This window comes from Pimephales promelas, chromosome 21 (genome assembly GCF_988280905.1).
Source record: "Pimephales promelas chromosome 21, fPimPro1.hap1.1, whole genome shotgun sequence".
Taxonomy (NCBI): domain Eukaryota; kingdom Metazoa; phylum Chordata; class Actinopteri; order Cypriniformes; family Leuciscidae; genus Pimephales; species Pimephales promelas.
The window spans coordinates 27,434,519-27,506,607 of NC_142789.1; the positions used below are offsets into that span (position 1 = coordinate 27,434,519).

Genomic DNA, 72,089 nt, shown 5'->3' on the forward strand with positions numbered 1-72,089 from the left:
GCGCTGCATTACCTCACAAGTTTAATATGTCTAATAAACTGACCTATGTTAGTAATCCAGCACTTGCGGGTCGTTAGGTAGAATTAAATGTCCTTATTACTTTATATCCGTAGGACTCTTGTGTGATATCTGTCTCGTTAGCAATCGCTACCTGCTTCATACCACTGTAATGTTAAAAAACATGAATGTTTGCTCTCATCCATAAACATTTGTTAGATCCATCAGCTTGACAGCAAGTCCCATCATTCAGCTCATCACTGCGTCATCAACCTACGCCTTTGGTATTGTTGGAAACTGCGCCCCCTTGTGTGTTATGAAACAGTAAGTAAAAAAAAACCTGCATATTGTGCCTTTAAGATGCCTGTTGATGTTTCAGATTACACTTTGGTGTTTGGGTTCCATTGCATGTCAACTAATTACCATTTAGATGTAAATATGATTTTATTTATAATAATAATTTGCCTATAATATGGCAAATGGCATAAAAATTGCACTCGGCTTTCTTTTCATGTTATAATACAGTATATTATTCATACCACTCAAGACAAATGAAGCAGGGGTGGATGAGTTAACACATTCATTGAGTGTTTTACATGATGGCTGTCACCGTACACTTGTGTTAAACAGCGCAGAAAAGCTTGAATTATGAAGTGAAGAATGGCAAGCATTCCTTGGTGATGTTGGTGGGGGTGTCCACCTGCAGGACTTCACTCATTATCAGCTTCACTATCAGTGTGCAGGTTGGACCTACTAACAACTGTGCCAGAACTCAGATACAGATGATTATTGTTATGAAAACATCACCAGCTGTGCTGCCGTCATCGGGTGAATCTCGGGTAGCTGCCCTGCTCGTGTTTCACTCCAAAAAATTAAAAGGATGAATTAATGTTTTGTTATTATTTCTATTACTATTAAGTTATTTATTCAAAGATTAAGTTTTTGAAGACTCTTTTTTTTTTTCGCATTGTGTGGTAGGCTTATTATTTTCATAATCAAATATTTTTTATCTATTTAAAAAAAAAAGTATTTTAAATATCCATATTTTAAAATATCCATTTATTATCTATTTAATAATAATTTTTTTTTTTTTATAACCGTACAATTAAACCATTAACAATTAAATGGAGAAGAATAAAGAACAAAATACTAAACTTGGTTAAAGGAGTAGATCACTTTTAAAAAAAAACAACTTTTGCTGATAATTTGCTCACCCCCATGTCATCGAAGATATCCATGTCATTCTTTCTTCAGTCGAAAAGAAATGAAGGTTTTTGATGAAAACGTTACAGGATTTTCTCAATATAATGGACGTCATTGGGAACCAAACAGTTCACGGTCCAAAAGACAGTTTCAGTGCAGCTTCAAAGGGCTTTAAACGACACCAGACGATGAATAAGGGTCTTATTTAGCGAAACAATCGGTCATTTCAAAAATAAATAAAAATAATAAAGTTTCAGCTTAAATGGTCACCTTGCTCTGTTCTGTGATGCGCGTTTGTGACTCTCCTGTTTGAAAAATGAACGAAACATTTTTTGAGTCATTTGGTTCATTCAACAAATAAAAATGAATGAATTGACTGTGAAAAGATTCATTTTGATGAAAGAAATTACAATGGAAATGCAGCTTTTGCACCCAAATCACCTCCAGTTACATGTTATGATGCCAATCCAATTTTTATAAGTATATCCTTTAATGTTTTCTTTCCTTTAGTTGTCTCGTTTCTTAAGAAGATGGATTAGTTTTTTCTTGTGGGCAAGCATTTGCACTCAGTGACTTGTACAGGTGTATCCTCAGAGGTGTGACCTGAGGTCGTTGTGATCCTATGCAGGTCTACCCCTTCACTTCATGCTCCGTACTCGCAATTTCCAGGTGGATGATTCAGAAATGTTCAACTTTTATCTGAGAATAGGGGTGATTTGTCATCTGGGCAGGACTTAAACCAGATTGTCCAAACTGTCCAGTGTTCTTGGATCTCTCCTGTCCCAAACGCTGAATCCCATCCAAAGCAAACATTAGGTTTGACGTTACTCTGCCATGCTCTTCTTGGAGAGTGTTATAATGTCTCCCTCCGGATGGCATTTCTCTTCATCATGCCTGAAGGGCCAATTAGAGCCAAAGGCTAAACCTGGAAGGCCGCAAGAATCACGCAAGCCTCCAAAGACCCATAAATATTAGCGGTAGAGGTGACAAATGCAAGTCCACGTCTTTCAGTGATGGTGTTGTCACTGAGGTGTCAAGCGTAAGTCCGCATGTCGAGCGATGAAGCCGCAGATAAGCCAGGAGAGCGCTGGGTTGAAGCCTCGGATGTGCCAGTCAAAGCCAAACACGTTTGGGATGTGTTGAAAGGTTAGGCCGTGGACTGCAACAGCAATGAGCGTTGAAATATTACCGAGTCTTAAATCAAAAACCCACATCCCCTGCTCCCCGCCACCCTGTAACGTGGTAACAAGCAGAGCTTAAACTCAAGCCTTGCGCACATACCAAGTCTTTCTTTATGTTGGATCGTCTTTGGGAACATTAGTCTCACAGTTCTTTTTCCCTCTTGTCTTTTTTTGGGACATGAAATGCAGCTAATATTGGTCTTTGGGTTTAGATGGTGATTTTTATCTATGAATTATATATGATCATGTTTATGTTGCTCAACTGCACTCCAAAAGCATATTTAGGCCTAATTTAAAGATTTGTATATTTGAATTGCATCTAAAATGAACTGCACAAGCTAATAAATCTGCAAGTTAAAAACTGAATGCATTTTAAATACACACTCTAAAAATGCTGGGTTGTTAACCCAACTTTGGGTCAAATATGGACAAACCCAAGCGTTGGGTTAATGTTATTAAAGAACTTTAACCCAATGGGTTTGTCTATATTTGACCCAAAGTTGGGTTAAAACAACCCAGCAATTTTTAGAGAGCACAATACAAATCAATCAATACAAATCCTTATATTTTTGAGTGTATTTCTCATCCGACTTGTGAAATGTTTCAGTTGCTAATGATATCCCAACATTTGGCAACTTTAATTTAGTGTATTGCATTTAGAAGTATATCTTATATACAATAGTATATAGTATAAACTTTTTTTCCCAAATAAGCACCATATAGCTCAATAAATGGGTTTCGTTCTGAATGTTTTTAATGCAGATTAGGAATATAATAAAAATGCTATGGACACATAAAAGCAAGAATTTTCAAATTGAGCATTAACGTCACCATAAAAGATTTTAACGGAATATCATAGTGTTTATTATAAATAATTTATCTGTACACATTCTTTTTTTAGTTCATCAAAACTTCCATCGCCAATTAACATACTTTCATCTGAAAAGTTATGCCATTTCACTTGGATTTACATCACAATACTGAAGCAAGAATCACATTCTATTTCACAATTTACCTTAAAACGTTTATTCAATAACAAGTTTAAATATATTTACAGAATAAATGACTAGATTTGCACCAAAATAGTCATGTGACTTATTAATTTAATGATTGTCCAAAGCTATATCCTTTCAGGCATTTGACACGGAACATTAGCAAACATGTTCATTAAAGTGTTTTTTTTTCTACAACTTCCATTTCTATTTTAGCGGCAGTTTCTTCAAAATTAAGATTCATTTTTTTGATTTTCTTAATTTTTCAGAATTTTCTTGATTTCTTGCACCTAACAACACAACAAGATGACATTTAATAATAGTAACAACAATTTAAGCTCCTTATTATGTAGCCGAATCTGTGCTGGTTTGTATTGGCCGCCTCCAGTTTTCACTTTGTTTTGCCTCCAGCTAGTGCCGTGACGTAACTGTGACGGTAAACAAATTGTTGGGTTGATTGTGCTGGGTTGTTTGGGGCACTGTAAACACATTATTGGGTTGCTCATGCTGGGTCAAATGAATGTCCCAACATTATGGGTTAAATGGAAAAACCCAGCACTTGGGTCAAACCAACTTCATACCTTCATACCCAGCGGCGTGGTTAAGGTTGGGTTATTTTTCAACCCTGCATTTTTTTAGAGTATTTGTAAAGTGTTGCCATATCTCCACAGTGAAGAAAGCATGAATGTTTTGAAAGAAGCCAGCAGTGACTCCTCTAATCCCTCAGGTTAGTTTATTGTGACACGCCAGTTCTCTCGCGGCGCTCAGATACATGTCGCGTCCATGGGCTGTCTCCTTCGGTCACCACCGAGTGAATAAGTACCCCTCAGGTGTGTGAGATGGTCCCATCTATCCATAAACCCTTAGCTTATCTGTTGACAGCCTGTCCCGCCTGCTGACCACGCTTCAGAACAACCATGTCCAAGCGAGAGATACCAGCATGCAGTCGCAGCGCAGGTGGCTGTGAGATCTCCGTCGGTAAGACGGCATGGCTGCGCTTGATGGATTAAGTGAAAGGCCTGTTTACGGCCATATCCTCTTTATTTTGGTATTCATGATCTCATGACAGTCTCTACACCTGTGTCCGATCACAGGGTCTGATATCTGGCCACGTGGGAAGCACCTCCATAGTTTTAGTAATTGCATCACCACTGAGATATGTGGATCCAGATTTAGACTCCTGACCGCCGGGCAGAGGGGCTTGCATCAGGTTTGAAGGCCTTATATGATGGGTGAGCCACTATAGAGGAATCCTCTGTGGTTCATACTAAAACATTATTGGTATTGAGCTGCTGCCCCAACCTTCAAGTCATTCATGCACTCTAAACAATGTTGGGTTGTTTTAACCCCAAAACTGGGTAAAATATGGACTAACCCAAATGTTGGGTTAAAAATGTCATTTAAAATTTTACCTCAACTGTACATTTTTTAATTACATTTTTAACCCAACATTTGGGTTTGTCCATATTTGACCCAAATTTGAGTTGAAATAATCCAGCATTTTATAGTGTGCTGTTCACAAAGACGATCATTAGCGTTTAACTCCAAATGGGGGTTGTTGAGTGTAAAGGTGCATTAAGTAATTGCTCTTTTAGTCTTGAATGCAACGGATTTCTTTAATGGGCACTCTTAAGAAAAGGTTCTATTTAGAACCTTAAAAGTTTCTTTCAGCGCTACGTATTTGGAACCCCTAAAAGGTTCTCTACAGAACCCTTTTAAGGTTTCAATAATAAGAACCCTACTTTGTAACCAGGAAAAAGGTTCTTCATTATCATTTGTTTCGTCCTTTCCGGATTAAATATTTCATATTATTGACAAACATCAAAACCCTAAAATGTATTTATTAATGCATGTGAATGATCACAAAATTCAAGATATGGGGGTTAGAAAATGTATATATTTATATCATTTTATAGCTAATCAATATCACACGAAGAGTGCCATTTTTAGTTTTTCTCCTCCAAAGATCAGCATGATTAAAGTTACTACAACAGTTTAATAAACAATAATTTAATTACAACTACAAAATGTTGCAAAATAATGTAATATATAAATAAATAATAGCAATTACAAAAGGGTTCTTTCTTGTCATTATAGAACCTTTTTTAGCATAAAAGTTTCTTTGGAGTTGAGTAAAGAACCCCATGCTTCATATAACCCCAATGAACCTTTTTTTTCTAAGAGTGTAGACATCATTTTTAGTTACCTAACCATTTTCCACCAGTGAATTTCTGTTTATGAAAACTGCCTAAATTTCCATTTTTGTGGCACTAATTGTGATTGATCAGCCCGTTCTCATCCCAAGAAGCGTGTTATATTGATGCTAAAGGGTGCCATGTGCGTTTGATGTATACGCATTGTCAAAAGCGTCACTATATGATGAGAATGCGTTGGATTGATATGAGTTTTATTAACTCTTGTGCTGTGTTGAACCTTGAGCCTTTTAAGCTGCTTGTAAATCTCTCGTGCTACTATCAACAAATATTAGATTCAATCTTTGTCAACTTGTTCTCTTTTAATTAAGGTTTTGTATTTCTTTTCGGAACTGATTGATCATGTAGCCTCGTTGATCTGAGTTAATGCAACTTTTTGTGTGTGTGTGTGTGTGTGTCTGATTGTAGCTTGAGAGTACTTGTTTTCACTTAAAACCTATATAATTTTGGTGATTAATATAGCATAACAAGAGATTTATAAGCAGTTTTTGTTCACTGTCAAAAATGACCAGTCTGCAGGAACAAACATACTTTTTTGTCGAACGTGTTTCACCCTGTGTGAGCAGAGTCAGTAAGTTTTAGTCCAAGGCGATAACATTAATACACTCTAAAAAATGCTGGGTTGTTTTAACCCAACTTTGGGTCAAATATGGACTAACCCAGCCGTTGGGTTAAATTTTTACATTACATTTTTAACCCAACATTTCGGGTTTGTCCATATTTGACCCAAAATTGGGTTAAAACGACCCAGCATTTTTTAGAGTGTAGCATTTTTGGGGAGAAGAGCACACCAAAGTGACATTATCATGAGTGAATATAGTGGAGACACTGCATGTTACTGTTTTATAGCTGGACAATATTCTTAAACAACTTTGTTATTATTATTCCATCGAAGTCGAGTTTTCAAGGTGAGTAAATGATGACAGTGTTTTCATTTTTCTGTGAACTATTAGTTACATATTTTGCAAATGACTTCATCTCTTTTATGTTAAAGACAATTGGTATTAAATTTTTCACTTGGCAAAGTGATGAGTTTACAGTAGATCAATGATAATAGAATCAAATTAGATTCAAGAAAGATAAGAAAAAACAATTTTAGTGTGTAAATGACTCAAGCCAGTTTGTGCAGCTAGGGTGAGCCGAGATAAGTAGTGCAAAATGATTCCTGCTAAAATGTGAAAATGAATGAGGAAACCGTATAGATTCTGCACCAGAACTGGGTGTAGATGATGTCTTTATGGGCCCAGGTCATTGCACAACCTGATGCTTTACACACACAAAAAGTAAGGGAAGAGGGGGAGGAGTATGGCAACTGTCATCACAAACAAGAAACATCTGTCTCATTTGTGTTACTTGTTTTCTTTTAATATGAGAAGTATGTTGGTAGAGATCTGTGAGTTGAGGAAGGCCTGGGAAGAGAGAGGAGCGCTTGTTTCACTCCAGACCTTCGGTGAACTTCTCTGCACTCATCCCCTTCTCATGTCCTCACAGGTGAGTGTGTATACAGTGTGAAACGGAAGTGGATAAATTACTACTCAGTACAGTTTACATTTATGAAAAACGAAAACAGTAAAATAATACTGTAAAAAATAATCCTGTAAAAAAAACGGTAAACTACTGGCAGCTGTGGTTGTCAGCATCATACTGTAAAATTACGGTGTGTTACTGTTTTTGAAACTAACAGCTAAATAATGTATTGTCAGCTACAGTATTAAACTTTATCTTAACAAGTATATGCTCAAACACAAAAACAGTAACAGACCGTATAGTTACGGTATGATGCTGGCATCCACAGCTGCCAGTAGTTTACCGTTTTTTTTTTTCACGATTATTTTTTACAGTGTAATATATATATATATATTATATGTATGTATACACAGTACAGTACATCCCTTATAAAAATTGAAATAAAATGATTATATTTATAAATATTTATGTATTTATTTATTTATTATTCATGTATAAATACATATATAAATGGCCACAAATAGCATATTTGCCATTGACTTTCATCAAACAAATGTTCCTGTGATGACTTCAGAGACCAAAGTCATATTAAAAGTAGCTGAAAGGCTAAAGCCCCTGATCTTTGAGTTCCTTTATTGAATTGTAGGTTGATAATTATGTTATGTCCCTGGAAAAGCCTTTCCAAATATTAAATTACAGTGTGGTATTTTCCATCAAAGAGGCGGTGACAGGGCCATTCTGTTGACAGGATTAGATTTCTCATAGTGAAATCTCCCTCAAGCGCATTTTACATCTATTCTCATATATACACACTGATTTTTTCACATTCAGGCCCGTATATTTGTCCCAAAACAGCAATGGGTGAAATGTCTTACTGTCACAGGCAGATTGTTGTGTATAGGTGTTAAAAAGTCATCCTGAAACACTCATGATAGTAAAGCATGTCTGCATGTTACAGTACGAATTTCAAAACTATGCAGCGAAAAGCAGTGTTTTAGGCCCCAATATCTCTACTTCCACAAACACAGGATGTGCTGGATATTATGAGGATTTCTTAGATTTTTTTTAATATCCCACTGCACAATAAAAGTCAAACTCTCCTCCCTTTAAACCACATCTTCCTGTTCCTCAAAGCAGTTTATTAGTAACAGACATCGGTATTACCAAGGAATATGGATGCCGACTTTAAAATGTACATATAAAATGACATGGTTGGATTGTTTTAAACTAGTGTGCACGCTCTCAGTCTTTTCAACGGAGAAAAGCCAGAGGTGCTTTGATGACAATTGCAACATCAATTAAAGGTGAAATGCTATACAGCAAGGGTGGAGTAGAGTAGTTAGATGTTGCAGACACGTATGCAGTAAGGCTTTATTATTCAGGTGTATGTTTAATATATGTATTTAAAGGTGAAGTCTATTATTTCTGCACTGATCTGTTTGTTTGAGCAGTCCGACTGGACGCAACATTTGCTTTTGCCAATATAGTAAGTTTGGAGATTGGAATATCTGTTTGTCTAAATTATGGAAGACTGACAGTGTTTGCAAATTTTTTACAATTTTTTTTTGAAGAGAAGAAATGACAGTTTTTTGATATATATATATATATATATATATATATATTTTAATATATTTTCTTTATTATTTATATATTATATATTGTATATTAGATATTAGGGCTGTGCAAAGATTAATTGCGATTAATCGCATCCAAAATAAAAGTTTGTGTATGCTGTGTAGAATTATTATGGATATATAATTACAAATGCATGCATGTATATATTTAAGAATTATTTGCACGTAAATACTATATATATATACATAATCTATATTATATATAAATATAAATATTTTAACAATTAAATAAAATAAAATAACAATTATATTTCTTAAATATATACATAGATGTGTGTGTATTTATACAAAATAATTATCCACAGCATACACAAATATATTGTGTAAACACAAACTTTTATTTTGGATGTGATTAATCACAATTAATCTTTGCACAGCCAATATATATATATTGGTAATACCAATGTCTGTTACTAAGATATATATTGCAAGTTCATTACTCTCCTGTTCGAACTCGTTTATCAAAATTAACGAATCTTTTTTCGTGTTATTTGGTGCATTCAATGACGGAAATTAATGAGTTGACTTGGGAAAAGATTCGTTCATTTTGATGAACGAGTTTAAACAGGAGAGTCACGATCATCACAGAACAGAGCAAGGCGAGCATTTGAGCTTCTAAAACTTAAACTTTGTTATTTATTTATTAAGTGAGCGATCGTTTTGCTTGATAAGACCCTTATTCATCGTTTGGAATCATTTAAAGCCCTTTGAACAGTTTGCAATGAAACTGTCTTTTGGACCTTGAACCGTTTGGTTCCCATTGAAGTCCATTATATGGAGAAAAATCCTGGAATGTTTTCATCGAAAACCTTAATTTCTTTTCGACTGAAGAAAGAAAGACGTGGACATCATGGATGACATGGGGGTGAGTAAATTATCAGCAAAAGTCTTTTTAAAAGTGAACTACTCCTTTAACTTGTATTGAACTTGTATTGTATTACTTTAACAAATCGTTTGCAGCAAGATTGCAAAACCAAACTCTACAGAATGTAGACATTTCTCCTAATGTGAAACCCATCCAACTATTGTACCCTGCTAAAAAAATGACCAGATTGGTCAGCATGTTTTTTTTTTGGTGAAACTAGTTAACTAAGGATGCCTGTTTGCAAAGAGCAATAAGCACACGCACAAGGATGTCAGTCTTTGACACAGCATATATTTCATTTTAACATACATTCATATGAAATAAAGTCCTCTTCAGTGTATAAGTCTTTACAAACCTATGTTTCTTTTAAAAGCATACTGGATAGCAAGTTGTACTATAGAGAAGCTTGGAGTTATGGTATCGTACATAGTCGCCATAAATAATCAGTCTGACTAATGGAGCAGGGAATGCTGGGGGATTTGTTTATTTGTGGTATGTGCGTCTGGAGAGGAAAAGTGCTAGAGTCGTCGTGCACAGAATCCATGGTCGGTCCAAGCGGGTAAACAATTTATGTTTGTCAGTTTTGCGCCAGATGCATGGTTGCAGCTCAGCACCAACGATCAGTCTGCGCCACTAGCTACGACTTTATTTTCAAAGCGCTCCTTTTGAACGGCTCGTTAACACTTGTGATATTTCCACTCCGCCCGGTTCGGAGTCGCTTTAACACTCAGCTGTATACGCTACCGGTGAGTGATTCTTGAATTCAAGCAGCATCACAGGAACGAATGGCAACGAGTATGGAAAGTACACGTACGCCTGGAGCGCGTCTCGGCGCGTAGTGTTTCGATAGTTCCCATCTTTCAAGATGAAGCCCTAAAGCAGCAGCTTTTAAAACATTGACCTTTCTCCATGTCCCGCCGGGTCAACATCTGTCGGTAACCCCGTTCCCAATGGCACTCCTCTGGTGCGCGTCACATTAAAAATTCACTCTCTATTCGATTGCAATAAGTTAAAAAATATACATATATATATAAAAATAAGAGAGCAACTGCAATTAAAAACAGAACGAGGAGAGAGAAAAATACTCTCAATTGGGACGTCGGATATGTATAGTCTCATGTATGACATGTTCCTCTTTCGTTGCTTGGGAATGTCTCTGTCTTCCCTTGTGTGGATTTGCCTAGTCTCCCTGTGCGTGTTGAGGGGAAGTCGTGCCACCTGGATCACCGGCACGTGTGCATCTCCACCATCTTGCGACACTGTTTGCACTTGACGTAGCAGCACCAGTGGAACTTGCAGCTGCAGCGGTCGACCACCTCCACCTCCTCGGTGTGGAAGCCGCGACCGCAGCACATGAGCTCGCAGCCGTCGATGGCCTTCGAGGTCTTGTTGCAAAAGCGCCCCGCGGTTCCCATGATGCCCGGCGTTCTGGGGTCGTGCTCGCAGAAGTCTGGGCTCGGGTCCAGGTACACCAGATCTTCGTCCGTGTGCGGCTTGAACTGCGAGTTTCGTGGAACCAGGACCTTGGTGGTGCCCACTTTCCGCAGCTCCACTTCTGTGGCGCCGTCGAATTTCTCCTTGATGACGTTGCCCACTTTGCGGAACGGTGGCATCGCTTTCCAGCAGGTCTTCACCTCGCAGGAGCCCGAAACACCGTGGCACTTGCATTCCACTCGCATGTGGTTCAGAATCGCCTGGGGATGGTAAGAGAAGTGTCATTTATTAACAAATAATGAGTGTGTGATGGACAGCGGTGATGTTTGTAAAGCCTCTTACCTTCCTCCCTGCCTCATTATTGTGAAGGTTCATTAGGGCTCTGTTGGAGGACTGGCCTTTACTTCGTTCCCTGATGTCCACAAACGACGTGGAAAAAGCAACCCCATATGCAATATTATCTGAGCATCCTGACCACTGGAAACCTGTCGAGATGAAGACGGTCGAGTGGAGAAGGTAGTGAGAAATCTGCCGTTTTATCAGTCCATATGGAGACAAAGTTGTTTGCAAGGTACTGGATTGGTAAATCATCACTCTGGGCAACGATTAATCGTGATTAATCATATCCAAAATAAAAGTTTGTGTTTACATAATATATGTGTGTGTAGTGTGTATAATTGTGTGTATATATGAAGAGTTCAGATGCAAAAGCCTCTAAATGCCATTTGAAATTTTCTTCTAAAATGACCATTTTTATCAAGCTTGTATATTTAAGTTCAGTAATTTCACTTAAATGACAATTAATAGGTAATCTTCATTGCAATTTAAGTAAAATTACTGAACTTAAATATACAAGCTTGATAAAAATGGTCATTTTAGAAGAAAATTTCAAATGGCACTTCGAGGCTTTTGCATCTGAACTCTTCATATATATATATATATATATATATATATAATTGTGTGTATATATATAATATAAATACACACACATGCATGTATATATTTAAGAAATGCATCTAAATATTAATATTTTATATATTAATAACTAGGGCTCTGAAACGATTAATCGCGATTAATCGCATCCAAAATAAAAGTTTGTGTTTACATAATATATGTGTGTAGTGTGTATAATTATTTTGTATATATAAACACACATATGCATGTATATATTAATTATTAATATATCAAATATTTATATTCATGTATAATATAAATTTTGTATAAATGTATATAAAGTATATACATGCATATTTATTTTCGATCCGTTGAAAGTGTAATGTTAGGTGTATAAATCTTTAAAATAATATTTTTGTTTTGTTTTTATCTTAGTTAAACATTTAATTAAAGTAACTATAGCTGACAGTATAATACCAATAATAAATCACTATCTAATTATTTCTGTACAGTTCTTAGAAAGCAGAATGAAACAATACCAGTAGTAATATAGAAATATTCAACAAATATTTTACAATTATTATGTTAAACATTTTATTTCGACACATTTAACAAACATGTTAAGATTACAGAATATATTTGTATAGTATTATATTATTGTATAACAATATGTTTCAGATCATAAATGGCACCTTTGAATCGTGACTGATCACTTCACATGTCAACTCTTTCTATCAAAGTGATCAGTTGCTTTAATGAGCAGAACTTTAACCATTCAGTCTGGGTATTCATAGCAATGCTACTGATTAATCATCATAATTATTATTCAGATAAAGCACACATACCTTCTGGACTGACACCGTGCACATTGCGGTCACAGCCACACTTGTCCAGCTCTCCACTGCTGCAGGCTCTGGTCACTGCGAAGGCTACGCTAGCAGCAGATAGAGCGTACACAAACGCAGCTTCTCTGGTACCTGAGGCAGAAATAAGCACACATTAAAGGGTTAGTTCACCCAAAAATGAAAACGATGTCATTAATGACTCACCCTCGTGTCGTCCCAAGCCCGTCAGACCTCCGTTCATCTTCGGGACACAGTTTAAGATATTTTAGATTTAGTCCGAGAGCTTTCTCTCCCTCCATTGAAAGTAAGTGTATGGTATACTGTCCTTGTCCGGAAAGGAAATAAAGACATCATCAAAGTAGTCCATGTGACATCAGTGGGTTAGTTACAATGTTTTGAAGCGTCGAAAATACATTTCGGTCCAAAAATAATAAAAACTACGACTTTATTCAGCATTGTATTGTTTTCCGGTTCTGTTGTGGATCCGCGTTCAGATGTGTCTGGTGCGTCCATGTATTCAGGTTCAAATAAATATTGCTGGGCAAAAAAATGCAAGTCTCGAAATCCTTAGACATGTTTGTGAAGAGTGTTTTGTACAGCGTGCGTCTCCCTCAGACTGTAACCGAAGCTCGGCCGCACCAGATACATGTCAGCCGCGTCACTGAACGCAGATCCACAACAAAACCGGAAGACAATACAATGCTGAATAAAGTCATAGTTTTTGTTACACTCTTAGAAGAAATGGTTCTATTTAGAACCAGAAATGGTTCCATCCCCGCTTCATATATGGAACTCCAAAATGGTTCTATATAGAACCATTTTTTTTGGTAAAATTTTCTATTGGCCAAGTAGGAACCCCAGGGTTCTATATAGAACCCAGAGGAACCCTTTTTTAAGAGTGTATAGAACCTTTTAGGGGTTCCAAATACGTAGCGCTGATAGAACCTTTTATGGTTCTATATAGAACCTTTTCTTCTAAGAGTGTATTTTGGACCAAAATGTATTTTCAATGCTTCAAAACATTGTAACTAACCCACTGATGTCACATGGACTACTTTGATGATGTCTTTATTCCCTTTCTGGACAAGGACAGTATACCATACACACATTTACAATGGAGGGACAGAAAGCTCTCGGACTAAATCTAAAATATCTTAAACTGTGTTCTGGGACGACATGAGGGCGAGACGTTAAAGACATAATTTTTGGGCTATTAAGCTGAGCTGGCTTCATGTTCTTTTAAATGGGACTCTACTCACCTTGTGTGACCACTTTCCCGAACACAGGGACACTCTCCAGCGTGGAGCAGTTCCAGCGGCGGTTGCGGAACTGAAACTGGCACTCGTCGATGGCGAGCTGGGCTCCCCTGCGGACCGCGTCCATCACCTCCACGTTCCGCTTGCAGATCTGCACCTGCCTCTGGATGAGTCCTCGGAGCTTCTCACAGGTTTCTTCATCAGAGATGCTCCCCACTGAGGACAGCTTTGCCAGGTATCTGAGGACAAACCGAGAGACTGGTGATCAATACTTGCTCATAGACTCTCATTAACACAGACTTTTGTACTGAAATGTTATTGACATTGTATCCAGAAGTTGAAAAAAGCGTAAATATCACATGGATGATGCAGGGTGAATTAAGTAATATATGCAAGGAATGTTGTAGAATGAATATTTTTAGCTGTCATTACGTTTTCGTCCTATCCGGTTTAGTTGTTTTTCGAGAGTTTTGTAGTTTTCGGAATGTTTAGTTTGTAATTACTTTAACATTAATTATATCACTGGCTATCATGAACTATAAATAATAATTTTATTGCATTGGAAATATTACATATAAATTTTAATGTCAGATTCCACATATGAATTGAAGATGAGATGTTGCATCTCAAGGGGCTATCCTGTCAATAAATTCAATATTCAATATATGCAAATACATAAGTCAAATTAGCTAATCTATTCTAAAAATAAACTATACTATACTAAAAATAGTATATTTATATTAGTATATTGGTGTATTATTATTATTAAATATTGTATATTGTTGTTTATATTGATTCTGTAAAAAAAAATGTTGTTCATTATTAGTTTATAATTCTATTGCATTAATTAATGTTAACAAGATCCAACTTATTGGAAATGGTTGTTTCCAAAAGGCTTAACTGATGATATAGAAATAAGTTCAACTTTTCAGTTCTCCATAATATGTAGTGACATTTTCATGTTTAATGAAGGCAGGTTATAAAGGTATTTTTTAAAATAGACTTTGCGGCCATTTTAGCTAGTTTTGGGTTTTAGTTTAGAGTAATTTTCCCACCAAATGATGCTTTATATATATTTTCAGTGAAATGCTTTCATTTCTAGTTTCCGTTAACAATAACACTGCATTGTGGCACTAACATGTTTTTCCATTGACTCTCTATAGCACAAACAGCACAGATCTGAACGCTGCGGCTCTCCTGGGACGTTCTTGGAAGGCTGTGCTCGACAGAAGAGGTACGGCTGATGTTGAGAGAGGCGGATAGAGACTATCTTCACCCATCACCTCCAGGGCCAGGGGGTCGGGGCGACACCATCGCTTTAATGGGTCTGCCGAGCTCCATCTCTTAAAGGCACCTTATAAAAATAGTCCTATACTACAACGCAGCGCACAGATTTCCTCCGTACACACCAAGCTTGCTCTCATTATCATCAAGAACGGGTGGAGATCAAAGTCTTGACTGTTTAAGTTCTGCACAGATGCATTTAGCGGGTTGCGTGCAGGTGATGTTTGCAAGAGTACTCACGGACAGCTTTGTTTGGTGTTATTTGTCTCTAAAGGTCTTTTGGTGTGGTACTGAGTAATCCGAAAGTACGCCCAAATGTATCTCGGATGAAAGTCTCCGGACGGCTTTGAAGTAAATGCTAAGTTCACTGCGATGCCATTGTTGGACCTCAAAGACCCATTTATTCCTATAAAGAACATTTTAAAATTCAAAGAAACTTTTTCCACCGTAAAGAACCGCTAGTTTAGACACTTTACAAGTTAGAATTTGTTAACACCAACTAACAATGATAAAAGTGTTTTTCTAAACTGTTTATTATTCTTAGTTAAAGGAGTAGTTCACTTTTAAGAAAACTTTTGCTGATAATTTACTCACCCCCATGTCATCCAAGATGTCCACGTCTTTCTTTCTTCAGTCGAAAAGAAATTAGGGCTTTTGATGAAAACATTCCAAGATTTTTCTAGTTTATCAAAATGAACGAATCTTTTTTCGAGTCATTTGGTTCATTCAATGAACGAAATGAACGAGTTGACTCTGGAAAAGATTCGTTCATTGTGATGAACGAGTTTGAATAGGAGAGTCATGAACGTGCATCACAGAACAGAGCCGAGCATTTGAGCTTATAAAACTTAAACTTTGTAATTTATTTATTAAATGAACGATCGTTTCACTTGATAAGACCCTTATTCATTGTCTGGAATCGTTTAAAGCCCTTTGAACAGTTTGCAGTTTGCACTGAAACTGTCTTTTGGACCTTGAACCGTTTGGTTCCCATTGAAGTCCATTAAATGGAGAAAAATCCTGGAATGTTTTCATCAAAAACCTTAATTTCTTTTCGACTGAAGAAAGACAGACATGGATATCTTGGATGACATGAGGGTGAGTAAATTATCAGCAAAAGTTTTTTTTTTAAAAGTGAACTACTCCTTTAAGTTTGTTTATATGTCGACAGTAGTATGAGGCGAGCGGATATGTGTATGAGTTAGCGATTTCTTTTTCTCTTCCAAACTCTCTCGAACAGCCTGGTTGCGTGCTAAGTCGCGCTTGGCTAAGCCATCTGGAGCCAACAGCGCTCGGAGGCCAGGATTGTGTAATTCAACACAAACATGACACAAAAGGAAGACGGCACCGTCCTCCAGGTGGAATGCTCCGCAAAAACCTCACAGAAACACACAGGAAGGCATCTCCCATTCTTTTGCAAAATCCCACACTCCCCTTGTTTTCCCAAACTTAGCGTCGCGATTAGCGAGGACATTTTTCGGAGAAAAAAAAGTATAAGAGAACGCTAGAAACGGGGAGCAATTAAAACAAGATTCTCTCAAGGTCTCGGACAATCTTTTTCCCAGACAAATATGCAGCGGGCCGTTCTTCAGGTGCTTGTTTGTCGAAATCCCGAGCTTGATACGAGCGCAAGCCTTATGAGAGCATCTGGCTCTGATATATTATATTCCAGCGCTTATCCCGCCAGAACGGACGGGCCTCCCCTGCCATTTGGCTGCCAGATTCATTATCAGGTCAGGATCACAGAGCTAATTTACTGGTGTAACAAACAAAAGCTGTAAACACGCATTCAAGAACATGGAATCGTCAACAGATGCTACGCATGATAAAAAAGAAACGCGATCACCCGCCATGCAGTGCGCGTCTGCATCTGGCCGCTGATGTCATGCTTCATCTTCTGGCCGGACAGACGCGTGTTATCAAAGCTTGTGAGAGCAGAGATGGTCTCGTGAACAAGGAGGTGTTTGTTTCTTATCTGGCCCAGCCTTGGCCTTCAAAATCAGCTCTTGTCAACAACAGAGAGGGTGAGATGCTCCGCTGCCAGTCGCCCTTCTTAACTTTACAATGAGCCTCTGAAACGAAGCAGACCTCGAGACTACTAGGGAACATTCGCATAGAACGTGTTTATCAGTAATATGAAAAATTAGCAATGTCTAGAGAGATGAGTTTTTAATTTGAATATGCTTACTTCCATATAATAGACGAAAACACAGCATGAGCCGAGTGGTTTGTCCAAATGGTAACACTTTACTTGAAGGGGTGACACTGTTTGAATAGGTTTTAAAATGTAATTTGTTCCTGTGATCAAAGCTGAATTTTCAGCATCATTACTCCAGTCTTCAGGGCCACATGATCCTTCAGAAATCACTCCGATATGATGATTTGCTGCTCAAGAAACATTTCTGATTATTACCAATGTGGAAAACAGTTCTGTAATGTTTTTGTGGAAAGCGAGATTTCAAGATTCTTTGATGAATACACACTTGACAATACTGGGTTGTTTTAACCCAAATTTGGGTCAAATATGGACAAAACCCAAATGTTGGGTTAAAAATGTCATTTCAAATTTGAACCTTAACTTTCAACTGTTCATAAGTTAATTGCATTTTTAATTGCATTTCCATTTTGACCCAAATTTGAGTTGAAACAACCCAGGATTTTTTAGAGATTAGAAAGTTCAAAAGAACACCGTTTATTTTAATGTCTTTTTAAAAAAAAGACGAAAACTTACTGACCCCAAACTTTTGAAAGGTGTGTGTGTGTGTATATAAATCACTGTAGACACTCTAGTTAAAAGTGTTTATAATTGTTACAGTAAAAATACTACGGTAAAATCTTTAGCATACACTTCACTTCCTCTCAGCGTCTCTTTTTTTGTGAGTTTATTGAATAATCAAACGATGGCTGTTGACGTTTCCTGTCTCTCTGTGGTAAATCAGTGAAGGTAAATATCAGACCTGTTCAAGCTACGACAGCAAGTAAACATGCATGCTGCGGCGTCCAAGGGCCACAATTTCATGATGCTTATAAAAATATTTGATTTTTACATATTTGTCGGCTGTGCGTCACAGGGCGACACGTCTGTGTATTAAAAGCTGTTTGTCTGACATAAGTTCAGCGTTAGGGGCATTTAACAAAACTGATGCATCAACCACGTATTTCCATTTTTTTTATTATTATTTAACAACATTTAAAGGTGCCATCTGTAAAAATTGAGGTTAAAATATCCCAAAAATGAGCTACACGCATCAAAAGATTGAGAAGAAATAAGGTTGATGATGTCATTAAAAAACTGACACGTTATAGTGCTGCCGAGATATTAATCTGAATTAGCATGCTAAATTACTAGCCCCGGCCCGGCAGGTGTCGTAATACCAGTTTCGACCATGGGAGGCGGTATGCGGGCGGGCAACGTTACCACCAGCCAAACTGCAGTACACGAGTGAGTCGCGCTCGCGCCAGCTTGTGTGTACTTGAACCTGACGTCAGTCGTGTGGAAAATACAGCCCACTACTACATTTCAGTTCAGGGAAGAGTTAAAAAACAATAATTGGTCGATATTATGCATGAGGAATACATTTTGGTAAGTTGTAGCATACTGTATCTTTTAACAGTGTTCGTGTTCTTTTACCATTAGCTAGTAGAGATGATCGGTTCACGTGTGCTAGGGATCTGTCGTGTAAAGCGCCAATACTGTATTTATTGTTTGAATTGCATAATAAAATGAACAGAATCTGAGAGCTGAGATCGGTCTCCGTGTCCTTTTCTGTGCATGACAAAATTGATGTGTGGCGTGAGAGTGTGTGAAAAGTGTTGTGAGAGTTGGCAGCTCTGAAAGACGCTAGCTTGGTCCACATCAGGGAATTGCTGTCTGTCAAATTAATTCAAACTAATGATAAAAAATGTAATATGAACAAATCGAATATCATAAAACTAGAAATAATAGCCTGGGCTTTAATTTTCCCATATCGTCGAAATGCACCGACTTGTCTATGAGACGGCCCTTATAATTTAGTATTGAGATGTTGTTCATTAAGTCTCTAATCTCTGAAAATCTCCAAATGCTCCACAAGAAACTGCGGTCTTCCAACCTTTTACTATCGTGTCAATTGATTTGATTAATATGCACGAGGGAGACAGAGCAACACAGCACTCGCCCATATTGTTTGAAGACATGAGAGAGCGCGTGGCCGTGGAGGTATTTCTGGAGGTATACTGCCCCCATCTGGTATGGAACATGTTGTATGATTTGATTTTAAATCCCAGAGGGCACCTTTAATGTCCCTCAGGAATACCAAGGAGTTTGTTTTGAACAGAAACACTATTGCTGTTACTATAATGTATGACTGTTGGCATTGCTCATACTTTTCTTTGTGGGTAACATCCTGCACCGTTTGTGGCACTGACAGGAATGATATATTAAGTAGCGTGACATGTTCATAAATTTCATATTATATCTCTGAGCAATCAGATTTGATTTTCAGCTGGAAGATGATTAATTGTATTACGTATGCAACCATCCAGGGGCCAGTTGCATTAAACAAAGTCACTAAGACTTAGTCTTAAAGGAGTAGCTCACTTTAAAAAAATGTTTGCTGATAATTTACTCGCCCCCATGTCATCCAAGATATCCATGTCATTCATTCTTCAGTCGAAAACAAATGAAGGTTTTTGATGAAAACATTCCAGCATTTTTCTCCATGCAATGGACTTCAATGGGAACCAAACGGTTCAAGGTCCAAAAGACAGTTTCAGTGCAAACTGCAAACTGTTCAAAGGGCTTTAAACGATTTCAGACGATGAATAAGGGTCTTAAGCGAAACGATCGCTCATTTAACCCTTATGTGCTGTTGTGGCTTTTTTCAGCCACTAAGGGGTATTTTTTAGTCTTAATTTGGCCATAACTTTTTCCTTGTTTCAGCAAATGGAATGATTTTTGGTGACAAATCTTATTTTGACACATATTTTGGGAAAATGCTTTGAAATTTTTCAAAAACTCAACAGTACACTCTTTGTTATTATTTCTTTTAAATGAGCGATGTTTTCATTTGATAAGACCCTTATTCATCGTCTGAATCGTTTAAAGCCCTTTGAACAGTTTGCACTGAAACTGTCTTTTGGACCTTGAACCGTTTGGTTCCCATTGAAGTCCATTGCATGGAGAAAAATCCTGTAATGTTTTCATCAAAAACCTTAATTTCTTTTCGACTGAAGAAAATGAGAATGACATGGATATCTTGGATGACATGGGGAGAGTAAATTATCATCAAATGTTTTTTTTTTAAAACTGAAATTTATGACTTCTTTAAGTCTTAATAACCAGTCTGACTAAATAGCAGTCAGTGTTATTTTTCAAATTTAAGCATTTATTTGGAATAAAAATATTTTTAGCATTATAAATGTTTCCATCAACTTAATGCATCCTTGCTGAATATGGAACTTTTGAACCGTATAGTGTAAAGATGGCGATAGTCACACTTCATTTCTCCTCACAACATTGAAAATGCAGTAAAGAAGATGTCTAATAGAACGGACCCAAAATGTGAATCAAACATCCATCACGGAATGCGACATGTTTTCAGAAACAGATGTGTCATTCTTGCACAACTGTGTTTCCCTGAAACAGCAGTTTCCTCAATACCTCAGTGACTCATTGGCATTTCTAACTCTTAAAAGCACATGTACCAAAAAGTCATTTGCTTTTAGTTATGAACATTTGCCTGGAGATAGAAGACGGTCTTTAGAGTTGCGTTTCTGCATATCTGCAGGTCTAGTGGATCTGTCTTTAACTCTAGAGGGCAGTGTTATCTCATTCAATGACAGAATCCTAAAAGATTAGCACTACATGGTCATTTCAATCAATCATATGGATCTCATTTGGCATCCAAGAAAATACCCCATGTCAATTCCAATTGTTAATATTTATTTAAGCTTGTTTCTATCTCTTCTAGCAGATTAAATGTGTGCCAGATGTACATCATGAAGATACTTCAGCACCAAAAGTCTTTCAGAGAGGTAAGAAACGTCCATTTAAACGCATTAATTCAGCTTTTCTAATTGTTGTATATGAATCTGCTTATATAGGGTAGGACCTTTTGAATCATATCCAGCTAACAAAAACGACAATATTATTTCTGACATCCATTTTTTTTTTAATTTTGTAATGTTAACATCATTTTGCAAACATAATGTGAATGATACTTTTGAATGTCCACTGAACATTCTAAATCATGTAGTAACATTTAAAAAAAAATTCTTTTAGATGAAAAAAAGTTGCTTGAACAATGTATAATATCATTTTTAGAGCCCAACACTCCGAATAAGAGTTTTTGCCCATAACTTTAGCCAAAGTTCTGAGAACGTTCCCTGTTAGCTGGTTATATGCCTTTAAACCCAAATGAAAAACATTTACACATACTTACACTCTAAAAAATGCTGGGTTGTTTCAACCCAAATTTGGGTAAAATATGGACAAACCCAAATTAAAAATTACAATTAAAAAATTTACAGTTGAAAGTGAAAGTTGAAGTTGGGTTCATTTGAAATTACATTTTTAACCCAACATTTGGGTTTGTCCATATTTTACCCAAATTTGGGTTCAAACAATCCAGCATTGTTTAGAGTGTGTGTATAATATAATTTGCATCAATTCAAGAAGTAAATGGGTTCGTTTATAGGTATATCTTGAAGACATCCCTGCTTCTAATCTCTAAAAAACATCCTAAACATCGTGTGACGGCAACGTCAGAACGCAAGATGGATAGACTCTAAAAATGCTGGGTTGTTGTCAAATATGGACAAACTCAAATGTTGGGTTAAAAATGTAATTAAAACATTTACAGTTCAAAGTGAAAGTTGAAGTTGGGTTAAAATTTAAAATTAAATTTTTAATCCAACATCTGGGTTTGTCCTTATTTGACCCAAATTTGGGTTGAAACAACCCAGCATTTTTTAGAATGTATGCAGGAGGCTGGAGGACATACATTATACAAAATGAAGATAAAATACTTTTTTTCTGTTTTGAAGTTTTATTTTTAAAATGTAAGATTTTTTTACTTCATACAAATACAAAAGCAAAGGCAAAAGTGTTAAATTGAGCTTACTGCAATAAAATGAGTCCCCCTGATTAATGGGCAGTCAATAAGAGATTGACTTAAATTCAACTTTTCAATCTCTCTTTGTGAATATAAAAGATCTGCAAAGTTTCAGAGATCAAAGTGCAGATAAATAGTTATTGTTTCCCAAAAGAAAGAAGCGATTCTGTACATGAAACGAGTCATCTTTTGACCCTCAAACACAGTATTTGTAGCGGAGTTTGGTTTGTGATGTCGACATTCTGCAAAAGCAAATCCACTTTGCATGCATTTCCAATGGTTAAGGACTCAAATTAATACACTAAAACCAATGTTGTCATTACTGTTTTAATGCTGAGAGAGATCCGGCCGATACGATGTAAGTGGTAGACCAATCACAACAGACTGGGCCATCTGACCAATCAGAGCAGAGCTGGCTCTCAGAAACCAGAGGGGTTTAGAGAGACTGGACCCTTTATCAAACCATTTCAGCACTCTAAAAAATGCCGGGTTACCCAATTTTGGGTAAAATATGGACAAACCCAGCCATTGGGTTACATTTTTAACCCAAACTGGGTTTGTCCATATTTTACCCCAAATTGGGTTAAAACAACCCAGCAATTTTTTATAGTGAGACACTGTGAGAAAAGAGCTGATGCTGCAATGTATATTACAAGAAATGCCAATATATATTTGTATAAAATTGTGTATTACAAGAAAATTAAACTTTTTACTTAGAACTTAGTAAAAAAAAAACTTTTTTACTTTTTACTTAAACTTTTTTACTTTGTATGCATGTAAAGGTTCTGTAGGAGACTCCAAAACATAACGAGGAACCTTTAAAATCGCATAAATGTCCTGAATCTAATACAGGAAAAAGATAAAAGACGACCTGTTTTATTAAGTTAACCTTTTAATAGGCTGTTGTATGAGTGGAGGTATGTGACAACAGGTTTTACAGCTTCATTACCCTGTTGTCACCGGTGTTATTTGTGTTATCAGCCCTCGGCGCCAGAATGTTTTTCACATTAGAGGTTTCTCTCTTCTCATGTTGCTCATCAGCTGTGAACTATTTATTGACCATCCATGTGCAAACGTCTACTCTCCACCACTGTTCTTTCCATCCCACGCGGAGAGTAACACTGCATCGCATCCTAAACAAATACGACTGCATGGTTACTCAATAACATAACTGCGATCGAGTAGTACTCAGCATCTTAAACCCATCTCAGCTTCTGTATTTGACAGAGTGCAACTCTTTTTTAGCTTCTGAAATGATTGCATAATGGAATAGGAAAGTTCATCAAGACAAACTTTAAAAACCATTGAATTGTGAAGGTTGCTTAGGCCTTATGTTTTTATACTTAAAGGATTAGTTCACTTTTAAACACACTTTTGCTGATAATTTACTCACCCCCATCTCATCCAAGATGTCCACGTCTTTCTTTCTTCAGTCGAAAAGAAATGAAGGTTTTTGATGAAAACATTCCAGGATTTTTATCCATATAATGGACTTCAATGGGAACCAAACGGTTCAAGGTCCAAATGAGAGTTTCAGTGCAGCTTCAAAGGGCTTTAAACGACACCAGACGATGAATAAGGGTCTTATCTAGCGAAACGATCGCTCATTTCAAAAATAAATAAAAACGTTTAAGTTTTATAAGCACAAATGCCCGCCTTGCTCTGTTCTGTGATGCGCGTTCGTGACTCTCCTGTTTGAACTTGTTCATCAAAATGAACGAATCCTTTTTCGAGTCATTTCGCTCATTTCGTTTGTTGAATGAACCAAATGACTCGAAAAAGATTTGTTCATTTACATCTGATATCGTTTAAAGCGCTTTGAAGCTGTATTGAAACTGTCATTTGGACCTTGAACCATTTGGTTCCCATTAAAGTCCATTGTATGGAGAAAAATTCTAGAATGTTTTCATCAAAAACCTTAATTTCTTTTCGACTGAAGAAAGAATGACATGGACATCTTGGATGACATGGGGTGAGTAAATTATCAGCAAAAGTTTTTTTAAAAGTGAACTACTCATTTAAAGATTGTCATAGATGACAACCGACGACACCGCGTCGAGGCGCTTCACGACGTCCTGAAAGAAAGACTATGTTTAACTTTTTTCCGAAAGGTTCCGTCTGTAACGCTGACTAATAGGAGCAAACACGCCGCTTCGGTAGCCATTGTTCGTTTGTGCTCTTGTTCAAGGAAATCATTCGCTAGTTACGCCTTCTCGATGACATCATGCATGTCATTAAAGATGACAAGCGATGATTGGTCAAGAAGCAATGAGTCGTCTGACATATTTCTTTAGGAGCCAAAGTAGGATAATCAGAAATAGTGACTATCATAACAGACAAAAATATTGTGTAGTCTGAACCCTGCACACAGACTGTGCAAAGTTTGGTGGATTTCATTTGAAAGCTCTAGGAGTTTCAGTCAGAAATGTAGGTCTCCACTTAAAGGGACAGTTCACCTAAAAATTAAAATTCTGTCATTTACTCACTCTCATGCCACCCTAGAAGTTCAGAAGACAGTGATTCGTCCACTGGGGTCGTACTATTACTGTTATGATCGCTGTGTGTGGATTTTCAAGCGTGAAACGAGTGGCAGCCATTCAACACACTCACAGAGATGGATTATTTTCCAAGAAATCTTTGTTTGTGTTTATCTGAGGGTGAGTAAATTATTGTTGGGCGAACTATCCCTTTAAGGATTTTGAAGTTTGATCAAAAGCAGCATGCCGTCTTTGCCAAGCCGAGATGAAAGCAAGAGTCGCTGCTTGTCAAAATGCATTAGAATAAGTATTGAGAGACCATTTGCAGTATTTATTTAGAAAAGAGTCTGTTTGATAACATCGACCATCTGCTATTTATGCTCTCTAATTAGTGATTCATTGCTGGCATTCTAACACAAAACAACCGCAAATAGTCATTGATAAAAATTGATAGAGCAATGTAAGCTTGTATTTGCATGAGCAAGCACATGCTGTAGATTTGAAGGTTTGAAGCTGTGCAGGTGCCCTCCATACAGGTGCTCGACTAAATACATTCACACATCCCACAAAGCTGCGCTTCAAAACATTTCATTATGACTTTTACTGCAGCTTGATGCCTTTAGCAACACTGATCTGAAGAACCTAAAACATCAAAATCATCTTTTTAATCTCTGAAGAGGTTTGAACCTATAAACTACTATAGAAGACCCATAAACCATTGCAGATCCTTTATTTTTAAGAGTGCGTGCAGGTGCTATTGAACTGAATGCATAATAGTTCACAGGCTTGACTCAAACCGAATGAGTTTGGTTGCTCACTCTTATCTGATATTATTTTAAATGAGTGAGACAAAACATAAACTGTGTTTTCTTAATCTTACCTCACATCTACACCTCAGACTTAAAGTGCAGCATGTTTGTATAAGTTGAGGTCACTATTATATTGATTTTATTTAAACTAGAATAGCAGTGTTGCTTAGAAGATTTATATGTCTGAAGATCAAAAAGCATGCAATGGATTTACTGAAATGTTTTGAATTTGCCCTTTATTGTCACTTGTCATGCTCGTTCTATTGATTGAACAATATTTTTTTACTAATATATCTTTTCTATAATTAAGAAACCTTTTTTTGTTGGATATTGCAGGTTTTACATTTTTACTTTGAGTCTCTTCACACGTTTTCTTATCACACATTTTACTTCAGTGCAAGTCAAATATGTCATTAGATATTTTCCTATCAAGATATTGTTTCTTAAGACTACACTCATGCCCACGTGCTGCTCATATAACTTGTCTAATGTCTATTTGGCTACTTGCTAATACCTGTCCTGGGACGGGGTTGGAATAGTGAACAGGCTCCTGTCAGAATGATCATATTTTGTAGACAGGTAGGAGGTTTTCCTTTAGTGTGAAGCGTGTCTGTACATGCCCCAAACCTGTCACCTCGCCTAAGTTAAAAACACTCTTCCATCGAAAACTCAACTTGATCTGGATAGATTAAATGATGTGCTGCCCTGGGGATACAGATAAATTATTTTAAACGGCTAGAAATGCAAGCCTTCATTTGGCCTAAACCAAGCCTGCTATTCTACTTAACCAATATGAATGTCTAAATCAGACCATTGCTTCCTTGGGATAATCGTAAACTATTATGAAATAATTTATTTCTCCAGCTCTGTTCAGCACTGCAAGAATGATGAAAAGCGCTGTTACTGCTGTCATATTCATGCTTTGCTCTCCAGGCAGCGCGCAACCAGCGCCATGCGCATTTGTGCCAAATGCACATGAACTGAAAGTTTGTGATGTCTTCAAATAACCTTATATTTTGTGCTCTCCCTTCAATGCATGCTTTTATTTTCTATATTATAGGCCACAACACACTTCTGCACTTCTGTCTCTTGCGCGTTTAAAAATGTGCGGCATTATGCAATCTACAAAGGTAAGTGCTGAATATTCTCATTTATATGATCATATCATCATCAGTCAGATTTGTGATTGCCATGGCTCATTAATTGTGGTGCACTGACACGCTACACATTTGCTTTTTGGGAATCTGACTTTAGTCATAACAGACGTCAAAACATCACATGAATGAAGAAAGTGACATTCACTTACAGCCAGTTGCTCGCGTTGGCGGAGAAGAGTGCTAGAAAGAGCATAAGCAGTGACCTTATCAAATACTCCGATGACATCTTGAGAGGAAGAGAGGACACAATCAGGTAAAGGTTGCCGGGATAAAATCCTCAGGAGGGGTTTGTCAGGTCAGGGGAACTGCGCGGAAAAGTTGCATTAATCCATTATTGCGCATCCATTGGATGAGAAGCAGGTCTGTCCGGATCAACAGTTCTTGCCTCCGCGTAAGAACAAGCGCAAGTGCTCAAAGAGTTTGTAAAATCACACTGAGCGGTATCCTCTGACGCGATTTCTTCAGAGCGCGTGCAGCGGTTTCCACGGTCCACTTTTACGCAGCATCAGGTAAAGATGAACCACGCGCGGTCCCGCCGGTAAAGTGAGTCTAAATGACAGTCCTGGTCCTGCGCATGCAGTTAATTCATGTCAACGTGAAGTTAAGCTCGGTTTGGTGACCCCTGTAGATGCCACTCTGAATTCAGTCTGAGAGTGAATGCTGAATTTACTGACTCCTGAAGGGTTTGGTAGGGGCGGCGCGTCATTTGGGGGAGGTTTTGATGTGTGAGAAAGCAGATAAAGGCGGGTTTAGTGCATGCATATATGTTTTCTCTTGCGCTTGGCTGCCAAGTATTTTTAGAGTTCTCCAGAGGGACTCAATGCGGCAGCGATTCGCCGTACTCGAGGTATAACCTCTTATACTTTTGGCAAGGTGTATTTTCCCTGGCCTCAGTGCCCCCAAACACAAGTACTTTGTGGTTAAGATGCTGTTTATAGACTGCCTTGGATTTTGACAGCTTTGTATAAAAATAGACATAATGGCATAACATTAATGCTGTATATCGCCTATAGTTGTCATTTGAATGAAAATTAAGATTTATGAATTTCCAGGGTCGCTTTGATTGCTTCATTTATTAGGTTTACAGAAACAAATGAAGCCAGGTTTTGTATTGAATATTGGGCTGAAATCAGGCGCTGGTGTTTTCCTAGTACAGTAACAGCAACAGTTCATCAAATGTGTGTTTAACATATGCAATAGGAAAGCACAAACATCTTTCTATGCTGGTGATTCTTACGTGTAATTGTTTTTATCTGCCCAGAACTGGACTGACAGACAAGTGTTTGACTGGGTCACTCAAACTCCCTGTTGACCAACAGAGGGAGAAAGTGAGTAACAATGACTGATGCTTGTGTCAAGGTTGGTGTTTTTTGAATTGAAGGACTTCTAGGTTTCAATCTGTGCGATTGGGCTGATTAATATTTCAATTTTTAAATTATGCTACCAAATGCTTTTATTTTTTGCCCTTTTTTGTAACTTTTTGTAATGTGAACTTTCTGTGCCCAGATTCAGATCAGTTGTTTTTGATTGAAACTGGTATTTTATTTTCATTAAAAGCTAAATTTAGGTAGAACTATATATATTTTTTTAATTCTATCACTTATTATAATGATTGGAGACAAGTAATTTGTCAAAATAAATACATTTTAAATGTTTAATTTTCAATTTAAAATAACAATTTTCTGTTTGAATGTATTTTAAAAGGTAATTTATTTTGTGTGATCAAAGCTGAATTTTCAGCATCATTACTCCAGTCTTCAGTGTCACATGATCCTTCTAATATGCTGATTTACTGCTCAAGAAACATTTATGTTTTTCAACATTAGTATTATTAATCTTTCAAACATTATTAACATTCAAACATTATTATTCATCTTTTTCCTATTTGTAGCGGAGATGAGTGGTACCCGGTGGGGTCTTCTGCTGTTGTAGCCCATCCGCCTCAAGGTTGTGTGTGTTGTGGCTTCACAAATGCTTTGCTGAATACCTCGGTTGTAACGAGTGGTTATTTCAGTCAAAGTTGCTCTTCTATCAGCTTGAATCAGTCGGCCCATTCTCCTCTGACCTCTAGCATCAACAAGGCATTTTTGCCCACAGGACTGCCGCATACTTGATGTTTTTCCCTTTTCACTCCATTCTTTGTAAACCCTAGAAATGGTTGTGAGTGAAAATCCCAGTAACTGACCAGCCCATCTGGCACCAACAACCATGCCACGCTCAAAATTGCTTAAATCACCTTTCTTTCCCATTCTGGCATTCAGGCTATGTTTACACGGAAACGATTCTGAAGAGAAAACGCAAAAGTGGCGTTACGTCATCACTTTTTATTCTACGTTTAGACGAGCGTTTTGTATGGGAAATCCGCGTGCAAATGGTGACTCAAAAGTGTGTGAAATTCAATGTAGTATGAACTTCAGGCAGCTAGGAGTGCATACTACAACAACACCAAGTCCACGCCCCTGCGTACAACCTTCACTGTCAAGCAGACTTTTGCGTTTTTACCGTTTACACGGGAACGCAGCGGTGGAGTGTTTTTAAGATTTCCACTCTGGAGGGTGGTTTCACTTTTTTGCGTTTTTAAGCCTCAAAAACACCGTCGCCGTGTAAAAGAAAGGCATATCCGATAAAATATTTTTACGTTTTCACCCGCGAGCGTTCTTGTGTACTGTAAACAGGGCCTCAGTTTGAGTTCAGGAGATTGTCTAGACCAGGACCACACCCCTAAATGCATTGAAGCGACTGCCATGTGATTGGTTAATTAGATAATTGCATTAATGAGAAATTTAACAGGTGTTCCTAATAATCCTTTAGGTGAGTATGTATATGTATTTGTGTGTTTACACCACAGTATGTGGATTTAAATGAGTATACTGTAAATAATGCCATAGTTCCAATTAATGACGTTAAAAAAGGTGCCAAAAAGTTGTAGTGTTTTTAGGCTTATGAGCTAGCAGAACACACTTGCTGCCGGTTCTGTTCAGTTCTGCTCCTCACTGGTGCTGATTTACTGAGCCTTGGCCCGTGTGCAATCCCACACTCACAAAAGAGGTGTGATCTGTTATCCTCACAGACCGACGCCACCGATGAGAGCAAGACTGCATGGAGCCAAGGAGACGAGGTTTGGACAGTGGACAACCTACATGACACTCGTTTTTCACCATTGTTGTGCTTAAACTCATTCTTTCACTTTGAGCAAATCAGCAGCCTTAAAACCACAGTCAGTGGAGGCAGATTGCTGTGCCGAATTCTGTGTTGGTGTGGATTTGGGAACGCTGCCATCCTCTTTTTCTGTCTTGCATTGATCTGAGGAGACTTATGATATGTGTTTGTCAATCAACTATATTTCACATATTCCAGTTTCTCATCTGTAACTGCTTTTGTTGATATCTGCAGTGTCAAAGTTATACAAAGCATTTTTCTCGAGCCACTAGTATTATTATTTTATGTTTATTTTATTTGAATGCAGATTAATTGACATGGGCACTTGTGTCCGTCATATAAATGTGCCAGATTTAGCCATACAGGCAAATTTTCATCTGCAGTCTGTGGCAGTTTGATGGCAGGAAGAAGAAAAAAGGCACAACAGAAATGATATATGCCTATAATTAGTAAAACAATGACTCTATAGTACATTATATGCAAGTAAACAGAAAAATATTGGTGCAAAAACACAACAAAATGACTTAAAACATAAGCTTATAGAAAAACCGAGCCACTCATGGTTATGACATGTTTAATTATCCAATAACTGCTGTTTTACAGATTTATAAAATGAGTTAAAATATGTAATATTCCAAGAGTTTCTTATAAAAATGTGAAATTTGATTTTTACCCTGCTGATTTTGTCTTTTTTTTTCCAGACCAGTTCAGCTACAAGACCGTTCTAGACTTGTGTGTGTGTGTGTGTGAATAAACACGCCCTCAAAGATGCTGATTTACAACCGAGAAATTATAGACATGTGCCAGCAGTGAATGAATCCATTCTTGCGGTGCGAGCGGTGCAGACGTCTGGACAGGCTCTTCACAGCACTGAACATGCAAGTGCATAACAGTCATTGTACAGCCGACTGCAGAGCCTTCAGTGCCTAGCAACCTTCGTCTGCTCTTCCTCCGTCTGGAATCCTTCTAATTTGCGTCAGCCCTTATCAATACTTTAGTTTTCAGTTCATAAGGCACTGTGAAATAATATAGTCCTTATGTAGCCTGTGTTTTCACATTGTGGCCTCTAATAAACAGTACTTTACTGACACTTAATGGACCAACAGTTAAAAAAACCCGTCAAATTCGCCTACCGCGTCTAGTTACACGCTTGACCACTTTGAATCCTTTCGCGCGTCAAGAGCGAAATTGACGCACGTCAGAATCGAAATCCGTTGGCGGCCATTTTTTTTTATGTCGACCGAGCATTCATCGAGAGAGTCACCGCTCTGGAGAGCAGAACAGCGGCGTAGGGATCATCGTCGCCGTATTTGTTTCCACCGGACCCTTCGGAGGAACCATTTGACGAGTTTCACCATTTGCTCGCTCGAGGAGTTGCGACTGGATGACGACCGCTGTCAGCTGTACTTCCGCCAGTTTGATGACCTGTTGTCCCGCATTTGAACGAGGATCACCCTCGCTCTCATCCATCTAATCTGTAATTTATTTTTGTTTTGATTATAAAAAGAGCCAGCTTTCAAAAGTTATTAACCTGTCCTGTGGCATGTTTTTAGCAGAACTATAAACATAGCCTAGCTCAAAAATTGTGTGGGAAGAGATATTATAGATATATTATAGATAGTCCTACACACAAGAAGGTATTACATACAAAAACTTGACAAAAATCTTGAAGTAAAACATTTGAACAATTTCTTGAATAGGCTACAATCATTATGAATATATCATTACCACCTCGGATCTGCATTATTTTCTAATAATTCAATGCCCATTTTTAATTGTTCCTTACTTATTTAATTACATGATATTATTAAATAATATTATAAATATATATATATATTTTTTTGCATTGTATTTATTTATTATCATTTAAGCAGTATATCAAAGTCCTATTTTATTACAATCTGATGCCATCATTTAACCGATGTAGACCGGGAACTGTCACTAAGTACATTTTTTTTTATCCATTGTTGTCATTTATTTGAAAATAGAAGCTTCTGACTGATGGAAAGAGTTATGCGGGCTGTTGCATTTTAATGTGCGCATACTTTCGAAAGATTCAAGAAATGACATCAGTATCTGTGGCCCATCTGCTGCTATTGAGTTCAAGAGAGGACGTCAAATTAAAATCAGATCTAAGGGTGCTGATCAGATCTGCATTCTTTGTCATGAATACATATATTGTTGTCTTTTCAGACCAAAGCAAGCTGTCTAGCATTAGGCCATCAGTGTTGAAGATAGTCAGGAGTGAGCAGAGAGGTGCAGAGGTTAGGCTGATCTGATCATCCCTGCCTGTGATAAATTAAATCCAGAATGAATGACTCCTGGGAAAGGGGAAGAAAAGGGCTTAGTCATGAAAAGGCGTTCCTGAGCCGTCCCGCCCTCCATGGCAACATGGATTGGCACATATATCTGATCACAATGGCATTCCGAACCAAAGCAGATTTTATACAGCTTGTGCTTGCAGAGCCGTCGCCAAGGAAACGGCTTCCCAATGGCATTTTAATGGTGGTGCTCCGGACCCCTTTAACATTTACACTGAGCGTTGGGTACCATAAACATTTCCCCTTTGCGTTCGGCTGACTGTGAGTTATGGTGTGTTATGGTCAAGGGTCTTTTCCGGCCTCTTACAATAACGCTTGCTATCGCAAAGATTTAGCCAATAAAAATGACTGTCAGATTTTTTTTTAGATAAGATTTATTCATTTGGTTGATGCTTTCTTCCCAGAGGGACACAAACTATTAGCATTAGAAGTGATGCAAGATACTTTCAAAGTTGCAAGAAAATCTCGAATACTCGATTTTGATTGGTTCATCCTGGCATTTTATGCCGCATTCACGCTCTGTCATAATTACCACAATTATGAGATGATGTTCTCAACATTATCAATGTGAAAATAATGGTACAGGGGTCAGAATTTGGAGGAAAAATTCAGTATTTACAAGTTTTAGACTTTATGCGCCAGAGCCACCTTGTTTCCATTACTGTTTTGCGGTAGCTCTGTATATTTCTATGACATCGCTGTTGAAGAGTAATAAGCTATTGAAGTGGATTTACTGTTTCTAGCATTAACAATGAGCTTTATAATGTTTGAAGTGGATATCATAAGGCTTCATAAGGTTCACGAGGACTTGAGTGCTTTTTACAAGTCAGAACCCCGTAATTAAACTCAAATTAATATACTCTGGCCGACCTTTTATTTATCTAAGTAGCTGGTTAATAATTGAACTTGTAACCCTGTTTGGGTTTATTTTGCAGTACAGACCCAGTTCAATGTACAATATTTTTTACTTTAGTAACGTTTTTATTTGTTTTATTGTTGTGTGTGTGTGTGTTTTTGTTCATAGCATCGATCATGGCAACCCTTCCCTCTGGACATCCTGATGAACACAACGCAGGTGTCATCTGAGTGAAAGTGTTTATGGGTTCCTCTATCTCAGATCACAACAGGTTAAGTTTGTTCTCCTTTCCCCTCTGCCTTCAAACATAAAGCAGATCTTCAGTCAATACTGCACAAATATTGACCAGACTTTTTTTAATACTGGAAAACTCTGTGGTACAAATGACCACAACAAGCTAGAAGAATATGGAAAATACAGTTTAATAATAGTAAAACATCAAATAAACTTGAATACGATCCCTTAAAAATCAATATTATTTCTCCTAGAAATGATAAGTCAAATAAAAAACCAAAGCGCCTCGCCCTCACAGTACTTAGATGTGATTGTGATTACAAGAGGTAAAAACTTTATAAATACTGTTCGTTTTCTCACACAAACCACTTGTTTCGTGTCTTAGGCCATCAATGTGTACTTACATTTACGAGTCATTAAATCATGCTTGATTTGGACTTCTCTGTGCACGCTCTTTGAGGTGGTGACCATAGACCTCCATTATATGACTGACAGACAATATCAAAATTGAAAATACTGTGGAAACGAAGACACCTACATCTTGGATGTCCTTCAGGTAAGCTAAAACATATCAAAAATTAATTTCAAAGTGAACTATCCCTTTAAAACCTTTATCATGTCTTTACTACCTTTCTAGGCCTTGAAAGTGGTAGTTGCGTAGGCTGTCAATGGAGAGTACAACATTTTTTCAGATTTCATCAAAACGATCTTCATTTGTGTTCTGAAGATGATCAAAAGTCTTACTTGTTTGGATGGATGGGTGAGTAATTAATGAATTAATTAACCCTTTAATTCAGTATTTAAAAAAAAAAAGTCATTATTGTTTTGAAAAGTAACCCGTTACTCGTTACATCAAAAAAGTAATCTGATTATGTAATGCATGTTACTTGTGATTGGTTACCCCCAACACTGCTGGTGAGAGTGAAAGAGGGGGATGTGACCTGTAAACTCGGGTTAGGGCACCCAGGGGTCAGTAGTAGAGATTGTAGGAGATGAGCCGAGAGCTGGGTTACTCAGTAACTCTTTCTCTCACACAGCAGGGTTTGGGACCAGCGCAGGATTAGATGAAGATCTTATTTCGTAAAGCCTCTCTCACCAGTCTATTCATATAATTCGGTTTTGTTCTTTTTATCTAACTTCTTCGTTTTAATCTCATCTCATCCTCTCTTTCACATGCAGATTGGCACTTACATGCTTACAAATGTCGTGTTTTTCCGTTATCTGTTTATGCACTCTCTCTCCCGTCAGGATGTTTTCTGTATTGACTCTCTGGTTAAGGCGGAAATCAGCAGGACGGATGATGTTGAGTAAATGTTAGTCCACAGTCAGCCTCAGTGTCAGGGTCAGGGATAGCAGTGTTTGAGCAGAGCCGTCCTCACACATTCACAGCCTCGGTGGGCCTGTTGTTACCAGAGACCAGACTCTCAAACGCTGGAATGCTAATGGCGTAAAATGATAACTATAATCTGACAGTTGTGTATGAGCATCATGACAGCCACAACAATGAGCCCAGAGCATATGGAGACATGCATATTGCTTGAACAGATGCATTTTACCTATATTTCTCAGAGGTTGTTCTTTCGTTGTTTAGGAGAATACACAAACACACACACACATACATATACACACATTTCCGTTCAAACATTTGAGGTCTATGATTTTTTTTTTAAATTTGTTTCAGAAAAGTCTTTTTTTGCTCAAGGCTGCATTTATTTGATTAAAATTACAGTAAAAACAATTTAAAATAAATGTTTTCTATGTAAAATGTATTTAAAATTTCTATGTAAATATATTTTAAAATTTATTTATTTATTATAGCAAAGCTGAAATGTCAGCTTTATTTTTTTATTTTCATTTTTTTTAAACGGTTATACATTTTCCCCAGGATTATTTGATGAATAGAGAGTTAAAAAGATTTGAAATGTAAATGTTTTGTATCCATTTAAAAGTCTTTACGGTCATTTAAAAAAAAATTAATGCATTCTTGTCGAATCAAAATAATATATATATATATATATATTTTACATTTTTATAATAAAAAAGTATACTGACCCCAATTTCTTTGAATGGTAAGATTATGCAAAAAATAAATAAATATATATATATATATATATTAAAGAAATTGTGATACCCCTCTCCCCATCCAAAAGAATGATCATTATTGCAACAGGCAGCAAAAAAAAAAAAAAAATTATACATATTATAAACATTATTATTATAATTATAGCCATTTGAGGTCATTGTGTTTCCTGACAACCAAATAATGTAAAAATAATGAAATACAACTAACCATACAATATATTGCATTAGGATAAGTTGCCCACTTTGTTGCTGACATTAAATGGTGGACAAATTCACACCGAATAAAAGCTAGTTAAATGACTAGTACTGTAGGTCATTTCCATCATAGTCCAGTAGATACCACAATATTTGGGTTAAATTTGGTACCCAGTCAGTACGTGATGTAAAATCTTGTTCCTCAAGCAAAACCAGTTGAGAACCTACTGGTCTAGTTTCTTGAGCTGGCGCGATGTGTTCAGACTCTGTACTTTTGGGGGTTTTTAAGGGCTTCTCTAGATGCTGGTTTGGGTGGTTGATGGGGGTGTTGCAAGGTTGAAGGGTTAGGCTCTCAAATGAACAGCTGAGTTATCTTATTTAGTCTGTATAAAGGCTGCCCAACTGTCATAACAAAGGAACAGGACAGCAGGGCCCCTCGACAGACAATGGGGAGTCAATGGCTCCAAAGAGCATCCCTAATACACAGCTCCCCTGAAAAGAGAGTCCGTTTGAATGGGATTGAGGGAAGCTCATAACAAAGCTGGAACCCGAATCAATTGGGGATATCAATCAGAGCTTGCAGGACCTTCTGCATGTCATTTGTATAGTCATAGCGTGTGCAAATAACAAGGTCACATGAGACACAGCCATCTTCTAACCGTACACATACTGGGAACTATATTCTCAGAAGTGATTAGCGCAACACCTGAGAACCGCCGTTGTTACTCCCGTCAACAAAACCAACATGATTAGCTAGCTAGTAGTGAACGTGACTGGTGATCTCTGCGAGCAAATCTCTTTATGAACTTTTTAAAGTGTCAAAGTGTAGTTGCGTGGACTTTATTAATTTGTGTTCTGAAGATGAAGGGGTTTTGGAACGACATGAGGATGAGCAAATGATGACGATTTTTACATTTTGAGTGAACTATCCTCATGACAAAATGTTGTCAACGATGTCAAAACAATCCCCTTTTATTACGGATTAACAGAATTATTAAAAACACTGTACTCTGCTGCCAGGCCAGTAGATGGCGATGTCACTTTGTAAAGAAACACTACTGAACACGTAATATGCATGCAAATGATGTCACCGTTTTCACAAATCCCTGTTTTTTTGTGCTTTGAACTTAGACGATAACGATATTGGTTTCAAAAACTTGCACTTTTAAACCTGTTTGCAATTTTCAGGTCCCCAAAACTCTATTGTCGTGTAAATGAACGACCAAAACTCATAAAAATCTTTCCGTTTTTTTGTCCTGTCTAAATCTGTGGGATTTTTTTTGGTGCATTTTATTTTTTGTCAGTCTGATCACTATGAAAATAACACCTCTTTTCAGCAAGACTTTGACGTGAATGTATGTTGCACAAATAGTACGGGGGGAAGTTAATTAGCTTTAGCAACAGCAACTATTTAAATCATTAGTGCAGTAATCTTACCTGAATAACTTTTGCGGTGAAAAAGAGAAGCAAAACGCATCTAAACCCTTTCCTGTATTGCCGTCGATCGACGAGAGGTTCTGGGCGGGAGCGTTAGAGAAATGTGTAACCGAGAACAATGACGCTTTTCAGACTGGATGTCAGCAAAGTGCTGTCAAGCAGATGTTCACACACATTGTCAAATTAATGATTAAGACAAGCTTTGCGCTGAGACTGTGTTTTATTCAGTGTTTGTGGTGTAGTGAGGGCCAGAGGTGGCCAGCGGTAGACTCCCTTTGCTCTCAACCCTCCCCCAGGTCTCTGTTCCCCTCGCATTCAATGCCGTCGGCCTCATGGTATATGATTCACTTCCAGTTCACTAATTAACACATTTGTGACCTACATTTGCCTGTTCCTGACACTCCTGTACACACTTGATTCACCTTTAACCTAGTGTAAACTTTTTGCCATTTTCTTGAAAATTATCATTAAAGATTGTAAAAAGTCTAAAAACGTTAATTGCTTAATATTAAAGGAGTAGTTTACTTTTAAAAAAAAGATTTGCTGATAATTTACTCACCCCCATGTCATCCAAGATGTCCACGTCTTTCTTTCTTCAGTCGAAAAGAAATTAAGGTTTTTGATGAAAACATTCCAGGATTTTTCTCCATATAATGGACTTCAATGGGAACCAAACAGTTCAAGGTCCAAAAGACAGTTTCAGTGCAGCTTTAAACGATTTCAGACGATGAATAAGGGTCTTATCAAGCGAAATGATCGCTCATTTAAAAAAAAAAAACAAAGTTTTATAAGCTCAAATGGTCACCTTGCTCTGTTCTGTGATGCGCGTTCGTGACTCTCCTGTTGGAACTCGTTTATCAAAATGAACGAGTCTTTTTTCGTGTCATTTGGTTCATTCAACGAACGAAATCTGGAAAAGATTCGTTCAAAGTGAACTATTCCTTTAAGGATGAATATGGTGAAAAACTGTATGAGATTCAACAATACATGTAATTTTAATGTACATGTACATTAGTGCAAATTTAGGTTGTTTTGGAAGTATAATGAGTCACTTTATAATTTATGCTGATACAGATTAAGTTCCGAAGAAGTCCCGCATAATTTGATTACATTTCAGATACTGAAGGTTCCCAAAGCGAGTACAAGTCTCTTTTTGACAGTCTTAAATATTTTTCTGTAAAATAACGATAAAATACTGGCAACAGAGAGGTCAGCAATCTACTGTAATTCTACGAATACTGTAAAAATTGCGAAATGTGTGAAATGAGTGAAAATGCAAATAAAGTATTTTCTAGTATTTTACAGTAAAATACTGTAAGCAGAGGTGCCAGCAATATACTGTAATTCAATGGTATTAATACTGTGAAATTACAGCCATATACTGTAAAAAATACATTTCTGTGATTTTCAATTTACAATTTATATATTAAAATATTAGAAATGTTCTGCATGTATCTCTTGCAGTAATTGCATAAATGTGCGTATATGAATGCATATATGTTACTTCCAAAACAACCTACAATTATATTTATCAGATATGTGGTGTGGATTTTATGTACCGGTAGTCTAGTAAATTTATATGTCGTGCAAGTCATGCAATTTACCACTTGCAATAGTAAGGACATTTAAAACAGTTAGTTGCACTATTACACTTTGTCACTTTATTTTGATAGTTTTTCCTGTAGATTTAAAGTTTGCAGGATTCAGATGCACAGCTTGTACAGTAATTCAGACTTAGCTTTGGTTGCCATGTGTATGCAAGTCCTTTTTGAATTATGACATGATAAAGAGAGTTATTGTTATTTCTGTAAATATAATATAAGCCCTTTGAAAAGCAAGAACATCCATTAATTACACACCGAGCTTAGAGTGATCAGGGAGGGAACAGGTGCTGATGGCCTCTGTGCCTGCAACACCAGCTCTCATATCCCCATACCCAATGATCCGAGGAACACACCACCGTAGTTCTGAGAGAATAGGCCCCAGCTGCGCGTCACACCTCATAACGCCTCATCGCTGCAGTGTTGGGAAGTTTTAGGTGGGTCAGCAACGGCGAAAAGCGTTTCTAGGAATGCAAGGAGTCATGTTTTATCACGGTTGCTATAACGGACTATTTGAAGTGCATGATTCAGCGCTAGCTCGTGAGTAATGTCACAAGAATCCAAGTTAATGAGATCAATCAATCTATTGGAATTATCTCTGGTCCTCACATGAAAAGAACCATAATTTCGGCTAATAAAATTTGAGAATTTATGAAATAAGAGTTTAAGTAGAAACATGCCCCGTCTGTAGCAAGAATGTGAATATCTCTGGAAGAAGAGCTGCTGCTATGATGAGAATTCAAAAACTTGGATTATATTGTTTAAAAAATAATAAAAAATAATAATATGAAGTCTTGAATCCACGAATCCTGGATCTGGTCATTGGTGGATTGGATTAGCCAAAAAATAGCTAGCTGGGGAATGTGATCAAAAAGCTTGTGGAACCCTTGCTGGCTAAAGAAGTAATTCAGCCATAAATTAAAATGCTGTCATCATTTACTCTCCCTCATGTTGTTCCCGACCTGTATGAATTCTGCTAAACACAAAAGAAGATATTTTGAAGAATATGGGTAAATAAACAGTTGATTGGCCTCATTAATTTCCATATATGGATAAATGTGATTTGTAATCACAATATTTTTTCTTTTGTCAAATCAACTTAAATAATTTATGTAGTTCATATAACAATGTTTTGAGTTTCTGATGATTAAATCAATCTCTTTCATTCTATTAACTCAATGTTTCCATTTCAATGAACTTAAAATTTTAAGGCAACCAGGTTACTTAATTTTTTAAGTTAAACCAGCAATATTTTTGTTACAGTGTATATGTTTGGTTACAGAGTATTCTTCAAAATATCTTCTTTTGGGTTCAACAGAAGAAATAAATTCATACAGCAGGTTTGGAACAAGGGTGAGTACATTTATACATTTTTGGATGAACTATCCCTTTAAGCTAGAAGCCTGTTATGAACATCAGCTCATATTTGGGGCACCTAATAGCATGTGAAGATTTATTAATGAGCACAGTGAAATAATCAGCACCTGTTACTGTTAAACATAAAAAAATGAATACAAACCAGCACACATTCACTAATTTCTTCAGCACAGATATTGGATTTTGACTATAAGCTGCAGTACGAACCAGAGTTTATGGTATTTTTTTTAAGTAAAAAAAATTATTTAGTTGATTTTTTTTTTTTCTTGAAGTACAGTTTTGGTGTTAACTGCCAAGTCACAAATACAATCTTGCATCTTACAGTTATTTGCCAGTTATATCAGGAATATTTAATATCCATCCCATGTGTGGATGCAACATATAATTATTAAACAAGTGCTTTTATCTACAGCACCTTACAGTAGCAATCTAGGGCGTAGTTCCATAATGTAACATTTCCAAATGAAACCGGTTATTCAATGATAGAAAGTGCAGTGACTTGATTGAACCCGTCGTGAAATGATTGGATCGCAAACACCACCTGCACTCACTTTTAAGGAAGCCTTTGACCAAGACGTGGAGGCTGATGGTCAAGTTCACCCTCAAGAGCATTTCAACGCATCCCGATATTACATTTCCATATAAAGTTCAGAAGAAACATGTTTTTGGAGCGTTTTGACTAACTTGACTTTAAGCATTTTCCTCAAGGGCACAATTGTGGCCCATTCTGGGGCTCAAATCGACAACCTTCTGGTTGCCAGCCTTAAACTAGAACTACACCAGACCACGCTAGTTTCCAGCAGCCCACAATAGCTTGATCACAGTCTCTGATACATTAGTTCATGCCTCTGGAATTCCCAGTGGAATCGGAGTCCTGTGGAAATGTGACACAACCCAGCACTTCCATTCCCTATTAAAATGCGGCCATGGGACGTGGGTTCAATGCAATTCTTGCGAGTCAACGATGAGGTTAGAAATACCATCAGGCTTCTGAAACCATATGTCCCCAAAATAGGTTAGCAGAGGCCTTTTAACCGACCCCATCAGGGGAGGTGGGAGACCTTCGTTCACAGGAAAGATTAAGATACCATCAGGAAGAGGTGCCAAGAGGGATCAGAGTGGAATGGGCCGAGGGATGAGGGGTGAGGCTGTGTGTCTCTGTCCCCGGCCGGATCGGACCCTCTGAAGTGCAACGGAGAGACTTGATTGACGTGGATGCAAGTCATGATGAATGGTTATACTGTGTGTAGTTATCATTGCCTATCTGTGAGCTCCTATTGCCCGCTTATGAGAAATCTGCTTACACTCTAAAAAATGCTGGGTTGTTTTAACCCAATTTTGGGTAAAATATAGACAAACCCAGCCCATTGGGTTAAAAATGTAATTTAAAAATGTAACTCAATGGCTGGGTTTGTCCATATTTTACCTAAAATTAGGTCAAAACAACCCAGCATTTTTAGAGTGTACCGTTCACTTTGATTGACTGCTTCAGATTGTATCTACATTTTCCTAAATAGTTGTAAGAACAACCCAGTTAATATTAGTATTTAAAGGTGTAATTATTGCATCACTTGTCACAGCAAACGCCAAAAAGTTTGTCATTAGTCAAAATTCTCATTTGACAGTACACTCTAAACAATGCTGGGTTGTTTTAAATAAATATGGACAAACCCAAATGTTGGGTTAAAAATGTCATTTTAAATTTGAACCCCACTTCAACTTTAACTTTCAACTGTAATTTTTTAATTACATTTTTAACCCAACATTTGTGTTTGTCCGTATTTGACCCAAATTTGGATTGAAACAACCCAGCATATTTTAGAGTGTACTGTAGCATGTACCTAGAAGTACCCATGTACAGTATTCTGAAAATAAATCGATCACTATTATTTGGAAATTATTATTAGAGCTATAGAAATTAACTCAGGAATGCATGTGATTAATTTAAAATATTTTAACACAATCTTTAAAAAATATGATTCATGAATTTTCAACCTTCTCAATTAGTTGTTAGATATTTTAATTAACTGACAGCACTGAAACTAAATTGTATTTCACCAGTGGCTGATTTTGAGAAGGCTTTTAACAGCATGTTTTCCCTGTCTTCTGTTTTAATATAGATCGATAGTCATTTTAGCCGACATTTTCGGCTAAAAAAATATTCCCGGAAACTGAGTGCCAATAGATGGACTTCAGGACTGCATGCATCAGCCAAGCAAGATGAATGGGAATGCTTACTGATAGCTCTCGCCATGTAAGTTAAAACTCTTTGGTTTGCAATCTAAAAAATGCTGGGTGTTTCAACCCAAATTTGGGTCAAATATGGAAAACCCCAAATGTTGGGTTAAAAATGCAATTAAAAATTTTACAGTTGAAAGTGAAAGTTGAAGTTGGGTTAAAATTTGAAATGACATTTTTAACCCAACATTTGGGTTTGTCCATATTTTACCCAAATTCGGGTTCAAACAACCCAACATTTTTTAGAGTGTAGGCATAGCCTACTGCAGTCCCAACCGCAAATGACAGGTTGAACTAGAAGTTGTGCATTTGCTGAAAGAGCAGTGTGATGCGCCTGATTCATTGCATCATTTCTTGCACGTCATCATGTTTTCCTCTTTGTTCATTTGACAAGTTGTGCTGTTGCAGGCAACATTTGTTTAAATCTGGTATGACACACTTCCTGATTCAATTATGCTCTGTTTTCTCTATCAATATCTACATTAATCCAGATATTTTTGTTTCAAACGCATCTGCAGTGTTTTCCAAAAGTTTCACGGCCGACACTGAAACACTGGAAAATGTTAATAGTTTGTAAAACATATTACCGAGAGACAAGACATAATAAAGGTGTCAAGCTGGCACAATCATTTTATTAGGGAAATATCCCACCACTTATTTGTCCGTACAGATCGTACTCAATCGCGATTCCATGTCTGGTCAATTGAACTCATGTTTTGATACATGCAAGTCAATGTTCTGTCATCTTTGCAGGAATATAGCAAGCAACACTGAAAATGAATATCACAGCAATGCCAGAACAACCATAGATAACTCATTATGTATCACATGACTATACATGCGTCATCATCGTTTCGAATACCTAAAAAATATTACATGTAGACGTAAATTACCTTTAGACGAATAGATGAAGTAGCATCACAGATATCCTTTGCAATCAACAACCAGGGTTTTTCCAGACCGCACCTTAAAGAACTTCCTTGTGCCCTAAATAGATCTTTTTTTTCTCCATCTCCACTTCCTTTGGCCGCAGCATAAAATCTATTTTCGGCGATAGTACTTAATCCAGTTCTCCAAGCTCTCCAGTGATTGAATTAAAAATACAGCGGGAGCAAAATGAAGACAACAAGCTGTCTTAAAGCCAATGGAGTCCAGTGACAAAAGCCTTGTCATGCTCTGGTGGGGTCTTGCCTCTAATCCAGAGGGTTTTAGAGGCAGCAGACACTGGCTTGTTGTTCTCTGGCGGGGATGGCTAGGCGCTAAGTAACTAGCAGAGCTACTGGCGACAGTTCCGTCCAGGAAAGATGGCCTGCTAATCCTAATCACGCCTGAGAATGCCGTCTGGGTCACATGACCTTTCGCTAGCTTTAATGGAAGGGGTCATAATTGGGATTTATCACCGCGGAGGCAGCCCGCAGGAGAGGTGCCAGTCAAAGGGTTCTGGGTCCGGGATGTCTGACGGGTATGGCGGAGAAGAATGAGTCATCTGAACGCTTATAGACACATTAAGGCCACGCTGAGCACGAAGAAACATCAGACACTCATTCAAATGTACCTTTCGAAGAAGTGTTTGAATGAATAGTCCACTTTAGACTTTCTGACTGTGAGGAACTTTGCAACTATATGTCAGTCATTAGAGTAGGTTAGGACACTGTACAGATTTGTTATCACATTTTTTCTTTTGTCAAATCAACTTAAATAATTTATTTAGTTCAGATAACTTACTATTTTGAGTTTCTGATCTCCTTCATTGTATTAACTCACTTTTTCCAGTTCAATCAACTTGAAATTTTAAGGCAACCAGGTTACATAATTTTTTAAGTTAAACCAACAATATTTTTTTATCTGCTAACACTTTATTTTGATGCTCCCCAACAGACATCTAAGCAAGTACACGTCAACTTATTCTACTAACCCGAACCCTATACTCTAACAGTCTACAAATACTCGAATAGACTTAGTTGACACGCTGTAAGTTATAGTTTGTAGAATGTATAAAGTGGAATATCAAAAATAAAGCGTAACCTCGTGCTTAAATAAATGATTTTCTTGAAGAAATGAAATATCTAAAGATTCTTAAATCAAGAAACATTTACTTGAGAAGCAAAATTAGTGAGTTTATGCTTAAAAAAATATCAAATATCTGTCAGAGGGGTAGGAAAAATAACCTATAATAATAAATAACAAGTTTATTTTTCTTACCCCTACTATTTTTTCCTGTTTTAAGCACTTACTCAAATAATTTTTCAGAAAACTGAAAGACTTAAGTTGGTATGAAACTAAAGTTGCCATATATGATGTATATCCAAGTGAAACAGCTTTCCAAACAAGAACAAATGTAGGATGGGACTTGATTTTGTCAATGAGGGATTTATTTGGATTGTTGTTGTTTGCTATTGGTCGATCTTATGTGAGTGACAAGTTGTCCCTCGCGCCAGTAAACGTCAATAGAGAAGAAAAGAGATATTGCTGCAAGGGGGGGGGGGGGGTTATTAGTTATTATAGTATTTATAAATACTTCCTGTTCTTACTTGTAATCCAACTTGCTGTGCAGTGTTTTTATGTTGTCTTGTGGGAACGTAAGATCTAGGTCTTTCCTTCTATGCGGTGTTGTGTTTGAGACATGCATTGTGTTGTGACATCAACACGTACAAACTTTAGTGGAAACATGAGTGCAGATTTTGCCCCTCAAATCCCGTTACTACTTTTCTTGGTTAACATGAGGACTCTCCTTAAGTGTAGGCAGAAGTACAGATTGTTGTTTGAGATTTGCTGGAGGGTCCTCTTCAACAAGAAGGCCTTTTCTGTGTCTGGTGTAAGTCTATTCAGGGTGTCCTAATCCTGTTAACAAGATCCCTGACTGTGGGTGTCTGGGAAGTTGGATCAATATCAAATTCTCTCTTTTCACTGTTCTGCTCAGGCAAGTGATAGGCCAGCTTAAGAGGGTCTGGCAGGAGAACATGTCGCTCCGTGACTTTGCTGTACCAACAGAGATTCAAACGAATTATCTTCCTTCCAAAATTACTATTTTACAAGCTAGAGGTTTAGAAATGTATGTATTCGTCCCGTTCGGAGTCATTGTGTAGTTCTGTTGCTCATTCTTGGGTTTAGGGATTTAAAGAAAGTATTAAACTTCAGCAGATAACTTGTTTGTGCTTCGGCCATATCATGTGGTTTGTTGGTAGTTTTCTAAGCGACCCGACATGCAATATTCATCTGATGATTCATTTCAAATGTTTAAACATGATTAATACTAATTCTGATATAAAATTCTGACATTTATTCAGCTTCAACCTTTTAAACACAAATTGTTGTTATATATTTTAATCAACTGACAGTAGCTACTAATTATAAATTATATTTCACCAATTCCCAATTTTATGAAGGATTTAACAGCATCTCTTCTATAAGGAGTTTTAATATATAATCATCCGTCACAAGACATTTTTGGTTAAAATATTCCTGGAACGGATTGCCATTAAATTAAAAATTGAATTTTAAATTAAATTAAGTTTATTAAGTTAAATTAAGTTAAATTAATATTTATTTAAACATTTATAACTAATATTTAAAAAAAATGTATTCATACAGTAATATTTATAAATATATTCATTATAATAATTTTTTTAATTATTTACAAAATATTAAATATCACTTATAAATTCAACATTTTAAACTAATAATAATAATTTATTATTATATATAAGGTGTGCTGATGTTTTCAAAATATTACATAATTTGAAATATGTATAATGATAATTAATATATTTTATTATAATTTTTTATTCATTTATATTAAATATGTAGTGTGTGTGTGTGTTTATATATGTATGTATGTATGTATATATATATATATATATATATATATATATAAATATATATACAGTATTTATGTGCAAATAATTCCTAAATATATACATACATGCATATATATTATACACATATATTATGGAAACACAAAGTTTTATTTTGGATGCGATTAATCACAATTAATCTATGCACAGCCCTAATATACATACAGTATATATATATATATATAAGCAATAAAGCAATACTGTGCAGCCGTTTATATCGACCTATCTAAGGCCTTTGACTCGGTTAACCACTGTGTTCTCATTAGCCGACTCAACTGCCTGGGCTTTTCCCATGACTGCCTTTCCTGGTTTTCTAATTATCTCTCCGACAGGGAACAACGTGTTAAATCGGAGGGTCTGTTGTCGGGACCCATGCCTGTCTCAATGGGGGTGCCACAGGGCTCGATTCTCGGGCCGACTCTATTTTCTCTTTACATCAATGATGTGGCCCCTGCTGCTGGTGACTCTCAAATACATCTTTATGCAGACGATACCGTCTTGTATACATCAGGGCCTTCGTTAGATACTGTACTCAAAAATCTACAGGAGAGTTTTAATTCTATTCAATATGCCTTCCAAAACCTTCAGTTGTTGCTAAACCCTGGTAAAACGAAGTGTATGCTTTTTAATCGTTCTCTGCCAGTACCTGCTTGTTTACCTAACATCATTACGCTGGATGGGTCTGAGTTAGAATTTGTGGATACATATAAATACTTAGGTGTTTTGTTAGACAGTTCTCTCTCCTTCCAGCCGTACATTACCAAACTAAGTTCTAAAATTAAATGTAGAATTGGTTTTCTATTCCGCAACAGGGCTTCTTTCACTTATGGTGCCAAATTTGCTTTGGCAAAAATGACTATAATTCCGATGTTTGACTTTGGCGATGTCATCTACAGAACTGCATCAGACTCCTTGTTGAAAAAACTGGACGTTGTCTATCACAGCGTCATACGCTTTGTTACAAATGCCCCTTATAACACCCACCACTGCAAGCTCTATGCATTAGTTGGCTGGAAGTCATTGACTACTCGGCGTTTAACTCATTGGTACCAACTTATTTATAAGTCTCTGCTTGGCAAAGTCCCGTCGTACTTAAGTTGTTTAGTTTCAATTGCTGTACCATCTCGTAGTCTTCGGTCTAATAGGTATATTGCCTTAGTCACCCCGAAAGTCCGCACAGCATTTGGCCAAAAATCCTTCCAGTTTGCAGCAGCTAAGGACTGGAATGAATTACAAAAAACCCTAAAACTTGAAGCACTTATATCAACTGTTGCCTTTAAACAACTTCTCTCGGAACACATGACTGATATATGTACCTGTTAATTGTTTTTAGCCTTTTCTTCTCTTGTCTGCACGATACAATGGACCTCTTTCAGCTGCACTATTGTCAGAGTTGTTTTTATTTATTTATACCTTTTTTATCATAAAACATTTGACATTTGAGTGTTTTAATTTTGGTTACCTAATAGAGTTATATGTATTTTTTTCTTGAACCCGTATTGTCTTATTGTGTTTTTTTTTTTTTTTTTCTCTGTCTTTTGTGCTCTGTGTATTTTTTTTATTGTGTAACTTATTGTTGTCTTGCACTTTTATCACCTTATCTTGGCCAGGTCGCCGTTGTAAATGAGAATTTGTTCTCAATCGGCCTACCTGGTAAAATAAAGGTTAAATAAAAAAAAAAAAAATAAAAAATATCATCAGTGGTCCCAATTAGCAGGTTCCACGCTCAGGTGAACAATGGTCCTCCTCATCAGACATGAAATATGCTCTCAATTAATCACGGGGGGACGTAACCTGACCTGGGGTATTTTCTCATCTTCGTCTGGACTGTTGGGGCTGGATAATCCAAAGGCCTTGATCTATCATTGCCCTGTTGGATGTCTGCTGACTAATGTACCAGTAAATGATAAAATAAGTACGAGGGGGTGGTACAAGTCAAGTGGAACTTAATTACCTCTGACATGAGTTTTCGAAGAAAAGAAAACGGATACCAGATCACACACGTGGGGATTGTGTGACAACAATGACCAGCTCTCTATGACCAACAGTAAAGGTAATGGATACCACATGACGTGAACTTCTAACAGTTCTTTATAGTTTTAAAGCACACGATGAATCGTACAATACTGGAAATCTAATTATTTCTTTTCCGATCTATACCACCCAGCAATCGGCCTCCAGAAAACATGTTTGTGTGTGTGACCGAGGCGAAATGACACGTCCTGAGAAAAAAGTCAGTCTCCAGGGCCCTTCGATACAGCAAGCGTCCCGTGTTTCTCCTGGGGGTCCGAGCGCTGTGTGCATCTGGAAGAGATATTTGGCTGAAGTTCGACCCAGAAGGCTTTCACAATGTGCCTTCCCATCTCTGAAACACATCAGAGTTGAGATAGATGTCAGGAAGACGAAACGCAGCGTTACCGTCCGAGAAGAACAAGAGGGTTTGTTGGACGTAATGGCACGGAACAATTAAACTAATCCGATGAATCACAAACACAAAACACGTGGCTGATTTTCTGTTTATTTCATTAGAAACATTCATCACGATCCGTCCAGCCAACACGTATTATATTTCGAAAAATGATTTCGGATGTCCAAGATGTTTATTTCGGGATCTGGTGAACCATGGTTTCAGCTGCACGCCCTCCGTGAACTCTTGCACTAATCTCGAATCGCTCTCGATGTTCACACAGGAGCTTTTGGCCGTGCTAATTGTTTTGCTTATTTTTATCTGTCTTCCCATTTTCCTTTCAGCGCCGAGCGGAGGAGCAGCCAACACGAAGCAGGTCCAACAACATGCCTCTCAGCACGAGCGGGAAGTCTAATTTTCACATCTGCTCGAGTGAGAGGCTTAAATCAACAATCACTTAAGATAACAAGACTATATAAATTACAATGGCAATGAATTTTACTAGCAAAGCTCTTAAACACCCAATATTGTGGGCGTCTGAAGGCCCTGCTGAGTTGAGCAACTGCAGTGAGAGTGAGTAACCGGTGACTCAAAGAATTGGCAGAAGTTCAGATCGACTGTCCCGCAGGAAGCGGCGCTGAAGGTGTAAATGATGCTGCCATATTTCATGTTCCTGGCAACGAGCGGCTGCATGCGTTATCGGCACTCAATGCCAGGAAATTTGCTAAATGGGTAAATATTACATTTTAGTATTTCTAAGGAAAGCGTCTCTCAGAAGGAATGACCAGTGACTTACAAAGTGATCGTACTTTCACTTTTATTTCACAGATAAAGCAGGATACAAATCTTACTGACGTACCTACCCTATCTCACGCCCAATTAGTACGAATTCGTACGAGTGATTAAAAAGTGACTAATTCGTACTAATTCATACGACATCACTCGTACGAATTCGTACGATTTGTCTAAACCCATGTGATGGTTGGATTTAGGGGCGGGGTCAGGTGTAGGTCATTCATACGAATTGGCCAATTCGTAAAATATGTACGATTTAGCAAAAATCGTAGTAATTCTTACGTACGAGTGAGGTCGTATGAATTGTTACGAATTAGCCACCTCGTAAAATTCGTTGGACGTACATTTTACTATCATTCAGAAGTTTTTGAACGGAATCTCTTATGCTCACCAAGGCTGCATTTATTTGATCAAAAAAATGCAATAAACAATTTAAACAATTGTGATAAAGTTTTACAATTTAAAAATGACTTTTTTATTTTAATATATTTAAAAAAATGATATATTGTTAAGTCATTTATTCCTGTGATGCGATGCTGAATTTCCAGCTTCATTACTCCAGTCTTCAGGGTCACATGATCCTTCAGAAATCTTTCTAATTTGGTGTTTAAGACATTTCTGATTATTATCAATGTGAAAACTGTGATGCATTGTTTTTTTCAGGATTCTTTGATGGCTGTTTGTGACATTATAAATCTCTTTACTGTCAGTTTTGATCAATGTATTGCACCCTTGCTAAATAAAAGTATTGATTTCTTTCCAAAAAAAAAAAAAAAAATGTAATCTGACACCGAACTGTTGAAGGAGGCATCTGAGTCAAACCTAAAGACCAGAAAATCATAGAAATTGATCTTTAGACTTGGGAAAAGTGGTAACGCTTCCTTTTACAGTACAGTACTTACCTAGAAAGTACTGGCTAATATAAGGTAAGTACATGAAACAGGGGTAGGTTCAGGGTTAGTACTAGTTATTACCCAGTAATTGTAGTTACTAAAAGTATTTACATGGGTAACTGGACTGTAAAAGGAAGCGTTACCGGAAAAGTCTATGATGATAGTTTGTAGGTACATTACAAAGCCATAAGTGTCATTGAATCAGGACTTAAGTCTGATTCATGTGTTCGATTATTGTTGAAATGATTATTTGCTCTCTCCCAGATGAGACTTTCCTTTTTTAATATGAGTTGGGACTGTTTGCCTAGAGTGGCATCTGCTGGGAAAGTATGGATGTGTATTGTTCTTCATAGCCATTATTATAAAATGAATAGCTCGTTATACTGATAATCTGCCTCTATGCTCTCAAAATTCATTTGATTTATATTTTTAGTTTATATTCAATATACTATAGTATAGTCAAATTTACCACGTCAATCATTTTAGCGAATATCAAATAAATATCAGCCTGATCCATACATAAACCTATTGTATGACTTTAGTAGATTTGAATGGACTACTTGTGTATGATACTAATAAAGCATGTTTTTGTCATTTTTAGTGCTTGACAGCCAGTGTTCACCATTCATTTTTATTGTATGGAAAAGCATCTCCCGGTGTATTTGATGGCGAACAGACAGTCGATGGCTTTGGACTGACATGAAGGTGAGTAAATGATTTTCATATTTCGGTAAACTGTACCTTTAATATGTTATAAAAACTTCAATTAGTTTCCTGATAAATAGAGATTTCCGTGAGATGTGATGTTAAGTTTGTTGATGGTATAGTCAGGTCAATTGATTTAGTGGTTTATACAATGCAGATTGTTTCAAAGCAGTTTCACATTAGTCATCATGAAATCAATGGACAAATCTTATTTTATTAGGGAATATTGCATTAGTTACTATAAATTATATTTGGTAACACTTTAGTTTAGGGTCCAATTCTCATTATTGCTCAATAGCATGCATTTTACTATGCTATTGGCTGTATATTAGTACTTATAAAGCAAATATTAATGCCATATTCTGCATGACCTTATTCTACATTCCTAATCCTACCCAATACCTAACCTTAATATCAATCTTACAAACTATTAAAAAGCAGCAATTAGCATTTTGAGGCAAAAGTCACTCACAGGAGATCGACCAATAGCAAACTGCAAATTGCTTTCAGCAATAGTGAAATGTTCTAAAATGCATCAATTATGAAACAAATTCAGTCAGAAGACAATATTATCATTATCATACAGCTCATTTTAGTTCAGTGTTGTTTCAATTCAATTGAAAAACAGTGTCAATGTTGCAAAGTTCAAGTTCAATTCAACTATGAAGCTGCTCTTAGGTAATAATGTCATTAAGCTCAATTCAGTTCAACTGTGATTTAATTCAGTTCAACAGTGATTCAATTCAGTTCAATAATGGTGTAAATGTTACAGAGTTAGTTTCATTTTCCACTTATTTCAGCTTTGTTCTCCTCCTACACTCTTAGAAAAAAGGGTTCATTGGGGTTATATGAAGCATATGGTTCTTTACTCAACTCCAATGAACCTTTAATGCCAAAAAAAAGGTTCTATATTGAAAAGAAAGAACCCCTTTGGCTATTATTCATTCATATATTACATTCTGCAACATTTTGTAGTTGTAATTAAATTATTATTTATTATATAACATTTTTTAATCATGCTGATTTTTGGAGGAGATGGCACTCTTCGTGTGATATTGATGAACTACATAAAATGATATAAAAATATACATTTTCTAACCCCCATATCTTGAATTTTGTGATCATTCACATGCATTCATAAATACATTTTAGGGTCTTAATGTTTGTCATATAGAACCTTTTTCCTGGTTACAAAGCCCTAAAGGGTTCTTATTATTGAACCCTTAAAAAGAGTTCTGTATAGAACCTTTTAGGGGTTCCAAATACGTAGCGCTGATAGAACCTTTTAAGGTTCTATATAGAACCTTTTCTTCTAAGTCAGTGCAGGTGTGTGTTGTGATGTCCAGGTAGCTCTTAGAGTCTCTGTTGTGCGTCCACACTCAGTTTTCCATGTGGAATTTCCTATCCCTTGTTCTGTGACGACACCCTCGGGCACTATCTCTTCTCAGGTTTGAGAGAGCATTAGTGTGCAGGACCCCGGTGATGTTTGGATTGTGTATCGATCGTCTCGATGACTTGTTAAGAAGAAAACGAGCATGCAGGGCTTCATTGCAGCATTGCGGTCGACCTCAAAACTGCTGTCTTGGGGATAATGCTTAGACCACAGACCGTTTCTTTTTTCCATTTATTATAGCTGAGAACTGTGAGGAGCTCCTTCCGCTTGTTAGCATTCTGGAATGTGGCGGAATGTGCAAAAAACACGGTTTGCGGCAAGCATTCTTGGTCAGACGCTCATTTCAGGACATTTTCCTGACATGGCACCCACATGATTAGCACAAGATCGGAAAACACAATGCGTTGTGAGACAGCTGGGAAAGAGCGTACAGAGATGATTCAGAGAGCCAAACCACTGTTGTTGTTTTTATTGTCGTCTGAGGGACTGACTACATTTACTGTATCTGAAACATACTTTACGCAAGTAGAGGGTTGTGGGGTAAACTGTGACAATTTTTGGTTGTTGTACTTTTCTTACTTAGCCAGTCCTTTGTCAAGTAAACTAATATGCCAAGTTATTTCAGGATGCCTGCTATCAACTGAAATTAGAAGAAAGTATTTATAGAGCCACATGAAAATATAGTCTAAATATTTCATTAAAATATGAACATTTTTGAAAATGTGGTCCATTTTCCCATCGTAATGGTAAGTTGTGTCAGAATTCTGGAGTAAGATTAAAAAAAAAATAAATAATACTGTTCTTTATATTCATCAAAAATCCTGAATAAATATTTATCACAGTCTCCACATAAATATTAAGCAGCACAACTGTTTTCAACATTGATAATAATAATAATAATAATAATAAATGTTTTGAGCAGCAAATCGAATAATTTCTGAAGGATCATGTGACACTGAAGACTGGAGTAATGATGCTGAAAATTCAGATTTGCATCACATGAATAAATTCAATTTTAAAAAAAAATGTTAGGCTATTTTGAACGTAATATTTCACAGTATTACTATTTTTACTGTATCATTCTAATAAATGTAGCCTTGGTAAGTAAGATACTTACTGTATTTCAAATACATAATAAAACTTTTATTATGTATAAATATAAATTCTAGTGTAAATTATGTAGTTTTACACATTGAGCCTCTTGATATGATGTATTTATTAGACCTAGATAAATACTTTAATATGAAGAAAAAAAAAGCTTTTTCCACACTGTAAAAAATGCTGGGTTGTTTCAAACCAAATTTGGGTCAAATATTGACAAACACAAAGGTTGGGTTAAAAATGTAATTTAAAATTTTAACCCAACTTCAACTTTCACTTTCAACTGTAATATTTTTAACATTTATGTTTGTCCCTATTTGACCCAAATTTGGGTTAAAACAACCCAGCGTTGTTTAGAGTGCAATCACAGGCAGTAATCGCTCCTGGATTAAAGAGTTGACACATCTTACCCTCTGACTCTGATTTCTCCTCACATCCCTGACATGCGCTTGGGCAGTGTATTGGAAAATTGCGGTAAACAACCTCCACACTCAAGAGGGCGATAGAGTTCAAATTTAACGGTTAATAAACCGGATATGCTATTATTTCGGTACTTGGTTTCTCTTCAAACTGTGTGTAGAAGAAGATGCAATGCGTACCGTTGAATCGATTTTGCGTAGCGCATGTTATGTATCCGAAACACGTATGTTTCGGATATTTTTCTTTGGGGCATATAGCTATTGGGTGGGCCTGCCAACAGTGGCGATAGCACATTAAACGCATCTCGCGTTTCACTTTGAAACCCGATGAGTCTAATGCATTTCAACCAGTCGGAATAACATAGCATCTCTCGCTCCAGGTGCTGTTTCTTTGCTTCTGTCGCCACCAGAGACGTCGCCACCCAGGACGCTGAAACATCCCCAGGCCACGATTTCTAGAGCCTGTTTGTGGTGCCTTCGCCAGCTTCCCTTCTGCTCTTTTCACATCCATTCAGCAGTTTTATCACACCTCCGCAGGATCTCCATTGAGTTGATGTGTGTTTTGGGCCTGCAGGCAGTTGATGAAACATGACTGATTTGTCTAAGGTGCATGAGTGATGTCAGGGAGAGAGGAGGGACATATTTCCACCCGGCAGGTCAAGGGTCAGTGTGAGGTTACTCTTAAACAGTGTGGTAGAGCTAAGCAGGGCCTGGGGCTTCTGCCTTTCATAGAGTCGGAGACACAGCCTGTTTAGACAACAGTGTTGAGGAGCTGCTTCAGTTTTAACTGTCTGACTTCGTTTACACGCTAAAGAATGAGTCAAGGTGCTTAAGGTTCCTTTCTGTAAATTTTTTTGCTTTAGAGGAATAGTTCACCCACTCAAAAATGACATTTCTCTCATGTTGTTCCAAACTCTTTCTTCTGTGTAAATGTACCAATAAAAGTGGATCTAGTTGAGCTGCCAACAGAATCATTTTAGGCTTTTATTCACATAAACATTCATCAATGCACACATCAGTTGTGGTAAACGGAAGCTCAAGCTTGTTCGCTTGAGAACCAATGAGGTTCGTTCTTGTTACGCAGCACTTTTGAGCTTCAGCAAGAACCAATGAGGTTCATTCTTGTTACGCAGCACTTTTGAGCTTCAGCAAGAACCAATGAGGTTCATTCTTGTTACGCAGCAGACTAGATTAAAACTAAATTAAAAAATTAAAACGACCAATTCTCTTCAGAAAATTTGGACTAAACCGCTCGATTCACATGGATTAGTTTTACGACCTATTTATGAACTTTTTGAAGCATCAAAGTGGTAGTTGTGAATCTGTCAATGGAGGGACAAAAAGCTCTCAGATTTCATCAAAAAGATCTTGGAATGGTTTGGAACGATGTGACGGTGAGTAATTAATGACATAATATATGATAAACAATGTTATTTCTTTCTGTCAGTGAAAAGCCAAAATGTTTGGTTTTATTTAAAGGGATACTCCACTTTTTTTTGGAAATAGACTCATTTTACAACTCCCCCAGAGTTAAACAGACGAGTTTTACTGTTTTCGAATCCATTCAGCCGATTTTCAGATATTTAGAAGAATATCAGTAACCAGACAGTTTCTGGTCTCATTGACTTCCATAGTATATTTTTTTTCCTACTATGGAAGTCAATGAGACCAGAAACTGTCTGGTTACTGATATTTTTCTAAATATCTGAAAATCGGCTGAATGGATTCAAAAACGGTCAAACTCGACTGTTTAACTCTGGGGGAGTGGTAAAATGAGCTCCAAAAAAAGTGGAGTATCCCTTTAAAAGGTTTTATTTGATTGGAATAGCTAAATTATTGTCTTTTGCTTAAAGCAACAACAACAAAAAAAAAAAATGCATCGAAATGCAACTAGATATATCATGATCTTGATTGTCCGAAAGAGAATCACAGTTTTACACACCTGAAAAAAAAAAAAGTCCTGAAATATTTCTGTTTGTCCATCAGCAGGAGGGGAGGAGGATCGGCAGGAGACTCGTGAAGGTGGCCACTGTCAGACAGGTATGAACAGCTCATCAGATGAAAAATGAAGGTGCTGTTTTGTAGACAGTGCAAGTGTAATTAGCCCGGACAAAGGAGGTGGTCTACGCTTAGTAAAGCTTCTGTTAACCTAACGGGGTCGACAGGTTCACATACGTATGATGTAAACGCAACTCCTTAAAGGAATGTTCCAGGCTCAAGTTAAGCTCTATGGACAGCATCTGTGGCATAATGTTGATTATCAGAGAAAAAAACACTCACTTTATATTACAGTCATGTTCCCTGTGTACATACTATACTTATAATTGCAATAACTGGGTAATAATTAGTTACTAATCCTGAACCTAACCTTAATCCATGTTTTTACCTACTGTAGCACTTTTTTAGATGAGAACACTGCAAGTAGACGTAAGTGCACGTAATGTAAAATAAAGTGCAACCCACTTTAATTATATATACATTTTACAAGTATATGGGCCAGTTGTGAACTTTAGATTGTCATGCATTTGAATTTTACTTTATTTTACGAGCTTTATTTTACCCTGTCATGTCTGTAAGGGCTTGTTTAGATGGCTCATGCTATCCCAACATGCCACAGGCACATTTCTGTCTGACATTGAACACATTTAAAGTGTCTCGGGCCCCTCCAAACGCCTCCTTACGTGAACCAGAGACTTGACATATTTAAAACAAATTGGGAAATCGGGGCAGCATTCCCCCTACAGGGAGACAATGCAATATTTTAGCACTCCAGACAGCCCACACAAATAAACCCAGCTCTCTGTGTGGGTCAGGCAGCCGCGGGCGAGAGGAGGATCATGGGAGGTATTGACGTTAAACTAGAAGAAAGGGCTTTTCACATGGGGACACTCCTGAGGGCGCACAAAAACCATTAAAGCTCCGAAAAGTGGACAGGTAATCAGTTTTAACACATTTAACATGTGAAGAGACAAAGGTTATTAATGATTTGAACAATGTATGCATATTTTTTCTTACATATGTGCAAAGGTGTTTGAATTTAATACAAAATATTCCCATATTTATAGGTGATGCATGAGATTACGTCATTTTCGGTGGATTATGTTTTGCCACAGTTCTGGTTTCCATGGTAACAGCAACGTCTCTGATTGGTGGATCTCTCTTGAGGACTTCACAGGGACTTTGGTTGTTACACCACCTCAAGAGCTTATAGTAGGTCTGTCTTCTGATATCCCAGGCAAAAAGCCGGGCCGATTCAATCGCAGGGAAACCAGATCCAGGACTCACATGAGCTGGGATTAACTCAAATATTTGAGCCCTGCCTTCTTCCCAGGTAACGATACGGCCACCTGACAGCTTTCCACATGACTTCCAACATCTCACCTCCCAAAACAGTGTTTCAGCAAACGTTCAGATTTTTGGCTCTCGGGTTCCACATATATTGTAAACAGCGGTCTGAGGAGGTGTGTAGGCGTCGTACAGTTGGCCAGTTTCAAGGTTTCTGCGCGTTATAAGTCAGTGTTCATTTAAGAACAACACTCAGCATCTGCTCCATTCGGAGAGATTGGGATTTTTTCAGCGAGGACCACAGGTTCCCCCCGTTTGTGCTGAGCATCGGGTTTCAAAAATGTAAATCTTGGACTGAGGTGAAATTGAACACGGGACCACACAGTGCCAATGTCAAACGCCATGACTGTAAATTCACATGCATCATTTTCAGTGTTTGCTAAGGCTAAGCAATAACAAATGCTTGTTTAGGTAAGCTTAGGTTCAGCTATATGAAATTTCATTAGAACCACAGTTGCTATTATAATGACTAAAATCATGCAGTTTGATTTCTGTCTTCTGCCTTTCCAGGGTAAATGCAGCTATATATGTAAAAAAAGAAAGACCAATCACAATTCAGTATGCAAATAAAGACGAGCATGATGTCCAATCACAATTCAGTGTGCATATATAGAGTACCGAAGTTACAACGTCACTCTGTAGGCCAAAACACGGAAGTGAGTTAGCATTTTAGCATTCCCTCGCTCTAAAGTCTATGGGATTTTTGAATGGGTTTTTGTTAAATGGCCTGAAATAAGGTCTATGGTTAACAAAGCCTCTAAATATTTGACATAAAACACACAGTTATAACCTGCTTTTGGTTTTTTAAACTTTATTGTCTGCTTGTGTTTTTTAAAAACTTTATAAAGGCTTTCAAAATGTATAGGTACATTATGGATTAACTTGTAAAGATTATCTTGATAGACAAAACGTGTAAGGGTCACAACTCTTTGTTAAACACAGATCTTATTTTTTGCGATTTTTTTTTGCGAAGTCTATGGGGAAAATGCATAGCTTTTTGATCGAGGGAACCCACGCGCCATAGCTTCCGCGTTGTCCTACAAAGTGACGTCATCTCTTCGGCACTCTATTGCATGCACTGTCATTGTGAACTAACGCTGCATCCGAAATCTAATATTTCCTATCCCTACTATGTAGTATGTGAAAAACAGATGCCAACAAAGTAGTATGTCCGAACGCATAGTATTTGAAAAAAAGTAGACGAAAAGTCCCCGGATGACCTACTACTTTTGGTGAGATTCGGAAGTGTGCATTCGATGGACACTTTACTGTCCCATGAGGCAACGGGAGAGGATTTATGAACAGGTGACACTGGTAGATCACTTGACAGTACGTCCGAATTTCATTCATACTACACTCTAAACAATGCTGGGTTGGTTGAACCTAAATTTGGGTCAAATATGGACAAACCCAAATATTGGGTTAAAAATGTAATTTTACATTTTCAAAACTTTCACTTTCAACTGCAAATTTTTTAATTGCATTTTAACCCAACATTTGGGTTTGTCCATATTTGACCCAAATTTGGGTTGGAAAAACCCCCCAGCATTTTTTAGAGTGTATATAAAACATACGTTTTTAACGAATGCAGTGTACATTCAAATTCAAATGAAGTACGTACTCAGACAGAACCAACTCAGACGGTTGTATGTTTTCAGTTTTTGTTGAATAATTTCGAAAGGGTTCAGGATTGTCTGTGTTTGTGGTTTTGTGGTTCATGTGTTAGTATTTCACACTGAGAGTGACTCCATTATTTCCTTGACAGAAAAGGATTTTCTTCTGAGGCGTACTTAGGAATTTATTTAGCCATTTGGGATTGAAGACATGGTTTTTATTGCATCCCAATTGTAAGATTACGAGATGCAAGGCATGAGAGGTAGTGAGAGGAAGGCTTGAGCAGGTGTGAATAAAGACCGTAAGTGCTTTCACAATCCACAAGAGGTGCTGACAGTAATTTATGGTTTATATATCTTTAGGATTTCCAACGAGCAGCTCCTCAGCTGTAAAAACATAGATTAATTTCTCAAAGGTAGCACAGCGAAGACAGGTCGAGATAATCCCTCTTAAGTGAGCTCGATCATCACAGCATTTCGACATCTGAGAGTGTAGTTTTTAGGTGTGATGCGCCTGTGATGAATAGTGAGCTAAAGAAAGCTGTTCCTAAACCCGTGCCTGCACCTCTCTCTCTCTCTCTCTCTCTCTCTCTCTCTCTCTCTTCCAATCTCCCCACACTTGCCTGCATGGGTGATTCTAATTCAAGCTTCATCTCCTCGCCGCTTGTCTCTCAGCGCCTTGGCCCCTTTCGCTGATCTTATCTCCCAATTACTGCCCTGCATACATTCCTGCACTCCAAACAGACTCCGAACCATGGAGTCCATGGGATCACCTGCTTACTTCCTGTTCTACACCAACAGCAGTTCTTATGTCATTCTTTCAAACTGGCCTTTATACAGAAAATATATTTTGAGGAAACACAGAATCAGTGGTAAAAGATAGCATTTCCAGTGAGTCTAAACTCATAAAGATAGGAAATATGAATAATAAATGATAATAAAATAATGTTTGTCTTCAAGGGCATCCAAGATCACTTCCGGCGCTTTCCGGTGCTTGTGCAGACCAAAGCGCCCATGCCTTCAGATCACTTGGACTTGGCTGTGGTTACAAGAGGTAAATACTGTTCGTTTTCTCGCACAAACCGCTCGTTTCGTGTCTTAGGCCATCAATGTGTAATTACATTTACGAATTATTAAATCATGTTTAATCTGGACTTTTCTGTGCATGCTCTTTGAGGTGGTGACCATAGACCTCCATTATATGACTAACAGACAAGAACGGTTTGACCTAAAAATATCAAAATTGAAAATACTCCGGAAACAGACACCTACATCTTGGATGCCCTTGAGGTAAGCTAAAACATACCAAAAATTTATTTTAAAGTGAACTATCCCTTTAAGCACAAGAATAGCAAATACAAAATTGTCAATTTTAAATTTTAAATAGTTTCAAAATTCCTGCCATTATTTTTGATATAGATCACAAAAATCTACACTATCATTTGGGGTCCGTAAAGATGCTATAATTGATCATAAGTGACAGTAAAGACCTTTCTAACATTGCAATGTTTTGTAATGTTTATATTTCAAAATAAATTTTGTGGTTTTGAACTTTATATTGATCAAAAAATCCTGGAAAAAAATAATATAATGGTTTTAAAATAAAGTTCATTAGTTAATGTATTAACTTACCATGAGCAATACATTTGTTACTGTATTTGTTAAACTGTTCTTTGTTAGTTCATGTTAGTTCAAAGTTCTTTAACTAATGTGAACTAGATGTTAATAACGTATTCATAAATGTTGACATTAACATTAACAAAGATTAATAAATGCTGTATAAGTGCAGTTCATTATTAGTTTATGCTAACTTATATAGTTAACTTATGAACCTTATTGTAGTGTTACCAATATAATATGGTTTCCACAGAAATATCAAGCAGAAAACTGTTTTTAACATTGATAGTAATCAGAAATGTGTCTTGAGCAGCAAATCATCATATCGGAGTGATTTCTGAAGGATCATGTGACGCTGAAGAATGGAGTAATGATGATGAAAATTCAGCTTTGATCACAGGAATAGATTACATTTTAAAACATATTAAAATAGAAAACTGTTATTTGAAACTATAATAACATTTGACAATATTACTGCTTTACTGTGTTTTTGATCAAATAAATGGTGGTGAGCAGAAGAGACTTCTTTCAAAAACACACAAAAAACTTGCTGACCCCAAATTGACCACAGACGTTTATTACTTCTGATATTATAAAAGGACATTTAATATGGCAAATAAATATGAAATTATTTGAATTAATGCTTTCCAACCATTTAATTTTGATATATTATCAAGAACAATAATTACTATTTTTAATATGCTTTTTGTCATCGTTATAAAAAGTTTCAAAAGTTTACTGGTGCAAACACACTGTTAAATAACTAAATGAATTAAATACTAAAAATAAAAAAACGTTATGTAATAACAAAATATGATAAATAAGAATTAAATTCATATAAATTGGTTCCATCTTTTCTTGCCAGAGACCTCTTTACATATTATTTAACTGATGACAAACATGTGTAAATTAATTTAAATATTGAACTAATTTGGGGCGTATTTCTATTCTCTGCTTATAAGAGGAGAGGAGGTTCTGAGCATGACTGATACCTTAAATACTTTCCTAAATGTCACAACACTGGCAAACGTCCCATAAATCTCAGTGAATTGTGTGAGTGGATCTGGCCGCGCTCATATTTGACCAGTGACGACTCTCCAAACAGCAGTAACTCTGCCCTCCTTCAGCATGAAGCATTACGATCTGCAGACGCCGGGGATCGTAAGCCCAAGCCAGCGTATCAGTCAGCAGAATAACTGACGAGGGCTTCATGGGAAATGACACGACAAAAAAACACCTGAAACCTGGGAGAGCAAGAAAATGGGGGTGAACTGGCATTTGAGGGGCGCCTGATATGATTTAGAGAGCTTTAACTCACCTCTCCTCTAGTCCAGACCTCACCTGCCCCTCAGGAAACATTATGTTCTTACTGTGTATGTTTGCATTGTCGTGTTTTATTGCACGTTCTGTGCTCCTCGCCTCCCAGAAGTTTCGCTTAATGGGCGATCCGAAGAGGCACGGCGGAGGATTTGTCTTTCATAGCCTTTTAAGATTAACATGAGACATGCCACTGCAGTGTTTTCATCTCGGCTCCCTCCTTCAGTCTAAATCTGTGAGATTCAGTTTTATTGGCCGCAAGTCAAAAGTTTAAGTCTGCATGTTCACTATGACTACAGTAGGCTATATATCAAAGTTTTATTCATTGACAGGGCAGATTATACTCTTCTATTTAAAGCTACAGTGTGATTTTTACCCCCATCTAGTGGTGAAAAGGTATATGATCATCCAGTGAATATTAGCAGAGCCCGTCTGGAGAGCCTTGGCACTTCCTATTAGCCCCATTGTGCATCACCTTGGTTGCAGTTCCATTAGAATTCCATTGGAGGTGATCACGGGCGAGTGCAGAATGAATGGGAGTCTATGGGGCTAAACGGCTAAAAGTGTCTCTTTCACCTGCTTGTCGTTAAATAAAAATAGATTTTATTGTTGATTCCGCAAGTTCAATATAGATTATAGGCCAAAAGTCGAATGAACGAGTACTTGCGTCCTTTTGATTTCTTAAAGGTTAGGCTGTTGTTGGCCGGAACATTCTAGCATTCTGCTATTGTGTGACGTCATCGCATTTTTGAACGGATAAGTGAACTTAAAAATGCAATTTTCAGCTGAGTGTATCTTCTTAGCCCTCCCTTTTGAATGGAACTTTCAAATTACTTGACAAAAAATTACATCCTGAGAAAGTGGATTTCTGGGGGTGAAACCCCATTGACTCCCATTCATTCTGCATTCGACCGCGAGCGCCCCCGCATGGACAGAGACGCGTTACTGCAGCCAGTCCAGAACCCGGAAGTAACCAGCCACTGCCAATTCTCTTCAATTAGACATTCTCTGATATTAGTTTCTGTTCCTCTCAATTCCGATTTCGTTTTAACTCCTACGGTGGCCATTGTAGTCCAAGATTAACGTGGCTTCCACTTCGACCTGGTCCATGAGTGTTAACTCAAACGTAAGCGCGAAAAGTGAAGCTTGAATTAACGGGTATGCCCCTCTTTGGCTAATGTACTTTAAAGATGGAGGGCCAACATGGCGACCGACATTAGAACCCCTTACCAGTATGTATTTTCAATGGCATATTATACACTCGAAGTAAACGAAGTAAATGTACATTAATGAGCACATATATTTTTGAAAGAACTAAGTGTTTTTAGCTAAGAATAAACTAAGAGTTACACAGTGTAGCTTTAACACTTAGAAGGCAAAACACCACTTATTAATATCCTATGAGTAGACTGTGTAGGTTTGCTCTCGGACCATTACATAAATGATACTTTTTTTTTACATCAAAACACCTGATCATTCTTTAATTACCAGCTAGTCATTAATAGCATAAATCACTGTATTTATCGTCTGACTGAGTCTTTCCAAGAAACAAGCCTGTGATCTTTGGCTCAGTTTTCTCGAGGACCAACAGTATCGTTCTACAAGTGCCCTTGATAGCTTTGACCTCTGACCTTAACATTGTCTGATGTTTCAGTCAAGCAAGAGAGAAGGGCAACATGGGTCAACTAAACAGGAAGCAATTACATTCTTACCAAATCAGAAGGGTTATCACATATGGTAAAGAAAAATATGTACTGTATGTCCCCTTAGTGCACGTTCAATTCAGTGTCAGCAAGCTAGTTTCACTTTTATTGTTATTATCGGGCATAAATTGTATCAAACACCCATATTGTGATTTAGGTTTTTTTTTTAATAACATTTTTTACAATATTTTTTGTCAGCTGTTAACACTAGAACGGCCACAACGGTCATTTTGACCGTTTTGAATTTTATATCTACAATAACTTTGTTGAAAAAAATAATAGAATCCTACTGGTACCTGACTTTTCCTAAAATTGTCTGTATTTTCATTTAAAATGATTTTCATATAAATTAAGTTACGTAAACGTAAGGCAAAACAAAACAAATGAACATATTTACCTATTTCGGCCATAGACGGTCATACTGACCGCACTGAATTTCGCGATATTTTTTTTGTTAAATATCCCGCGGTTGATCGTGGTCTCTCTCTCAACTGTCAACAGAAAGGTCCGTCCGGTCACCTCTGTAGTGGTGTTTGCTTTATAATAATTTCTACATTAGTTGTTGATCAGAAATAAGCAAACAAAACCAGACTACAGTTATCAATACTTGCGTTATAGGCTATATATCATCAGAGAGTGATTCAGAGTCAGAGTTCACATCAAGGAAAAAGAGACGGCTGCTATCATCAGACACGGCGGATCCAGTTGTTCAATTCATATCGGATGATCCTGGTGAGCTCTGCTGCCCTGTCCTGCGCTGTTTGTTTTGCTGCATGGGCTGTTCACTAGTTCTGCTAGTCCTATTATTATTATTAGCCTATTGACGGCTTCGCATATCGTCACTATCTAACATTTTCGTCATAGTTTTTGTCATTCAAACCTAGTTTTTATTTAGTTATCGTCTCGTTTCCGTCTTTGAAAAAATGTGGTTGACGAAAATAATTACGAAAATTATTCGTCAAAGAAATAAACACTGTTTTGAATCTAACGGTCAAAATGACCGTTTGTGGCCGTTCTAGTAGTTTTGGAATTCTGGCACTTCTAGTGTTAAAGAACATTTATCTGGGCAATTAAGTCAGAAACATTAACATTGCATTTCTCAACTTTAATGTCAACAAGCATCCGTTGTTACTCACTTAGTTCCTGAACTGATGTGAAGATGACCTACTACTTCCTATCAGATTCTGAAGTGTGTGTACGATGGACACTTTACTATCCCCTGAGGCCACGGGAGAGATTTATGAAGCAACATAACTGACACGGGTCACATGAAAATGACAACATGGCGAAAGTAGTATGTCCGGATTACACACATTCATACTATATAAAACATACGTTTTAGCGGCCGTGGAGTAGTTACTTATTCAAAATAAGTACCTACTCAAGAGAATATGAGATGACTGACTCTTGTGAAGTGGATCTTTTAAACATGCCGCTCAACCACGATCCGTTGGTAAATGACTCTTACGAGCGGCTTCTTTTCGCAATTACTGTGTTCCGATTCATGAGTAAATTACTCTTTTGAGCCTGACATTTAAATGAATGGTGAATTCGGATATAACTTCAGTATCTTTATACACTATGGAATATGCTATTCCAAATTCAGTTTTTGTCCTTTTTTCCATTCTTTTATTAAAAACAAATTCAAATACACTATTTGATGTTGTAATCAAAACAACAAAGAAAAAAACCTATAGTCAATATTTTTACTTAATCAGTGTGTTTTATTCGTTGACATCTTCCCAAACGCATTTCCCCTGTTTAAGCATGGCACACAATAGGCCTCAAGATCTTACAAGCGAAAATCAATCCTGCGTCTCTCCTCACATCTGACCTCTGCACTCTCTACAAATCCTGAATTAATTAAAGAGGGAAATCCCACTGGCCAACACAGAAGAGGGATTGAGTGTTTTTGGCCCCCTCCGATGTACCAGAGGATTAGAAGAGCTCACTCAATGATGAGAGTGTTTCCAAACCTCCTGGTACATGCGGTGACGGACATACCTGCGGTCGTGTTTTCATTGTCCGTGCCGATGGCTTTCGTTGCTCAACTAACCCAGTGATGCTGATGTAAATAGTATAGCACGATGGATAAGCTCTTCAAGTTAGGCTCCGTCTATGAATACACTTTAAAGCAGCATCTGTCCACACTAGCGTTTAAAGGGATAGTTCACTTTGAAATTATTTTTTTATATGTTTTAGCTTACCTCAAGGGCATCCAATGTGTAGGTGTCTTTGTTTCCAGAGTATTTTCAATTTTGATATGTTTAGGTCAAACCGTTCATCTCTGTCAGTCATATAATGGAGGTCTATGGTCACCACCTCAAAGAGCATGCATAGAGAAGTCCAAATTAAACATGATGTAATGACTCGTTAATGTAAGGACACATTGATGGCCTAAGACACAAAACAAGCGGTCTAACGATATAAATACTGTTCGTTTTGAGATTTATGTGTATTTTTGTCTGGAAAAAATCCTCAGATGACGCAAAAATCGTCATTTTTTTTTTTCGACATCGGAGGATTTTTTGTCCAGAGGCTAAAGACTACAGTCAGTAGTCGGGTCTGTCCTGCATGTCCTCAACCCGCCCATAGAGGGTGATCTCACTCACAGAATGAACACATAGTGTCAGCCATCTTGTTTTGGAAGCTAAGCTAGCAGGCTCTTGTTCTGTGGAGAAAGTTGAGTAGTAAGGGTTACCGTCCTCTTTTTCACGCGGATCCAGCTTTTGCTTTCTGCAGTCGCCATTCATTGTTTACATGCACAGCTTTTGTTTCAGTCTAACTGAATTGATTCCGATTGGTGAATCTGAATATCGTGTTTACATGAACGCTAAACAAGCGATATGCGTTTTAACATGGCTAAGAAAATCCCCGCTCCTCCGTGAGAGATACGAGACCGGTGCGTCTCACAGGTGTCGCTCATCAGTAATCACGCCACCGGCCTTGCGTCGTTCTCCCGCGGCCCTCACTTGTCCCGCTCGCCACAGTAAACATAATGAATGGCGACTGTAGAATGCAAAAGCCCAATCCCGGAAATTTTGGGCGGACTCATCACGGAGACTCACTAGTAGCCTAGACTTGTTGATTATCTACTGCGCTCTGTTACCGGTAGGCGTGGCCTCCTAGGGCAGAGAAGCAAGTGCATTCTGGGAGTTGTTGTCTTTCATCTACAATGAGCCAAAAATACATTTTCTGGCTTTTCTCAGTCTAGAAAGCTCCAAATGCAAAAATAATTTCAAATTTTTCTACATAAATGACCCGTTTTAAATACACATTCATCTTTCCAGATGAATTCCAGTATCCCTTTAATTTTCGCAGTCAACTCTACGACACTCTAAACTTTGGAGAGTGTCTTCAAAAAGCTCCGTTTTTCACAGGACAAAAACGCCCTCTCACTATGAAAGGAAGGCCAAAAAGCTGATTTTTCAAATGTATCTCGATTAATGTAGACATATCCTAACATTTAGAGGCTCAGAAGGATGTTTTTGGGAGTTTTCCAAAAGGGATAAGACAGAAGTTCACGTTTAACAAGAGTTTTGCTCATGGTTGAGTCACCCCTGGCCTTGCCCCTTCGTCCTAGAGATGGAGGCGGTTCTGGGTTTGGCTGCTGACCCACTTGGAAACCCAGCGCCGTAGCTTCAGCTTACACGGGTCGCTCCTGTGGCAGGTTCCCAGTGGTACATACCCTGCGATAAGGAGCTGCAAGGGAACTATTGTTCCCTGAGCCCAGTCTGTCATCGGGGGCTTGTTGAGCAAATACGCCCAGGTATGACCGCAGTCTCAGCATCTCGCACTCCACCTACCTGTCACTTCCAAACCTGAACCTTGGAGAAACAAGGGGAACCTTCTTTAGGAAGAAGCCAAGTGCGTGATGACACTTTTGAACGGTCATTATAGCACTCATATTTGACCTTATGACCTCGCAGCGGTTCTTTAACCACGCCCACCGCTTTTCAAGGGCGGGTGCTCTATATTTATGTGCGTCAAACAAAATGACTGCGTAAATCGGCTCGCTTGCTGATGCACCGAATGACCTTGGAAAAAATGAGTTATGTTATAACAGGAAAAGATGAGAAAATAGTGAATTTACAATGGGGAAATCTACCCAAGTGTCGACTAGTCATAAATATTGACATTAATTAACACTTTGAAGATTCAGATTTTTTGTGCTCGCAATTTTTTATTTCGTGAATGGTACGATCGTAACCACATTAAAGGGATAGTTCACTTTGAAATAAATTTTTGATATATTTTAGCTTACCTCAAGGGCATCAAAGATGTAGATGTCTTTGTTTCCTCAGTATTTTCAATTTTGATATTTTTAGATCAAACCGTTCGTGTCTGTCAGTCATATAATGGAGGTCTATGGTCACCACCTTGAAGAGCATGCACAGAGAAGTCCAAATTAAACATGATTTAATGACTCGTAAATGTAAGTACACATTGATGGACTAAGACACGAAACGAGTGGTTTGTGTGAGAAAACGAACAGTATTCACAGTCACAAGAACCACAGCCACAAAGCGTTAAAAACTGTAAATACTGTTCGTTTCGTGTCTCAGTCCATCAATGTGTACTTACATTTACAAATCATTAAATCATGTTTAATCTGGACTTTTCTGTGCATGCTCTTTGAGGTGGTGACCATAGACCTCCATTATATGCCTGACAGAAAAGAACGGTTTGACCTAAAAATATCAAAATTGAAACTACTGCAGAAACAAAGACACCTACATCTTGTATGCCCTTGAGGTAAACTAAAACATACCAAAAATTAATTTCAAAGTGCACTACCCCTTTACTAGCCACTTTGCATACCTAGTATCCGAATAACATCACAGTCAAAGGAATTGGATTAAAAAAAGAGGTTTATATGCATCAGGAAGCTGATGGATGAGTTGGCGGATTGCAACAAGGCTTCTCAACGCAGCCATTTAATTGGCTATTCGGGCTGTCAATCAGTTATCTGTCATAGGTCAATTACAACTTTCAGAGCCACATTTCCACAGACACTAAAATTCCCCTGCACTGCATAAACAGGAATGGTTTTCTCCGCTCTTCGGTGGAGGGATGGGATTTCTCTGTGGTGTGACCTAAATTTTTCAGGATTGTAATCTAAATGGGAAGGGACGAACCACAGGGCTTGTGAAAGCGATCGCATGGCCTCCTGAACTGGGACTGTAGTCTGAGAGGAAACGCTCTCGTTAAACTGCCACTTTCAATCAGGAGTTCGACCGCCATCCTCGGCGGAGGGAGGGAAGGCGGTGGGATAGACGTCTCTCGCTCCTGAACTTCATCCAGGATCTGCTCCCTTGACGCGCATTGGATGGCGTTATGTCACTCTCTAGGAGCCCCAAAACAAGAAAGTGTAGCCTATGTCTATATTGTTGAGCTTGATTTGCAACATGGCCAATGTTCATATAACACCCTGACCAGGCTTTATTTAGATTCTTATCTTGATTTCAGTCATGGGACTGTTCTAAGTTACTGGTGGTTCAGTTTTAAGGCACTTTTCACATCCAAAAACAACACAGTTTAGCGCCAAATAAAGTTAGTCTCGAGATATTCTCATGCGTGTTGCATCACTAAAGTCACACATTTACTATTCTTCAAATTACAGATGCAGAAGAAGTGCCAGTCTCAGAAGCTGCGTGAAGCTCTCTTAAAGACTCATTCATCATGGTAAAACGGTCATCCTCCGTTTCAGAATAAACAGGCTGTCGTTTTTAATACATTCATTCATGGGTGGCCACTCCTGCCCACCCAAACAGCCCATTGGAAGGTCTGGAGAGGTAATTTTCTTTAATAACATGCCGTCGTAGTTTGAACATGGTTATTAAAAACCACCACTATTCTGGGCTGGAGGGGTTTTGTGCCAGCCGACAGCCCCGCATCTCTGAACTAATTCCTTAAGAGTAGGAGAAAAATTGCTGAGCAACGTTTATGACTGAGCATTTTTTTTCTTTACATTTTTTCTCCCTTAAACACTGGTTATTATTGTTCAGCATTTTGGGATTTAACTCGCTGTAAAACATAAGCATTAAAGTGCCATTCCAAACCAGTTTTCAATGCCCATTTAATTTAGTCTAGACAATATGCAATGTATAATTAATCTCAGTTTTCCAGACATTACTAAGAGATTTTACTTGCTGGACACCATATATATATATTAAATATAAATATTTTAGATATCCCATATTTCAAAATATTATATTTAATATTAATATGTTTACAATACGCTTTATTATTTATAGGCTGTGCAAAGATTAATTGCGATTAACCGCATCCAAAATAAAAGTTTGTTTACATAATATATGTGTGTGTGTGCTGTGTATAATTATTTTGTATATATAAATACATATGCATGCATGTATATATTTAAAAATTATTTGCACGTAAATACTGTATATATATAAATACATAATCTATATTAAATATAAATATTTTATATGTGAACAACACATTTTCTTAAATATATACATGCATGTGTTTGTATTTATATATACAAAATAATTATACACAGCGCACAAATATATTATGTAAACACAAACTTTTATTTAGGATGCGATTAATCACAATTAATCTTTGCACAGCCCTAATTATTTAATAGTATTTAAGTTAACATTCAATGAAAATTGATCATATTTACTTTACACATTTCAGGTCTTATAGTGAACAATTCATCAGTACATGTTATTTTGAATATTATATTACTATATATATATACTGTATATATATATCTTAGGGCTGTAAAACGATTAATTGCGATTAATCGCATCCAAAATAAAAGTTTGTGTTTACATAATATATGTGGGTACACTGTGTATAATTATTTTATATATATAAATACACACACATGCTTGTATATGTTTAAGAAATATTATCATGTATATACTGTATATAGATTTATATATAATTTATATTATATATAAATATAAGTATTTTATATATAATTAATATTTTTTCTTAAATATACATGCATGTGTGTGTATTTATATATATATACAAAATAATTATACATATTACACACACATATATTATGTAAACACAAACTTTTATTTTGGATGCGATTAATCGTTTGACAGCCCTAATATATATATATATATATATATATATATAACTTTACAGATGTGATTATGGGATACATGAAACAACATTTCATGTTTAAATAAATACAAATATTTTAATAAATGAAAAGTATTTATTCATGAATTATTAATAACAAATAAACAAATAATCGTATCAAATATATATTTGGTAGTTGGGTTTTAATAACTTTTATTAATGTCATTCCAGGAGCTGAATACTCAAGATGTTTGAAAGCAGAAATGAGACGTGTCACACTGATGTTGCTCAGGCTTCCGTCTCTGATGTTTTCACAGTCCAGGAGCACAAAAAAATAAACAGTTCTCCGTTACCTCGGAACGGGAAGGCCGGGAATCAGGAACGTTAACAGGCAGATCTGGTGAACCACAGCTCTCCGAATGAATATCGGCACAACCTGTGTGGATGCCCTCTAAGAAACGAACCGTGAAAGGCAAGAAAACCTGTTTATTATCAATTACATGGAAAATATGCACCTGTCACTAACTCTTATTGCTGTTATGAATTATTGCCAGCTTAACTGTGTTGGAAAGCATCTGGAATACATTGAGTTTACAACACAATACAGCCTCTATCATGCTTTATTTAAAGTCAACATGAAATCAGATTTCACGTCCCTGGTGTGCATGATATTGCAAAGAAAACAAATGTTTGTCTTAAACATAATCTCTCAATAAAATATGTAAGGGCTGCCAACTTTTGAGTTTAGCTTGGAGTGAGAATTGTGGACGGGGTGTGATTAGATTCATAAGCTTAATTTGATTCATATCGATTAATTTGGCTAAATATCAGCCCTTATTTGCTAATTAGCCATTTTCATGCTATTGCAGATCAATAGTTAATGCATGTTGTTTAATGACAAGTTTTATGTTGACTTTAACCTTGTTCAATCATGTGGATATTACTTGATTCAGTTCTGAATCACTTTACTTGTTACTCTAGTGGTGTAGTGATGATATTGCATTGTTATTCTCTCTTTCTTTCCTTTTCAGAACATAAATTTGCTAACGTGCAGATGAGCTATATTTAGACCCCTGGCCATGCTCTGGATTTTTTTAATAGGCTAATTGATGTCAGTGGTGCGTTTGTGCACGGCTAACACAGAGCCAGTGGGAGCAGCCGGTAAAACACTGCTGAAACACTGCAAATGCATGGTGTTAATAACCAGCTGACAGGTGCAGGACCCCGAACTACAGCACGGTGTACAAGCCCGGCGCTCTGGAATAATTAGAGAGGGCAAAGGCCATATAAGAACCACCTGTTACAGTTCGAGAAGCGCTAGCCACTGCAGTCTGAAGAAGCGGTGACTAAACCTCACACACAGGTTGGTCCAAATCTCTATTATGTACTTTTGTTAAATAGATCAGGGATATTTTGAAGAATGTATATTTTGCAAAATGAACAAATCTTTTTCTGGGTCATTTGGTTCATTCAACGAATGAAACAAACGAATAAGATTCATTCATTTTGATGAACGAGTTCGAACAGGAGAGTCACGAACGTGCATCACAGAACAGA

The 72,089-nt window shown here is 37.2% G+C and overlaps 1 protein-coding gene and 3 long non-coding RNA genes across 5 annotated transcripts; 3 read left to right on the plus strand and 1 right to left on the minus strand.

The window, feature by feature from the left end:
- Positions 1 to 9,065: 9,065 nt before the first annotated feature.
- wnt4 (wingless-type MMTV integration site family, member 4) lies at positions 9,066 to 27,031 on the minus strand. Its single transcript, XM_039674222.2, has 5 exons — positions 26,952 to 27,031; positions 13,985 to 14,220; positions 12,726 to 12,857; positions 11,329 to 11,471; positions 9,066 to 11,246 (listed from the first exon to the last, which is right to left on the minus strand). Exons 1-5 carry the CDS (start codon positions 27,026 to 27,028, stop codon positions 10,776 to 10,778), a joined length of 1,059 nt encoding a protein of 352 aa, XP_039530156.1. The 5' UTR covers positions 27,029 to 27,031; the 3' UTR covers positions 9,066 to 10,775.
- LOC120480818 (uncharacterized) lies at positions 20,616 to 31,372 on the plus strand. Of its 2 annotated transcripts, none has more exons than XR_005623173.2 (4): positions 20,616 to 21,280; positions 26,706 to 26,775; positions 26,900 to 27,055; positions 29,873 to 31,372. It is a non-coding gene; the product is annotated as an uncharacterized LOC120480818 (long non-coding RNA). The 2 variants fall into 2 exon arrangements; XR_016148363.1 differs by lacking the exon at positions 29,873 to 31,372 and adding an exon at positions 28,064 to 28,268.
- A 2,637-nt stretch (positions 31,373 to 34,009) lies between these two features.
- Positions 34,010 to 50,947, plus strand: LOC120480816 (uncharacterized). The gene is made up of 3 exons (XR_016148610.1): positions 34,010 to 34,132; positions 48,908 to 48,995; positions 50,853 to 50,947. It is a non-coding gene; the product is annotated as an uncharacterized LOC120480816 (long non-coding RNA).
- Positions 50,948 to 55,820: 4,873 nt separating this feature from the next.
- LOC120480817 (uncharacterized) lies at positions 55,821 to 57,824 on the plus strand. Its single transcript, XR_005623172.2, has 3 exons — positions 55,821 to 55,909; positions 56,683 to 56,803; positions 56,935 to 57,824. It is a non-coding gene; the product is annotated as an uncharacterized LOC120480817 (long non-coding RNA).
- The last annotated feature ends 14,265 nt before the right edge of the window (positions 57,825 to 72,089 follow it).

What these genes read in the sequence shown, in the direction of transcription:
- wnt4 (XM_039674222.2), bottom strand. Translation starts at nt 27,028, where the DNA reads ATGTCATCGGAGTATTTGATAAGGTCACTGCTTATGCTCTTTCTAGCA. An exon ending in CGGGAAAGTGGTCACACAAG is followed by an intron (nt 12,858 to 13,984) that starts GTGAGTAGAGTC and finishes TTTCTGCCTCAG; the next exon opens with GTACCAGAGAAGCTGCGTTT. An exon ending in GCACGGTGTCAGTCCAGAAG is followed by an intron (nt 11,472 to 12,725) that starts GTATGTGTGCTT and finishes TCATCTCGACAG; the next exon opens with GTTTCCAGTGGTCAGGATGC.